Source organism: Aristolochia californica, unplaced genomic scaffold (genome assembly GCF_029961685.1).
Source record: "Aristolochia californica isolate CCGP_79_NKW_82.1479 unplaced genomic scaffold, dmAriCali1.0.hap1 SCAF_7, whole genome shotgun sequence".
In the NCBI taxonomy this organism is placed as follows: domain Eukaryota; kingdom Viridiplantae; phylum Streptophyta; class Magnoliopsida; order Piperales; family Aristolochiaceae; genus Aristolochia; species Aristolochia californica.
This window is the reverse complement of record NW_027182268.1, coordinates 22,904,948-22,977,036: the sequence shown is the minus strand read 5'-3', so window position 1 is coordinate 22,977,036 and position 72,089 is coordinate 22,904,948. Positions and strand designations below refer to the sequence as shown.

General features: G+C 32.8%; 1 protein-coding gene across 1 annotated transcript; it reads left to right on the top strand.

Annotated features, from left to right (window-relative positions):
* The first annotated feature begins 45,131 nt into the window (after positions 1–45,131).
* On the top strand, positions 45,132–47,172 carry LOC137937258 (uncharacterized). The gene is made up of 5 exons (XM_068782345.1): positions 45,132–45,218; positions 45,376–45,571; positions 45,674–46,222; positions 46,307–46,553; positions 46,749–47,172. The coding sequence occupies exons 1-5, from the start codon at positions 45,132–45,134 to the stop codon at positions 47,170–47,172; spliced, it is 1,503 nt and encodes a 500-aa protein (XP_068638446.1).
* Positions 47,173–72,089: the final 24,917 nt, after the last annotated feature.

Below are 72,089 nucleotides of genomic sequence, written 5' to 3'. Positions count from 1 at the left end.
AATTTAAAACAATGAAAAATATAAATAAATAAAATTTATTCACCCAACACAAATGAACACAAAATTTTTGTTATCCAATTTCTTGAAATTCCACTAGTTTAACCCTAATAGCTTGGAATTTTACAAGCAAGAGATTTCATCCACACATGTTTTAAAAATGGATATGCATGTTTGAAACGTGTTAAAGGTGCAAATGAGCTATGGATGCAAAGCTTTTAAAGAGAATAACAAATGCTCATTAAATTCTCAAGTGAACTTGGCGTGGGATATTTATCTGTGTCAAACATGCCATTATTTTGCTCAGTTGCAAAAAGCTGACATAATTAATCATAGATGATTGTAATGTGATTTATCATGCGTAACGGGCTAAATTTTTGTATGAAATGACTTATGGATTGCAATTCAACACTCAGTTAAAAATCCTCTGCCACCAATTTTTCCCGATGATTGCAAAACCTGAGATATAAAAACTAAAAATAGCTTACAATCCCTATAAATTACAGACACTCTTTGGAATTATCTCTCCCTACAATTTTTCATTGTGCTTTTCCATTTTAGATGTACACTTTTTTCTTAAATCAAAACTTTGACTTTTTGCTCTCCCTTCATCCTTAAAACAAACAAGGCAAAAAGCTTACAACAAAATGAAAATTTTATAGTTGATGTATGGAAAAAATTTAAAACAATAACAAATATCAATAAAGAAAATTTATTCACCCAACACAAACGAACACAAATGTTTTGTTATCCAATTTTGGGAAATTCCACTAGTTTAACCCTAATAGCTTGGAATTTTGCAAGAAAGAGATTTCATCCACACATGTTTTAAAATGGATATGCATGTTTGAAACATGTTAAAGATGCAAATGAGCTATGGATGCAAAGCTTTTAAAGAGAATAACAAATGCTCATTAAATTCTCAAGTGAACTTGTGGTGGGATATTTACCCGAGTCAAACATGCCATTATTTTGCCCATTTGCAAAAAGTTGACATAATTAATCATAGATGATCGTAATGTGATTTATCATGCGTAACGGGCTATATTTTTTTATGAAATGACTTATGGATTGCAATTCAACACTCAGTTAAAAATCCTCCACAACCCTTTTTTCCCAACTATTGCAAAAGCTGAGATATAAAAACGAAAAGGTGCTTACAATCCCTAAAAATTACAGACACTCATTGGAATTATCTCTCTCTACATATGTGCATTGTGCATTTCCATTTTAGATGTACACATTTTTATTAAATCAAAACTTTGAGTTTTTCGTTCTACTTTCATCCCGTAAACAAAAAAGGCAAATAGATCACAGCAAAATGAAAATTTTATAGTTGATGTACGAAAAAAGTTTAAAATAATAAAAAAAGTAAATGAAGAAAATTTATTCACACACCAAAAATCAACACAAAAGTTTTGTTATTCAAGTTTGGGAAATTCCACTAGTCCAAAACTAATATCTTGGAATTTTACATGAAGGAGATTTTTTCTACACATGTTTTAAAAATGGATATGCATGCCAGAAACATGTTAAAGATTCAATGACCTATGGATCCAAAGCTTTTAAAGAGAATAACAAACGCTCATTAAATTCTCAACTGAATGTGCAGTAGGTTATTTGCCAGAGTCAAACGAGCCATTATTTTGCCCATATTCAAAAAGTTGAGCTAACAATCATAGATGATTGTAAAGTGATTTGTCATGCGTAACGGGATATATTTTTCTAAGAAATGACTTATGCATTTGAAGTCAACACTCATTTAAAAATCGCCCGCCTCCCCGTTTCCCGACGATTGCAAAACCTTAGATATAAAAACGAAAAAGTGCAGACGATCCCTAAAACATACAGAAACTCTTTGGAAATATCTTTCTCTACATTTGTGCATTGTGCATTTCCATTTTAGTTGTACACTTTTTTCTTAAATCAGAACATTGAGTTTTCACTTCTCCTTCATCCCGTAAAAAAAAAAGGCAAAAAAGATCACAACAAAATAAAAATTTTATAGTTGATGTGTGAAAAATATTTAAAATAATAACTAATGTAAAAAAAAAATATCTATTCGCACACCACAAATGAACACAAAAGTTTTGTTATCCAAGTTTGGGAAATTCCACTAGTCCAACCCTATTAAGCTTGGAATTTTACAGGAAAGAGATTTTTCCTACACATGTTTTAAAAATGGATATGCATGCTTGAAACATGTTAAAGATTCAAATGACCTATGGTTCCAAAGCTTTTAAAGAGAATAACAAACGTTCATTAAATTCTCAAGTGAACATGCGGTGGGATATTTACCCGAGTCTAACAAGTCATGATTTTTCCCATTTTCAAAAATTTCATCGAACAATCGTAGATGATTGTAAAGTGATTTATCATGCGTAACGGGCTATATTTTTGTATGAAATGACTTATGGATTGCAATTCAACACTCAGTTAAAAATCCTCTGCCACCAATTTTTCCCGACGATTGCAAAACCTGAGATATAAAAACTAAAAAGAGCTTACAATCCCTAAAAATTACAGACACTCTTTAGACTTATCTCCCCCTACAATTGTGCATTGTGCTTTTCCATTTTAGATGTACACTCTTTTCTTAAATTAAAACTTTGACTTTTCGCTCTCCCTTCATCCGGAAAAACTACAAGGCAAAAACCTTACAATAAAATTAAAATTTTATAGTTGATGTATGGACAGAATTTAAAACAATGAAAAATATAAATAAATAAAATTTATTCACCCAACACAAATGAACACAAAATTTTTGTTATCCAATTTCTTGAAATTCCACTAGTTTAACCCTAATAGCTTGGAATTTTACAAGCAAGAGATTTCATCCACACATGTTTTAAAAATGGATATGCATGTTTGAAACGTGTTAAAGATGCAAATGAGCTATGGATGCAAAGCTTTTAAAGAGAATAACAAATGCTCATTAAATTCTCAAGTGAACTTGGCGTGGGATATTTACCCGAGTCAAACATGCCATTATTTTGCCCATTTGTAAAAAGCTGACATAATTAATCATAGATGATTGTAAAGTGATTTATCATGCGTAACGGGCTATATTTTTTTATGAAATGACTAAAGGATTGAAATTCAACACTCAGTTAAAAATCCTCTGCCACCAATTTTTCCCGATGATTGCAAAACCTGAGATATAAAAACTAAAAAGAGCTTACAATCCCTAAAAATTACATTCAGTCTTTGGAATTATCTCTCCCTACAATTGTGCATTGTGCTTTTCCATTTTAGATGTACACTCTTTTCTTAAATCAAAACTTTGACTTTTCGCTCTCCCTCCATCCCGAAAACAAAAAGGCAAAAACCTCACAACAAAATGAAAATTTTATAGTTGATGTATGGAAAAAATTTAAAACAATAACAAATATAAATAAAGAAAATTTATTCACCCAACACAAATGAACACAAAAGTTTTGTTATCATATTTTGGGAAATTCCACTAGTTTATCCCTAATAGCTTGAAATTTTGCAAGAAAGAGATTTCAGCCACACATGTTTTAAAAATGGATATGCATGTTTGAAACATGTTAAAGATGCAAATGAGCTATGGATGCAATGCTTTTAAGGAGAATAACAAACGCTCATTAAATTCTCAAGTGAACTTGCGATGGGATATTTACCCCAATCAAACATGCCATTATTTTGCCCATTTGCAAAAAGCTGACAGAATTAATCATAGATTATTGTAACGCTATTTATCATGCATAACGGGCTATATTTTTGTATGAAATGACTTATGGATTGCAATTCAACACTTAGTTAAAAATCCACTGCCACCAATTTTTTCGGACGATTGCAAAACCTGAGATACAAAACCGAAAAGGTTCTTACAATCCCTACAAATTACACACACTCTTTGGAATTATCTCTCTCTACATATGTGCATTGTGCTTTTCCGTTTTAGATGTACACTTTTTTCTTAAATCAAAACTTTGACTTTTCGCTCTCCCTTCATCCCGAAAACAAACAAAGCAAAAAGTTCACAGCAAAATGAAATTTTCATAGTTGATGTACGGAAAAAGTTTAAAACAATAAAAAAAGTAGATGAAGAAAATTTATTTACACACCACAAATAAACACAAAAGTTATGTTATCCAAGCTTGGGAAATTCCACTAGTCCAAAACAAATATCTTGCAATTTTGCAAGTAGGAGATTTTTTCCACACATGTTTTAAAAATGGATATGCATGTTTGAAACATGTTAAAGATTCAAATGACCTGTGGATCGAAAGCTTTTAAAGAGAATAACAAACGCTCATTAAATTCGCAAGTGAACGTGCGGTGGGATATTTGCCCGAGTCAAACAAGCCATTATTTTGCCCATATTCAAAAAGTTGGGCTAACAATCATAGATGATTGTAAAGTGATTTGTCATGCGTAACGGGCTATATTTTCGTAAGAAATTACTTATGGATTTGAAGTCAACACTCAATTATAAATCGCCCGCCTCCCCTGTTTCCCATTGATTGCAAAACCTTAGATATAAAATCAAAAAAGTGCATACGATCCCTAAAACATACAGACACTCTTTGGAAATATCTCTCTCTATATTTGTGCATTGTGCATTTCCATTTTAGATGTACACTTTTTTCTTAAATCAGAACTTTGAGTTTTCGCTCCCCCTTCATCCCGTAAACAAAAAAGGCAAAGCTTTTAAAGAGAATAACAAACGCTCATTAAATTCTCAGGTGAACTTGCGGTGGGATATTTACCCGAGTCAACCATGCCATTATTTTGCCCATTTAAAAAAAGCTGACATAATTAATCATAGATGATTGTAAAGTGATTTATCATGCGTAACGGGTTATATTTTTGTATGAAATGACTAATGGATTGCAATTCAACACTCAGTTAAAAATCCTCTGCCACCAATTTTTCCTGACGATTGCAAAACCTAAGATATAAAAACTAAAGAGAGCTTACAATCCCTAAAAATTAAAAACACTCTTTGGAATTATCTCTCCCTACAATTGTGCATTGTGGTTTTCCATTTTAGATGTACACTTTTTTCTTAAATCAAATCTTTGACTTTTCCCTCTCCATTCATCCCTGAAACAAACAAGGCAAAAAGCTTACAACAAAATGAAAATTTAATAGTTGAGGTATGGAAAAAATTTAAAACAATAAAAAATATAAATAAAGAAAATTTATTCACCCAACACAAATGAACACAAAAGTTTTGTTATCCAATTTTTGGAAATTCCACTAGTTTAACCCTAATAGCTTTGAATTTTGCAAGAAAGAGATTTCATCCAGACATGTTTTAAAAATGGATATGCATGTTTGAAACTTGTTAAAGATGCCAATGAGCTATGGATGCAAAGCTTTTAAAGAGAATAACAAACGCTCCGTAAATCCTCAAGTGAACTTGCGGTGGGATTTTTACCCGAGTCAAACATGCCATTATTTTGCCCATTTGCAAAAAGTGGACATAATTAATCATAGATGATTGTAATGTGATTTATCATGCGTAACGGGCTATATTTTTGTATGAAATGACTTATGGATTGCAATTCAACACTCAGTTAAAAATCCTCTACCACAAATTTTTCCTGACGATTACAACACCTGACATATAAAAACTAAAAAGAGCTTACAATCCCTAAAAATAACAGACACTCTTTGGAATTATCTCTCCCTACAATTGTGCATTATGCTTTTCCATTTTAGATATACACTCTTTTCTTAAAGCAAAACTTTTACTTTTTGCTCTCCCTTCATCCTGAAAACAAACAAGGCAAAAAGCTTACAACAAAATAAAAATTTTATAGTTGAAGTATGGAAAAAATTTAAAACAATAAAAAATATAAATAAAGAAAATTTATTCACCCAACACAAATGAACACAAAAGTTTTGTTATCCAATTTTGGGAAATTCCTCTAGTTTAACCCTAATAGCTTGAAATTTTGCAAGAAAGAGATTTCATCCACACATGTTTTAAAAATGGATATGCATGTTTGGAACTTGTTAAAGATGCAAATGATGCAAATCTTTTAAAGAGAATAACAAACGCTCATTAAATTCTCAAGTGAACTTGCGGTGGGATATTTACTCGAGTCAAAGATGCCATAATTTTGCCCATTTGCAAAAAGCTGACATAATTAATCATAGATGATTTTAATGTGATTTATCATGCGTAACGGGCTATATTTTTGTATGAAATGACTTATGGATTGCAATTAAACACTCAGTTAAAAATCCTCCGCAACCCATTTTTCCCGACGATTGCAAAACCTGAGAAATAAAAACGAAAAGGTGCTTACAATGCCTAAAAATTACAGACACTCTTTGGAATTATCTCTCTCTACATATGTGCATTGTGCATTTCCGTTTTAGATGTACACATTTTTTTAAATCAAAACTTCGAGTTTTTCGCTCTCCCTTCATCCCGTAAACAAAAAAGGCAAATAGATGAGAGCAAAATGAAAATTTTATAGTTGATGTACAGAAAAAGTTTAAAACAATAAAAAAATTAAATGAATAAAATTTATTCACACACCACAAATGAACACAAAAGTTTTGTTATCCAAGTTTGGGAAATTTCACTAGTCCAAAACTAATATCTTAGAAATTTACCTGAAGGAGATATTTTCTACACATGTTTTAAAAATGGATATGCATGCCAAAAACATGTTAAAGATTTAAATGACCTATGGATCCAAAGCTTTTAAAGAGAATAACCAACGCTCTTTAAATTCTCAAGTGAACGTGCAGTGGGATATTTGCCCGAGTCAAACAAGCCATTATTTTGCCCATATTCAAAAAGTTGAGCTAACAATCATAGATGATTGTAAAGTGATTTGTCATGCGTAATGGGCTATATTTTTTTAAGAAATGACTTATGGATTTGAAGTCAACACTCAGTTAAAAATCGCCCGCCTCCCCCGTTTCCCGACGATTGCCAAACCTTAGATATAAAAACGAAAAAGTGGATACGATCCCTAAAACATACAGACACACTTTGGAAATCTCTCTCTCTACATTTGTGCATTGTGCATTTCCATTTTAGTTGTACACTTTTTTCTTAAATCAGAACTTTGAGTTTTCGCTCCCTCTACATCCCGTAAACAAAAAAGGCAAAAAAGATCACAACAAAATAAAAATTTTATAGTTGATGTGTGAAAAATATTTAAAATAATAACTAATGTAAATAAAAGCTAACTATTCATACACCACAAATGAACACAAAAGTTTTGTTATCCAAGTTTGGGAAATTCCATTAGTCCAACCCTATTAAGATTGAAATTTTACATGACGAAGATTTTTTCTACACATGTTTTCAAAATGGATATTCAAGCTTGAAACATGTTAAAGATTCAAATGACCTATGGATTCAAAGATTTTCAAGAGAATAAAGAACGCTCATTAAATTCTCAAGTGAACGTGCGGTGGGATATTTACCCGAGTCCAACAAGTCATTATTTTGCCCATTTTCAAAAATTTCAGCTAACAATCATAGATGATTGTAAAGTGATTTATCATGCGTAATGGGCTATATTTTTGTATGAAATGACTTATGGATTGCAGTTCAACACTCAGTTAAAAATCCTCTGCCACCAATTTTTCCCGACGATTGCAAAACCTGAGATATAAAAACTAAAAAGAGCTTACAATCCCTAAAAATTACAGACACTCTTTGGAATTATCTCCCCCTACAATTGTGCATTGTGCTTTTCCATTTTAGATGTACACTCTTTTCATAAATCATAACTTTGACTTTTCGCTTTCCCTTCATCCGGAAAAACTACAAGGCAAAAAGCTTACAATAAAATTAAAATTTTAAAGTTGATGTATGGAGAAAATTTAAAACAATAAAAAATATAAATAAAGAAAATTTATTAACCCAACACAAATGAACACAAAAGTTTTGTTATCCAATTTCTGGAAATTCCACTAGTTTAACCCTAATAGCTTGGAATTTTACAAGAAAGAGATTTCATCCACACATGTTTTAAAAATGGATATGCATATTTGAAGCATGTTAAAGACGCAAATGAGCTATGCATGCAAGGCTTTTAAAGAGAATAACAAACGCTCATTAAATTCTCAAGTGAACTTGGCGTGGGATATTTACCCGAGTCAAACATGCCATTATTTTGCCCATTTTCAAAAAGCTGACATAATTAATCATAGATGATTGTAAAGTGATTTATCATGCGTAACGGGCTATATTTTTGTATGAAATGACTTATGGATTGCAATTCAACACTCAGTTAAAAATCCTCCGCAACCCATTTTTCCCGACGATTGCAAAACCTGAGATATAAAAACGAAAAGGAGCTTACAATCCCTAAAAATTACAGACACTCTTTGGAATTATCTCTCTCTACATATGTACATTGTGCATTTCTGTTTTAGATGTACATATTTTTCTTAAATCAAAACTTCCAGTTTTTCGCTCTCCCTTCATCCTGTAAACAAAAAAGTAAAATAGATCACGACAAAATGAAAATTTCATAGTTGATGTACGGAAAAAGTTTAAAACAATAAAAAAACTATATGAAGAAAATTTATTCAAACACCACAAATGAACACAAAAGTTTTGTTATCCAAGTTTGGGAAATTTCACTAGTCCAGAACTAATATCTTGGAATTTTACATGAAGGAGATTTTTTCTACACATGTTTTAAAAATGGATATGCATCCTAGAAACATGTTAAAGATTCAAATGACCTATGGATCCAAAGCTTTTAAAGAGAATAACAAATGCTCATTAAATTCTCAAGTGAACGTGCCGTGGGATATTTGCCAGAGTCAAACAAGCCATTATTTTTCCCATATTCAAAAAGTTGAGCTAACAATCATAGATGATTGTAAAGTGATTTGTCATGCGTAACAGGCTATAATTTTGTAAGAAATGACTTATGGATTTGAAGTCAACACTCAGTTAAAAATCGGCCGCCTCCCTCGTTTCCCGACGATTGCAAAACCTTAGATATAAATACGAAAGAGTGCATACGATCCCTAAAACATTCAGACACTCTTTGGAAATATCTCTCTCTACATTTGTGCATTGTGCATTTCCATTTTAGATGTACACTTTTTTCTTAAATCAGAACTTTGAGTTTTCGCTCCCCCTTCATCCCGTAAACAAAAAAGGCAAAAAAGATCACAACAAAATAAAATTTTTATAGTTGATGCGTGAAAAATATTTAAAATAATAAATAATGTAAATAAAAAATCTCTATTCACACACCACAAATGAACACAAAAGTTTTGTTATCCATGTTTGGGAAATTCCATTAGTCCAACCCTATTAAGCTTGGAATTTTACATGAAGTAGATTTTTTCTACACATGTTTTAAAAATGGATATGCATGCTTGAAACATGTTAAAGATTCAAATGACCTATGGTTCCAAAGCTTTTAAGGAGAATAACCAACGTTCATTAAATTCTCAAGTGAACGTGCGGTGGGATATTTACCCGAGTCTAACAAGTCATTATTTTGCCCATTTACAAAAATTTGATCTAACAATCATAGATGATTGTAAAGTGATTTATCATGCGTAACGGGCTATATTTTTGTATGAAATGACTTATTGATTGCAATTCAACACTCAGTTCAAAATCCTCTGCCACCAATTTTTCCCGACGATTGCAAAACCAGAGATATAAAAACTAAAAAGAGCTTACAATCCCTAAAAATTACAGACACTCTTTGGAATTATCTCTCCCTACAGATGTGCATTGTGCTTTTCCATTTTAGATGTACACTTTTTTTTTAAATCAAAACTTTGACTTTTCGCTCTCCCTTCATCCCGAAAACAAACAAGGTAAAAAGCTTACAAGAAAATGAAAATTTTATAGTTGATGTACGAAAAAAATTTAAAAGAATAACAAATATAAATAAAGAAAATTTATTCACCCCAACACAAATGAAGACAAAAGTTTTGTTATCCAATTTTGGGAAATTCCACTAGTTTAACAATAATAGCTTGGAAATTTGCAAGAAAGAGATTTCGTCCACACATGTTTTAAAAATGGATATGCATGTTTGAAACATGTTAAAGATGCAAATGATGCAAAACTTTTAAAGAGAATAACAAACGCTCATTAAATTTTGAAGTGAACTTGCGGTGCGATATTTACCCGGGTCAAACATCCCATTATTTTGCCCATTTGAAAAAAGTTGACATAATTAATCATAGATGATTGTAATGGGATTTATCATGCATAACGGGCTATATTTTTTTATGAAATGACTTATGGATTGCAATTCAACACTGAGTTAAAAATCCTCCGCAACCCATTTTTCCCGACGATTGCAAAACCTGAGATATAAAAACGAAAAAGGTGCTTACAATCCCTAAAAATTACAGACACTCTTTGGAATTATCTCTCTCTACATATGTGCATTGTGCATTCCTTTTTAGATGTACACATTTTTCTTAAATCAAAACTTCGAGTTTTTCGCTTTCCCTTCATCCTGTAAACAAAAAAGGTAAAAAGATCACAGCAATATGAAAATTTCATAGTTGATGTACGGAAAAAGTTTAAAACAATAAAAAAATTAAAACTAGAAAATTTATTCACACACAACAAATGGACACAAAAATTTTGTTATCCAAGTTTGGGAAATTCCACTAGTCCAAAACTAATATCTTGGAATTTTACATGAAGGAGATTTTTTCTACACATGTTTTAAAAATGGATATGCATGCCAGAAACATGTTAAAGATTCAAATGACCTGTGGATCCAAAGCTTTTAAAGAGAATAACAAACGCTCATTAAATTCTCAAGTGAACGTGCAGTTGGGTATTTGCCCGAGTCAAACAAGCCATTATTTTGCCTATTTTCAAAAATTTGATCTAACAGTCATAGATGATTGTAAAGTGATTTATCATGCGTATCGGGCTAATTTTTTGTATGAAATGACTTATGGATTGCAATTCAACACTCAGTTAAAAATCCTTTGCCACCAATTTTTCCCAGCGATTGCGAAACCTGAGATATAAAAACTAAAAAGAGCTTACAATCCCTAAAAATTACAGACATTGTTTGGAATTATCTCTCCCTACAATTGTGCATTGTGCTTTTCCATTTTAGATGTACACTTTTTTCTTAAATCAAAACTTTGACTTTTCGCTTTCCCTTCATCCCGAAGACAAACAAGGCCAAAAGCATACAACAAAATGAAAGTTTTATAGTTGATGTATGGAAAAAATTTAAAACAATAACAAATATAAATAAAGAAAATTTATTCACCCAACACAAATGAACTAAAAAGTTTTGTTATCCAATTTTGGGAAATTCCAATAGTTTAACCCTAATAGCTTGGAATTTTGCAAGAAAGAGATTTCGTCCACACTTGTTTTAAAAATGGATATGTATGTTCGTAACATGTTAAAGATGCAAATGATCTATGGATGCAAATCTTTTAAAGAGAATAACAAACGCTCATTAAATTCAGGAGTGAACTTGCAGTGGGATATTTACCCGAGTCAAACATGCTATTATTTTGCCCATTTGAAAAAAGCTCACATAATTAATCATAGATAATTATAATGTGATTTATCATGCGTAACAGGCTATATTTTTGTATGAAATGACTTATGGATTGCAATTCAACACTCAGCTAAAAATCCTCCGCAACCCATTTTTCCCGACGATTGCAAAACCTGAGATATAAAAACGAAAAGGTGCTTACAATCCCTAAAAATTACAGACACTTTTTGGAATTATCTCTCTCTACATATGTGCATTGTGCATTTCCTTTTTAGATGTACACATTTTTCTTAAATCAAAACTTCAAGTTTTTTGCTCTCCCTTCATCCAGTAAACAAAAAAGGCCAATAGTTCACAGCAGAATGAAAATTTCATATTTGATGTAAGGAAAAAGTTTAAAAAAATAAAAAAAGTAAATGAAGAAAATTTATTCACACACCACAAATGAACACAAAAGTTTTGTAATCCAAGTTTGGGAAATTCCACTTGTCCAAAACTAATATCTTGGAATTTTACATGAAGGAGATTTTTTCTACACATGTTTTAAAAATGGATATGCATGCCAGAAACATGTTAAAGATTCAAATGACCTATGGATCCAAAGCTTTTAAAGAGAATAACAAACGCTCATTAAATTCTCAAGTGAACATGCAGTGGAATATTTGCCCGAGTCAAACGAGCCATTATTTTGCCCATATTCAAAAAGTTGAGTTAACAATCATAGGTGATTTTAAAGTGATTTGTCATGCGTAACAGGCTATATTTTTGTAACAAATGACTTATGGATTTGAAGTAAACACTCGTTTCCTGACGATTGCAAAACCTTAGATATAAAAAAGAAAAAGTGCATACGATCTCTAAAACATACAGACACTCTTGGGAAATATCTCTCTCTACATTTGTGCATTGTGCATTTCCATTTTAGATCTACACTTTTTTCTTAAATTAGAACTTTGAGTTTTCGCTCCCCTTTCATCCCGTAAACAAAAAAGGCAAAAAAGATCACAACAAAATAAAAATTTTATAGTTGATGTGTGCAAAATATTTAAAATAATAACTAATGTAAAGAAAAGATATCTATTCACACACCACAAATGAACATAAATGTTTTGTTATCCAAGTTTGGGAAATTCCATTAGTCTAACCCTATTAAGCTTGGAATTTTACATGCAGGAGATTTTTTCTACACATGTTTTAAAAATGGATATGCATGCTTGAAACATGTTAAAGATTCAAATGACCTATGGATCCAAAGCTTTTAAAGAGAATAACAAACGCTCATTAAATTCTCAAGTGAACGTGCGTTGGGATATTTACCCTAGTCTAACAAGCCATTATTTTGCCCATTTTCAAAAAATTTGATCTAACAATCATAGATGATTGTAAAGTGATTATCATGCGTAACGGGCTATATTTTTGTATGAAATGACTTATGGATTGCAATTCAACACTCGGTTAAAAATCCTCTGCCACCAATTTTTCCCGACGATTGCAAAACCTGATATATAAAAACTAAAAAAAGCTTACAATCCCTAAAAATTACAGACACTCTTTGGAATTATATTTCTCTACAATTGTGCATTGTGCTTTTCCATTTTAGATGTATACTTTTTTCTTAAATAAAAAATTTGACTTTTTGCTCTCCCTTCAACCCAAAAACAAACAAGGCCAAAAGCTTATAACAAAAAGAAAATTTTATAGTTGATGTATGGAAAAAATTTAAAACAATAACAAATATAAGTAAAGAAAATTTATTCACCCAACACAAATAAACACAAAAATTTTTTTATCCAATTTTGGGAAATTCCACTAGTTTAACCCTAATAGCTTCGAATTTTGCAAGAAAGAGATTTCATCCACACATTTTTTAAAAATGGATATGCATGTTTGAAACATGTTGAAGATGCAAATGAGCTATGGATGCAAAGCTTTTAAAGAGAATAACAAACGCTCATTAAATTCTCAAGTGAACTTGGCGTGGGATATTTACCCGAGTCAAACATGCCATTATTTTGCCCATTTGAAAAAAGCTAACATAATTAATCATAGATGATTGTAATGTGATTTATCATGCATAATGGTATATATTTTTGTATGAAATGACTTATGGATTACAATTCAACACTCAGTTAAAAATCCTCCGCAACCCATTTTTCCCGACGATTGCAAAACCTGAGATATAAAAACGAAAAGGTGCTTACAATCCCTAAAAATTACAGACACTCTTTGGAATTATCTCTCTCTACAAATGTGCATTGTGCATTTCCGTTTTAGATGTACACATTTTTCTTAAATCAAAACTTCGAGTTCGCTCTCCCTTCATACCATAAACAAAAAAGGCAAATAGATCACAGCAAAATGATAATTTCATAGTTAATGTACAGAAAAATTTTAAAACAATAAAAAAAGTAAATGAAGAAAGTTTATTCACACACCACAAATGAACACAAATGTTTTGTTATCCAAGTTTGGGAAGTTCCACTAGTCCAAAACTAATATCTTGGAATTTTACGTGAAGGAGATTTTTTCGACACATGTTTTAAAAATGGATATGCATGGCAGAAACATGTTAAAGATTCAAAAGACCTATGGATCCGAAGCTTTTAAAGAGAATGACAAAAGCCCACTAAATTCTCAAGTGAACGTGCGGTGGGAAAGTTTCCTGAGTCAAACAAACCATTATTTTGCCTATATTCAAAAAGTTGAGCTAAATATCATTGATGATTGTAAAGTGATTTGTCATGCGTAACGGGCTATATTTTTGTAAGAAATGACTTATTGATTTGAAGTCAACACTCAGTTAAAAATCGCCCGCCTCCCCCGTTTCCCGACGATTGCAAAACCTTAGATATAAAAACGAAAAAAGTGCATACGAACCCTCAAACATAAACACACTCTTTGGAAATATCTCTCTCTACATTTGTGCATTATGCATTTCAATTTTAGATGTACACTTTTTTCTTAAATGAGAACTTTGAGTTTTCGCTCCCCCTTCATCCCGTAAACAAAATAGGCAAAAAAGATCACAACAAAATAAATATTTTTTAGTTGATGTGTGAAAAATATTTAAAATAATAACTAATGTAAATAAAAAATATCTATTCACACACCACAAATGAACACAAAAGTTTTTTTATCCATGTTTGGGAAATTCCATTAGTCCAACCCTATTAAGCTTGGAATTTTACATGAAGGAGATGTTTTCTACACATGTTTTAAAAATGGATGTGCATGCTCGAAACATGTTAAAGATTCAAATGACCTACGGATCCAAAGCTTTTAAAGAGAATAATCAACGCTCATTAAATACTCAAGTGAACGTGTGGTGGGATATTTACCCGAGTCTAACAAGTCATTATTTTTCCCATTTTCAAAAATTTGATCTAACAATCATAGATGACTGTAAAGTGATTTATCATGCCTAACGGCCTATATTTTTGTATGAAATGACTTATGGAGTGCAATTCAACACTCAGTTAAAAATCCTCTGCCACCAATTTTTCCCGACGATTGCAAAACCTGAGATATAAAAACTAAAAAGAGCTTACAATCCCTTAAAATTACAGACACTCTTTGAAATTATCTCTCCCTACAATTGTGCATTGTGCTTTTCCATTTTAGATGTACACTCTTTTCTTAAATCAAAACTTTGACTTTTCACTCTCCCTTCATCCCGAAAACAAACAAGGCAAAAAGCTAACAACAAAATGAAAATTTTATAGTTGATGTATGGAAAATATTTTAAACAATAACAAATATAAAAAAAGAAAATTTATTCACCCAACACAAATGAACAAAAAAGTTTTATTATCCAATTTTGGGAAATTCCACTAGTTAAACCCTAATAGCTAGGAATTTTGCAAGATAGAGATTTTATCCACACATGTTTTAAAAATGGATATGCATGTTTGAAACATGTTAAAGATGCAAATGAGCTATGGAGGCAAAGCTTTTAAAGAGAATAACAAACGCTCATTAAATTCTCAAGTGAACTTGCGGAGGGATATTTACAGACACTCTTTGGAATTATCTCTCTCTACATATGTGCATTGTGCATTTCCGTTTTAGATGTACACATTTTTCTTCAATCAAAACTTCGAGTTTTTTGTTCTCCCTTCATCCCGTAAATAAAAAGGCAAATAGATCACAGCAAAATGAAAATTTCATAGTTGATGTACGAAAAAAGTTTAAAACAATAAAAAAAGTAAATGAAGAAAATTTATTCACACACCACAAATGAACACAAAAGTTTTGTTATCCAAGTTTGGGAAATTCCACTTGTCCAAAACTAGTATCCTGGAATTTTACATGAAGGAGATTTTTTCTACACATGTTTAAAAAATGGATATGCATGCCAGAAACATGTTAAAGATTCAAATGACCTATGGATCCAAAGCTTTTAAAGAAAAAATAAGAAACACTCGTTAAATTCTCAAGTGAACGTGCGGTGGGATATTTGCCCGAGTCAAACAAGCCATTGTTCTGCCCAAATTCAAAAAGTTGAGCTAACAATCATAGATGATTGTAAAGTAATTTGTCATGCGTAACGGGCTATATTTTTGTAAGAAATGACTTATGGATTTGAAGTCAACATTCAGTTAAACATCGGCCGCCTCCCCCATTTCCCGACGATTGCAAAACCTTAGATATAAAAACGAAAAAGTGCATACGATCCCTAAAAAATACATTCAGTCTTTGTAAATATCTCTCTCTACATTTGTGCATTGTGCATTTCCATTTTAGATGTACACTTTTCTCTTAAATCAGAACTTTGAGTTTTCGCTCCCCCTTCATCCCGTAAACAAAAAAGGCAAAAAAGATCACAAACAAAATAAAAATTTTATAGTTGATGTGTGAAAATATTTAAAATAATAACTAATGTAAATATAAAATATCTATTCACACACCACAAATGAACACAAAAGTTTTGTTATCCATGTTTGGGAAATTCCATTAGTCCAACCCTATTAAGCTAGGAATTTTACATGAAGGAGATTTTTTCTACACATGTTTTAAAAATGGATATGCTTGCTTGAAACATGTTCAAGATTCAAATGACCTATGGATCAAATGCTTTTAAAGAGAATAACCAACGCTCATTAAATTCTCAAGTGAACGTGCGGTGCGATATTTACCCAAGTCTAACAAGTCATTATTTTGCCCATTTTCAAAAATTTCATCTAACAATCAAATATGATTGTAAAGTGATTTATCATGCATAACGGGCTATATTTTTGTATGAAATGACTTATGGATTGCAATTCAACACTCAGTTAAAAATCCTCTGCCACCAATTTTTCCCTACGATTGCGAAACCTGAGAAATAAAAACTAAAAAGAGTTTACAATACCTAAAAATTACAGTCACTCTTTGGAATTATCTCTCCCTACAATTGTGCTTTGTGCTTTTCCATTTTTAATGTACACTCTTTCCTTAAATCAAAACTTTGACTTTTCCCTCTCCCTTCATCCCGAAAACAAACAAGGCAAAAAACTTACAAGAAAATGAAAATTTTATAGTTTTTGAATGGAAAAAATTTTAAAAAATAAAAAATATAAATAAAGAAAATTAATCACCCAACACAAATGAACACAAAAGTTTTGTTATCCAATTTTGGGAAATTCCACTAGTTTAACCCTAATAGCTAGGAATTTTGCAAGAAAGAGATTTCATCCACACATGTTTTAAAAATGGATATACATGTTTGAAACATGTTAAAGATGCAAATGAGCTATGGAGGCAAAGATTTTAAAGAGAATAAAAAACGATCATTAAATTCTCAAGTGAACTTGCGGTGGGATATTTACCCGAGTCAAACATGCCATTATTTTACCCATTTGCAAAAAGCTTACATAATTAATCATAGATGATTGTAATGTGATTTATCATGCGTAACGGGCTATATTTTTGTATGAAATGACTTATGGATTGCAATTCAACACTCATTTAGAAATCCACTGCCACCAATTTTTCCCGACGATTGCAAAACCTGAGATATAAAAACTAAAAACGGCTTACAATACCTAAAAATTATAGACACTCTTTGGAATTATCACTCCCTACAATTGTGCATTATGATTTTCCATTTTAGATGTACACTTTTTTCTTAAATCAAAACTTTGACTTTTCGCTCTCCCTTCATCCTGAAAACAAACAAGGCAAAAAGCTTACAACAAAATTAAAATTTTATAGTTGATGTATGGAAAAAATTTAAAACAATAAAAAATATAAATAAAGAAAATTTATTCACCCAACACAAATGAACACAAAAGTTTTGTTATCCAATTTTTGGAAATTCCACTAGTTTAACCCTAAAAGCTTGGAATTTTGCAAGAAAGAGATTTCATCCACACATGTTTTTAAAATGGATATGCATGTTTGAAACATGTTAAAGATGAAAATGAGCTATGGATGCAATGCTTTTAAAGAGAATAACAAACGCTCAATAAATTCTCAAGTGAACTTGCGGTGGGATATTTACCCGAGTCAAACATGCCATTATTTTGCCCATTTGCAAAAAGTTGACATAATTAATCATAGATGGTTGTAATGTGATTTATCATGCGTAACGGGCTATATTTTTGCATGAAATGACTTATGGATTGCAATTCAACACTCAGTTAAAAATCCTCCGCAACCCATTTGTCCCAACGATTGCAAAACCTGAGATATAAAAACGAAAAGGTTCGTGCAATCCCTAAAAATTACAGACATTCTTTGGAATTATCTCTCTCTACATATGTGCATTGTGCATTTCCGTTTTAGATGTACACATTTTTCTTAAATCAAAACTTCGAGTTTTTCGCTCTCCCTTCATCCTGTAAACAAAAAAGGCAAATAGATCACAACAAAATGAAAATTTCACTGTTGATGTACGGAAAAAGTTTAAAACAATAAAAAAAGTAAATGAAGAAAATTAATTCACACACCAAAAATGAACACAAAATTTTTGTTATCCAAGTTTGGGAAATTCCACTAGTCCAAAACTAATATCTTGGAATTTTACATGAAGGAGATTTTTTCTACACATGTTTTAAAAATGGATATGCATGCCAGAAACATGTTAAAGATTCAAATGACCTATGAATCCAAAGCTTTTAAAGAGAATAACAAACGCGCTTTAAATTCTTAAGTGAACGTGCGGTGGGATATTTGCCCGAGTCAAACAAGCCATTATTTTGCCCATATTCAAAAATTTGAGCTAACAATCATAGATAAATGTAAAGTGATTTGTCATGTGTAACGGGCTATATTTTTGTAGGAAATGACTTATGGATTTGAAGTCAACACTCAGTTAAAAATAGCCCGCCTCCCCCGTTTCCCGACGATTGCAAAACCTTAGATATAAAAATGAAAAAGTGCATACGATCCCTAAAACATACAGACACTCTTTGGAAATATCTCTTTCTACATTTGTGCATTGTGCATTTCAATTTTAGATGTACACTTTTTTCTTAAATCAGAACTTTGAGTTTTCGCTCCCCCTTCATCCCGTAAACAAAAAAGGCAAAAAAGATCACAACAAAATAAAAATTTTATAGTTGATGTGTGGAAAATATTTAAAATAATTACTAAAGTAAATATAAAATATCTATTCACACACCACAAATGAACACAAAAGTTTTGTTATCCAAGTTTGAAAAATTCCATTAGTCCAACCCTATTAAACTTGGAATTTTACATGAAGGAGATTGTTTCTACACATGTTTTAAAAATGGATATGCATGTTTGAAACATGTTAAAGATTCAATTGACCTATGGATCCAAAGCTTTTAAAGAGAATAACAAACGCTCATTAAATTCTAAAGTGAACGTGCGGTGGGATATTTACCCGAGTCTAACAAGTCATTATTTTGCCCATTTTCAAAAATTTTATCGAACAAAGATAGATGATTTTAAAGTGATTTATCATGCGTAAAGGGCTATATTTTTCTATGAAATGACTTATGGATTGCAATTCAACATTCAGTTAAAAATACTCTGCCACCAATTTTTCCCAACGATTGCAAAACCTGAGATATAAAAACTAGAAAGAGCTTACAATCCCTAAAAATTACAGACACTCTTTGGAATTATCTCTCCCTACAATTGTGCATTGTGCTTTTCCATTTTAGATGTACATTCTTTTCTTAAATCAAAATTTTGACTTTTCGCTCTCCCTTCATCCCGAAAAAAAACAAGGCAAAAAGCTTACAACAAAAAAAAAATTTTATAGTTGATGTATGGAAAAATTTTAAAACAATAACAAATATAAATAAAGAAAATTTATTCACACACCACAAATGAACACAAAAGATTTGTTATCCAAGTTTTGGAAATTCCACTAGTCCAAAACTAATATCTTGGAATTTTACATGAAGGAGATTCTTTCTACACATGCTTTAAAAATGGATATGCAAGCCAGAAACATGTTAAAGATTCAAATGACCTGTGGATCCAATGCTTTTAAAGAGAATAACAAACGCTCATTAAATTCTCAAGTGAACTTGCGATGGGATATTTACCCGAGTCAAACATGCCATTATTTTGTCCATTTGCAAAAAGCTGACAAAATTAATCATAGATGATTGTAATGTGATTTATCAGGCGTAACGGGCTATATTTTTGTATGAAATGACTTATGGATTGCAATTCCACACTCAATTAAAAATCCTCCGCAACCCATTTTTTCCGACAATTGCAAAACCTGAGATATAAAAACGAAAAGGTGCTTACAATCCCTAAAAATTACAGACACTCATTGGAATTATCTCTCTCTACATATGTGCGTTGTGCATTTCCGTTTTAGATGTACATATTTTTCTTAAAACAAAACTTCGAGTTTTTCGCTCTCCCTTCATCCTGTAGACAAAAAAGGCAAGTAGATCACAGCAAAATGAAAATTTCATAGTTGATGTACTGAAAAAGTTTAAAACAATAAAAAAAGTAAGTGAAGAAAATTTATTCACACACCACAAATGAACACAAAAGTTTGTTATCCAAGTTTGGGAAATTCCTCTAGTCCATAACTAATATCTTGGAGTTTTACAAGAAGGAGATTTTTTCTACACTTGTTTTAAAAATGGATATGCATGCTAGAAACATATTAAAGAGTCAATTGACCTATGGATCCAAAGCTTTTAAAGAGAATAACAAACGCCGATTTAATTCTCAAGTGTACGTGCGGTGGGATATTTGCCCAAGTCAAACAAGCCATTATTTTGCCCATATTCAAAAAGTTGAGCTAACAATCATAGATGATTGTAAAGTGATTTGTCATGCGTAACGGGCTATATTTTTGTAAGAAATGACTTATGGATTTGAAGTCAACACTCATTTAAAAATCGCCCGCCTCCCCTGTTTCCCGATGATTGCAAAACCTTAGATATAAAAAAGAAAAAAGTGCATACGATCCCTAAAACATATAGACACTCTTTGGAAATATCTCTCTCTACATTTGTGCATTGTGCATTTCCATTTTACATGTACACTTTTTTCTTAAATCAGAACTCTGAGTTTTTCTCCCTTTTCATCCTGTAATAAAAAAAGGCAAAAAAGATCACAACAAAATAAAAAAATTATAGTTGATGTGTGGAAAATATTTAAAATAATAACTAATGAAAATAAAAAATATCTATTCACACACCACAAATCAGCACAAAAGTTTTGTTATCCAAGTAGGGGAGATTCCATTAGTCAAACCCTATTAAGCTTGGAATTTTACATGAAGGATATTTGTTCTACACATGTTTTAAAAATGGATATGCATGCTTGAAACATGTTAAAGATTCAAATGACCTATGGATCCAAAGCTTTTAAAGAGAATAACAAACACTTATTAAATTCTCAAGTGAACGTGCGATGGGATATTTACCCGAGTCTAACAAGTCATTATTTTGCCCATTTTCAAAAATTTGATTTAAAAATCATAGATAATTGTACAGTGGTTTATCATGCGTAACGGGCTATATTTTTGTATGAAATGACTTATGGATTGCAATTCAACACTCAGTTAAAAATCCTCTACAACCCATTTTTCCCGACGATTGCAAAACCTGAGATATAAAAACGAAAAGGTGCTTACAATCCCTAAAAATTACAGACACTCTTTGGAATTATCTCTCTCCACATGTGTGCATTGTGCATTTCCGTTTTAGATGTACACATTTTTCTTAAATCAAAACTTCTAGTTTTTCGCTCTCCCTTCATCCCGTAAACAAAAAAGGCAAAATGAAAATTTCATAGTTGATGTACTAAAAAAGTTTAAAACAATAAAAAAAGTAAATGAAGAAAATTTATTCACACACCATAAATGAAAACAAAAGTTTTGTTATCCAAATTTGGGAAATTCCACTAGTCCAAAACTAATATCTTGAAATTTTACATGAAGGTGATTATTTCTACACATGTTTTAAAAATGGATATGCATGCCAGAAACATGTTAAAGATTCAAATGACCTATGGATCCAATGCTTTTAAAGAGAATAACAAACGCACATTAAATTCTCAAGTGAACTTGTGGTGGGATATTTAGCCGAGTCAAACATGCCATTATTTTATCCATTTTCAAAAAGCTAACATAAATAATCATAGATGATTGGAATGTGATTTATCATGCGTAACGGGCTATATTTATGTATGAAATGACTTATGGATTGCAATTCAACACTCAGTTAAAAATCCTCCACAACCCATTTTTCCCGACGATTGCAAAACCTGAGATATAAAACGAAAAGGTGCTTACAATCCCTAAAAATTACAGACACTCTTTGGAATTATCTCTCTCTACATACGTGTGTTTGCATTTCCGTTTTAGATGTACACATTTTTCTTAAATCAAAGCTTCGAGTTTTTCGCTCTCCCTTCCTCCCGTAAACAAAAAAGGCAAATAGATCACAGCAAAATGAAAATTTCATAGTTGATGTATAGAAAAAGTTTAAAACAATAAAAAAAGTAAATGAAGAAAATTTATTCACACACCACAAATGAACACAAAAGTTTTGTTATCCAAGTTTGGGAAATTCCACTAGTCCATAACTAATATCTTGGAGTTTTACAAGAAGGAGATTTTTTCTACCCATGTTTTAAAAATGGATATGCATGCAAGAAACATGTTAAAGATTCAAATGACCTATGGATCCAAAGCTTTTAAAGAGAATAACAAACGCTCATTAAATTCTCAAGTGAACGTGCGGTGGGATATTTGCCCGAGTCAAACAAACCATTATTTTGCCCATATTCCAAAAGTTGAGTTACTAATCATAGATGATTGTAAAGTGATTTGCCATGCGGAACAGGCTATATTTTTGTAAGAAATGACTTATGGATTTGAAGTCAACACTCAGTTAAAAATCCCCCGCCTCCCCCGTTTCCCAACGATTGAAAAACCTTAGATATAAAAAAGAAAAAAGTGCATACGATCCCTAAACATACAGACACTCTTTGGAAATATTTCTGTCTACATTTGTGCATTGTGCATTTCCATTTTACATGTACACTTTTTTCTTAAATCAGAACTCTGAGTTTTCGTTCCCCTTTCATTCTGTAATCAAAAAAGGCAAAAAAGATCACAACAAAATAAAAATTTTATAGTTGATGTGTGGAAAATATTTAAAATAATAACTAATGTAAAAAAAAAAAATCTATTCACACACCACAAATGAACACAAAATTTTTTTTATCCAAGTTTGGGAGATTCCGTTATTCCAACACTATTAAGCATGGAATTTTACATGAAGGAGATTTGTTCTACACATGTTTTAAAAATGGATATGCATGCTTGAAACATGTTAAAGATTCAAATGACCTATAGATCCAAAGTTTTTAAAGAGAATAACAAACGCTCATTAAATTCTCAAGTGAACATGCAGTGGGATATTTACCCGAGTCTAACAAGTCATTATTTTGCCCATTTTCAAAAATTTGATCTAAAAATCATAGATAATTGTACAGTGATTTATCATGCGTAATGGGCTATATTTTTGCATGAAATGACTTATGGATTGCAATTCAACACTCAGTTAAAAATCCTCTGCCACCATTTTTTCCCGACGATTGCAAAACCTGAGATATTAAAACCTAAAAGAGCTTACAATCCCTAAAAATTACATGCACTCTTTGGAATTATCTCTCCCTACAATTGTGCATTGTGCTTTTCCATTTTACATGTATACTTTTTTCTTAAATCAAAACTTTCACTTTTCGCTCTCCCTTCATCCCGAAAACCAACAAGGCAAAAAGCTTACCCCAAAATGAAAATTTTACAGTTGATGTATGGAAAAAATTTAAAACAATAAAAAAAGTAAATGAAGAAAATTTATTCACACACCACACATGAACACAAAAGTTTTGTTATCCAAGTTTGGGAAGTTCCACTAGTCCAAAACTAATATCTTGGAATTTTACGTGAAGGAGATTTTTTCTACACATGTTTTAAAAATGGATATGCATGGCAGAAACATGTTAAAGATTCAAATAACCTATGGATCCAAAGCTTTTAAAGAGAATTACAAACGCTCAATAAATTCTCCCTTCATCCCATAAAAAAAAAGGCAAATAGTTCACAGCAAAATGAAAATTTCATAGTTGGTGTGCGGAATCAAAAAATTAAATGAAGAAAATTTATTCACACACCACAAATGAACACAAAAGTTTTGTTATCCAAGTTTGGGAAATTCCACTAGTCCAAAACTAATATCTTGGAATTTTACATGCGGAACATTTTTTCTACACATGTTTTAAAAATGGATATGCATGCTTGAGACTTGTTAAAGATTCAAATGACCTATGGATCCAAAGCTTTTAAAGAGAATAACAAACGCTCATTAAATTCTCAAGTGAACGTGCGGTGGGATATTTACCCGTGTCTAACAAGTCATTATTTTGCCCATTTTCAAAAATATCATCTAACAATCATAGATGATTGTAAAGTGATTTATCATGCGTAACGAGCTATATTTTTATTTGAAATGACTTTGGGATTGCAATTCAACACTCAGTTAAAAATCCTGTGCCACCAATTTTTCCCGATGTTTGCAAAACCTGAGATATAAAAACTAAAAAGAGCTTACAATCCCTAAAAATTACAGACACTCTTTAGCATTATCTCTCCCTACAATTGTGCATTGTGCTTTTCCATTTTAGATGTACACTCTTTTATTAAATCAAAACTTTGACTTTTCGCTCTCCCTTCATCCCGAAAACAAACAAGGCAAAAAGCTTACAACAAAATGAAAATTTTATAGTTGATGTATGGAAAAAATTTTAAACAATAACAAACATAAATAAGGAAAATTTCTTCACCCAACACAAATGAACACAAAAGTTTTGTTATCCAATTTTTTGAAATTCCACTATTTTAACCCTAATAACTTGGAATTTTGCAAGAAAGATATTTCGTCCACACATGTTTTAAAATGGATATGCATGTTTGAAACATGTTAAAGACGAAAATGAGCTGTGGATGCAAAGCTTTTAAAGATAATAACAAACGCTCATTAAATTCTCAAGTTAACTTGCGGTGGGATATTTACCCGAGTCAAACATGCCATTAATTTGCCCATTTGCAAAAAGCTGACATAATTAATCATAGATGATGGTAATGTCATTTATCATGCGTAACGGTCTATATTTTTGTATGAAATAACTTATGGATTGCAATTCAACACTCAGTTAAAAATCCTCCGCAACCCATTTTTCCCAACGATTGCAAAACCTGAGATATAAAAACGAAAAGTTGCTTACAATCCATAAAAATTACAAACACTCTTTGGAATTATCTCTCTCTACATATGTGCATTGTGCATTTCCTTTTTAGATGTACACATTTTTCATAAATCAAAACTTCGAGTTTTTCGCTCTCCCTTCATCCCGTAAACAAAAAAGGCAAATAGATCACAGCAAAATGAAAATTTCATAGTTGATGTACGGAAAAATTTTAAAACAATCAAAAAAGTAAATGAAGAAAATTTATTCACACACCATAAATGAACACAAAAGTTTTGTTATCCATGTTAGGGAAATTCCACTAGATCAAAACTAATATCTTCGAATTTTACATGAAGGAGATTTTTTCTACACATGTTTTAATAGTGGACATGCATGCCAGAAACATGTTAAACATTCAAATGACCTATGGATCTGAAGCTTTTAAAGAGAATAACAAACGCTCATTAAATTCTCAAGTGAACGTGCGGTGGGATATTTGCCCGTGTCAAACAAGCCATTATTTTACCCATATTCAAAACGTTGAGCTTACAATCATAGATGATTGTAAAGTGATTTGTCATGCGTAATGGGCTATATTTTTGCAAGAAATGACTTATGGATTTGAAGTCAACACTCAGCTAAAAATCGCCCGCCTCCCCCGTTTCCCGACGATTGCAAAACCTTAGATATAAAAACGAAAAAAGTGCATACGATCCCTAAAACATACAGACACTCTTTGGAAATATCTCTCTCTACAGTTTTGCATTGCGCATTTCCATTTTAGATGTACACTTTTTTCTTAAATCAGAACTTTGAGTTTTCGCTCCCCCTTCATCCCGTAAACAAAAAAGGCAAAAAAGATCACGACAAAATAAAAATTTTATAGTTGATGTGTGGAAAATATTTAAAATAATAACTAATGTAAATAAAAAATATATATTCACACACCACAAATGAACACAATGGTTTTGTTATCCGAGCATGGGAAATTCCATTAGTCACACCCTATTAAGCTTGGAATGTTACATGAAGGAGATTTTTTCTACACATGTTTTAAAAATGGATATGCATGCTTGAAACATGTTGATGATTCAATTGACCTATGGATCCAAAGCTTTTAAAGAGAATAACAAATGCTCATTAAATTCTCAAGTGAACGTGCGGTGGGATATTTACTCGAGTCTAACAAGTCATTATTTTGTCCATTTAAAAAAAATTGATCGAACAATCATACATGATTGTAAAGTGATTTATCATGCGTAACGGGCTATATTTTTTTATGAAATGACTTATGAATTGCAATTCAACACTCAGTTAAAAATCCTCTGCCACCAATTTTTCTCGATAATTGCAAAACCTGAGATATAAAAACTAAAAAGAGCTTACAATCCCTAAAAATTACAAACACTCTTTGGAATTATCACTCCCTACAATTGTGCATTGTGCTTTTCTATTTTAGATGTACACTCTTTACTTAAATCAAAACTTTGACTTTTTGCTCTCCCTTCATCCCGAAAACAAACAAGGCAAAAAGCTTACAAGAAAATGAAAATTTTATAGTTGATGTATGGAAAAATTTTAAAACAATAACAAATATAAATAAATAAAATTTATTCACCCAACACAAATGAACACAAAAGTTTTTTTATCCAATTTTGGGAAATTCCACTAGTTAAACCCTAATAGCTTGGAATTTTGCAAGAAAGAGATTTCATCCACACATGTTTTAAAAATGGATATGCATGTTTGCAACATGTTAAAGATGCAAATGAGCTATGATGCAAAACTTTTAAAGAGAATAACAAACGCTCATTAAATTCTCAAGTAAACTTGCGGTGGGATATTTACTCGAGTCAAACATGCCATTATTTTGGCCATTTGTAAAAAGCAGACATAATTAATCATAGATGATTGTAATGTGATTTATCATGCGTAACGGGCTATATTTTTGTATGAAGTGACTTAAGGATTGCAATTCAACACTCAGTTAAAAATCCACCGCAACCCATTTTTCCCGACGATTGCAAAACATGAGATATAAAAACGAAAAGGTGCTTACAATCCCTAAAAAATACAGACACTCTTTGGAATTATCTCTCTCTACATATGTGCATTGGGCATTTCCATTTTAGATGTACACATTTTTCTTAAATCAAAACTTCGAGTTTTTCGCTCTCTCTTCATCCCGTAAACAAAAAAGGCAAATATACATAGCAAAATGAAAATTTCATAGTTGATGTACGGAAAAAGTTTAAAACAAAAAAAATGTAAATGAAGAAAATTTATTCACACACCACAAATGAACACTTAATTTTAGTTATCCAAGTTTGGGAAATTCCACTAGTCCAAAACTAACATCTTGGAATTTTAAATGAAGGAGATTTTTTCTACACATGTTTTAAAAATGGATATGCATGCCAGAAACATGTTAAAGATTCAAATGACCTATGGCCTCAAAGCTTTTAAAGAGAATAACAAATGCCCATTAAATTCTCAAGTGAACATGCGGTGGGATATTTGCCCGAGTCAAACAAGCCTTTATTTTGCCAATATTCAAAAAGTTGAGCTAACAATCATAGGTGATTGTAAAATGATTTGTCATGCGTAACGGGCTATATTTTTTTAAGAAATGACTTATGGATTTGAAGTCAACACTCAGTTAAAAATCACCCGCCTCCCCCGTTTCCCGACAATTGCAAAACCTTAGATATAGAAATGAAAAAGTGCATACGATCCCTAAAACCTAGAGACACTCTTTGGAAATATCTCTCTCTACAATTGTTCATTGTGCATTTCAATTTTAGATGTACACCTTTTTCTTAAAACAGAACTTTAAGTTTTCGCTCCCCCTTCATCCCGTAAACAAAAAAGGCAAAAAAGATCACAACAAAAAAAAAATTTTATAGTTGATGTGTGGAAAATTTTTAAAATAATAACTAATGTAAATAAAAAATATCTATTCAAACTCCACAAATGAACACAAAAGTTTTATTATCCAAGTTTGGGAAATTCCATTAGTCCCACCCTATTAAGCTTGGAATTTTACATGAAGGAGATTTTTTCTACACATGTATTAAAAATGGATATGCATGTCTGAAACATGTTAAAGATGCAAATGAGCTATGGATGCAAAACTTTTAAAGAGAATAACAAATGCTCATTAAATTCTTAAGTGAACTTGCGGTGGGATATTTACCCGAGTCAAACATGCCATTATTTTGCCCATTTGCAAAAAGCTGACATAATTAATCATAGATGATTGTAATGTGATTTATCATGCATAACGGGCTATATTTTTGTATGAAATGACTTATGGATTGCAAATCAACACTCAGTTAAAAATCCTCCGCAACCCATTTTTCCCGACGATTGCAAAACCTGAGATATAAAAATGAAAAGGTGCTTACTATACCTAAAAATTACAGACACTTTTTGGAATTATCTCTCTCTACATATGTGCATTGTGCATTTCCGTTTTAGATGTACACATTTTTCTTAGATCAAAACTTTGAGTTTTTCGCTCTCCCTTCATCCCGTAAACAAAAAAGGCAAATAGATCACAGGAAAATCAAAATTTCATAGTTGATGTATGGAAAAATTTTAAAACAATACAAAAAGTAAATGATGAAAATTTATTCACACACCAAAAATGAACACAAAAGTTTCTTTATCCAAGTTTGGGAAATTCCACTAGTCCAAAACTAACATCTTGAAATTTTACTTGAAGGAGATTTTTTCTACACATGTTTTAAAAATGGATATGCATGGCAGAAACATGTTAAAGATTCAAATGACCTATGGATCCAAAGCTTTTAAAGAGAATAACAAACGCTCTTTAAATTCTCAAGTGAACGTGCGGTGGGATATTTGCCCGAGTCAAACAAACCATTATTTTGCCCATATTCCAAAAGTAGAGCTAACAATCATAGATGATTGTAAAGTGATTTGTCATGCGTAACGGGCTATATTTTTTTAAGAAATGACTTATGGATTTGAAGTCAACACTCAGTTAAAAATCGGCCGCCTCCCCCGTTTCCCAACGATTGCAAAACCTTAGATATAAAAAAGAAAAAAGTGCATACGATCCCTAAACATACAGACACTCTTTGGAAATATCTCACTCTACATTTGTTCATTGTGCATTTCCATTTTACATGTACACTTTTTTCTTAAAACAGAACTCTAAGTTTTCGCTCCCCTTTCATCCTGTAAACAAAAAAGGCAAAAAAGATCACAACAAAATAAAAATTTATAGTTGATGTGTGGAAAATATTTAAAATAATAACTATTGTAAATAAAAAATATCTATTCACACACCACAAATGAACACAGAAGTTATGTTATCCAAGTTTGGGAAATTCCATTTGTCCAACCCTATTATGCTCAGAATTTTACATGAAGGAGATTTTTTCTAGACATGTTTTAAAAATGGATGTGCATGCATGAAAATGTTAAAGTTTCAAATGACCTATGGATCCAAAGCTTTTAAAGATAATAACAAACGCTCATTAAATTCTCAAGTGAACGTGCGGTGGGATATTTACCCGAGTCTAACAAGTCATTATTTTGCCCATTTTCAAAAATTTGATCTAACAATCATAGATGATTGTAAACTGATTTATCATGCGTAACGGGCTATATTTTTGTATGAAATGACTTATGATTGCAATTCACCACTTAGTTAAAAATTCTCGACCACCAATTTTTCCCGACGATTGCAAAACCTGAGATATAAAAACTAAAAAGAGCTTACAATCCCTAAAAATTATAGACACTCTTTGGAATTATCTCTTCCTACAATTTTGCATAGTGCTTTTCCATTTTATATGTACACTTTTTTCTTAAATCAAAACTTTGACTTTTCGCTCTCCCTTCATCCCGAAAACAAACAAGGCAAAAAGCTTACAACAAAATCAAAATTTTATAGTTGACGGATGGAAAAAATTTAATACAATAACAAATATAAATAAAGAAAATTTATTCACCCAACCCAAATGAACACAAAAGTTTTGTTATCCAATTTTGGGAAATTCCACTAGTTTAACCCTAATAGCTTGGAATTTTGCAAGAAAGAGATTTCATCCACACATGTTTTAAAAATGGATATGCATGTTTGAAACATGTTAAAGATGCAAATGAACTATGGATTCAAAGCTTTTAAAGAGAATAACAAATGCTCATTAAATTCTCAAGTGAACTTGCGGTGGGATATTTACCCGAGTCAAACATGCCATTATTTTGCCCATTTTCAAAAAGCTAACATAATTAACCAAACATGATTGTAATGTGATTTATCATGCGTAGCGGGCTATATTTTTGCATGAAATGACTTATGGATTGCAATTCAACACTCAGTTAAAAATCCTCCGCAACCCATTTTTCTCGACGATTCCAAAACCTGAGATATAAAAACGAAAAGGTGCTTACAATCCCTAAAAATTACAGACACTCTTTGGAATTATCTCTCTCTACATATGTGCATTGTGCATTTCCTTTTCAGATGTACATATTTTTCTTGAAACAAAACTTCGAGTTTTTCCCTCTCCCTTCATCCTGTAAACAAAAAAGGCAAAAAGATCACAGCAAAATGAAAATTTAATTGTTGAAGTACGAAAAAGTTTAAAACAATAAAAAAAGTAAATGAAGAAAATTTATTTACACACCACAAACGAACTCAAAAGTTTTGTTATCCAAGTTTGGGAAATTCCACTAGTCGAAAACTAATATCTTGGAATTTTACATGAAGGAGATTTTTTCCACACATGTTTTAAAAATGGATATGCAAGCCAGACACATGTTAAAGATTCAAATGACCTATGGATCCAAAGCTTTTAAAGAGAATAACAAACGCTCATTAAATTCTCAAGTGAACAAGCGGTGGGATATTTGCCCGAGTCAAACAAGCCATTATTTTGCCCATATTCAAAAAGTTGAGCTAACAATCATAGGTGATTTTACAGTGATTTGTCATGCGAAACGGGCTATATTTTGGTAAGAAATGACTTAAGGTTTTGAAGTCAAGACTCAGTTAAAAATCGCCCGACTCCCCCGTTTCCGGAAGATTGCAAAACCTTAGATATAAAAACGAAAGAGTGCATACGATCCCTAAAACATACAGACACTCTTTGGAAATATCTCTCTGTACATTTGTGCATTGTGCATATCCATTTTAGATGTACACTTTTTTCTTAAATTAGAACTTTGAGTTTTCGCTCCCCCCTTCATCACGTAAACAATAAAGGCAAAAAAGATCACAACAATATAAAATTTTTTATAGTTGATGTGTGGAAAATATTTAAAATAATAACTAATGTAAATAAAAAATATCTATTCACAGACCACAAATGAACACAAAAGTTTTGTTATCCAAGTTTGGGAAATTCCATTAGTCCAACCCTATTAAGCTTGGAATTTTACATGAAGGAGATTTTTTCTACACATGTTTCAAAAATGGATATGCATGCTTGAAACATGTTAAAGATTCAAATGACCTATGGATCCAAAGCTTTTAAAGAGAATAACAAACGCTCCTTAAATTCTCAAGTGAACGTGCGGTGGGATATTTACCCGAGACTAACAAGTCATTATTTTGCTCATTTTCAAAAATTTGATCTAACAATCATAGATATTTTAAAGTGATTTATCATGCGTAATGGGCTATATTTTTGTTTGAAATGACTTATGGATTGCAATTCAACACTTAGTTAAAAATCCTCTGCCTCCAATTTTTCCCGACGATTGCAAAACCTGAGATATAAAAACTAAAATGAGCTTAAAATCCCTAAAAATTACAGACACTCTTTGGAATTATCTCTGTCTACAACTGTGCATTGTGCTTTTCCATTTTAGATGTAGACTTTTTTCTTAAATCAAAACTTTGACTTTTCGCTCTCCCTTCATCCCGAAAACAAACAAGGCATAAAGCTTACAACAAAATGAAAATTTTATAGTTGATGTATGGAAAAAATTAAACAATAACAAATATAAATAAATAAAATTTAGTCACCCAACACAAATGAACACAAACGTTTTGTTATCCAATTTTGGGAAATTTCACTAGTTTAACCCTATAGCTTGGAATTTTGCAAAAAAGAGATTTCATCCACAAATGTTTTAAAAATGGATATGCATGTTTGAAACATGTTAAAGATGTAAATGAGCTATGGATGCAAAGCTTTTAAAGAGAATAACAAATGCTCATTAAATTCTCAAGTGAACTTGTGGTGGGATACTTACCCGAGTCAAACATGCCATTATTTTGCCCATTTGCAAATAGCTGATATAATTAATCATAGATGATTGTAATGTGATTTATCATGCGTAACGGGCTATATTTTTGTATGAAATGACTTATGGATTGCAATTCAACACTCAGTTAAAAATCCTCCGCAACCCATTTTTCCCGACGATTGCAAAACCTGAGATATAAAAACGAAAAGGTGCTTAGAATCCCTAAAAATTATAGACACTCTTTGGAATTATCTCTCTCGACATATGTGCATTGTGCATTTCTGTTTTAGATGTACGCATTTTTCTTAAATTAAAACTTCGAGTTTTTCGCTATCCCTTCATCCCGTAAACAAAAAAGGCAAATAGATCACAGCAAAATGAAAATTTCATAGTTCATGTATGGAAAAAGTTTAAAACAATAAAAAAAGTAAATGAAGAAAATATATTCACACACCACAAATGAACACAAAAGTTTTGTCATCCAAGTTTGGGAAATTGCACTAGTCCAAAATTAATATCTTGGAATTTTACATGAAGGAGATTTTTTCTACACATGTTTTAAAAATGGATATGCATGCCAGAAACATGTTAAAGATTCAAATGACCTATGGATCCAAAGCTTTTAAAGAGAATAACAAACGCTCATTAAATACTCAAGTGAACGTGCGGTAGGATATTTGCCCGAGTCAAACAAGCCATTATTTTGCCCATATTCAAAAAGTTGAGCAATCAATCATAGATGATTGTAAAGTGATTTGTCATGTGTAACGGGCTATGTTTTTGTAAGAAAAGACTTATGGATTTGAAGTCAACACTCAGTTAAAAATCGCACGCCTCCCCGTTTCCCGACGATTGCAAAACCTTAGATATAAAAATGAAAGAGTGCATACGATACCTAAAACATACAGACACACTTTTGAAATATCTCTCTCTACATTTGTGCATTGTGAATTTCCATTTTATATGTACACTTTTTTCTTAAATCAGAACTTTTAGTTTTCGCTCCCCCCTTCATCCCGTAAACAAAAAAGGCAAAAAAGATCACAACAAAAAAAAAATTTCTAGTGAATGTGTGGAAAATATTTAAAATAATAACTAATGTAAATAAAAAATATCTATTCGCACACCACAAATGAACACAAAAGTTTTGTTATCCATGTTTGGGAAATTATCCATGTTTGGGAAATTCCATTAGTCCAACCCTATTAAGCTTGGAATTTTACGTGAAGGAGATTTTTTCTATACATGTTTTAAAAATGGATATGCATGCCTGAAACATGTTAAAGATTTAAATGTCCTATGGATCCAAAGCTTTTAAAGAGAATAAAAAACGCTCATTAAATACTCAAGTGAACGTGCGGTAGGATATTTGCCCGAGTCAAACAAGCCATTATTTTGCCCATATTCAAAAAGTTGAGCAATCAATCATAGATGATTGTAAAGTGATTTGTCATGTGTAACGGGCTATGTTTTTGTAAGAAATGACTTATGGATTTGAAGTCAATACTCAGTTAAAAATCGCACGCCTCCCCGTTTCCCGACGATTGCAAAACCTTAGATATAAAAATGAAAGAGTGCATACGATACCTAAAACATACAGACACACTTTTGAAATATCTCTCTCTACATTTGTGCATTGTGAATTTCCATTTTATATGTACACTTTTTTCTTAAATCAGAACTTTTAGTTTTCGCTCCCCCCTTCATCCCGTAAACAAAAAAGGCAAAAAAGATCACAACAAAAAAAAAATTTCTAGTGAATGTGTGGAAAATATTTAAAATAATAACTAATGTAAATAAAAAATATCTATTCGCACACCACAAATGAACACAAAAGTTTTGTTATCCATGTTTGGGAAATTCCATTAGTCCAACCCTATTAAGCTTGGAATTTTACGTGAAGGAGATTTTTTCTATACATGTTTTAAAAATGGATATGCATGCCTGAAACATGTTAAAGATTTAAATGTCCTATGGATCCAAAGCTTTTAAAGAGAATAAAAAACACTCATTAAATTCTCAAGTGAACGTGCGGTGGGATATTTACCCGAGTCTAACAAGTCATTATTTTGCCCATTTTCAAAAATTTGATCTAACAATCATAGATGATTGTAAAGTGATTTATCATGAGTAACGGGCTATATTTTTGTCTGAAATGACTTAGGGATTGCCATTCAACACTCAGTTAAAAATCCTTTGCCACCAATTTTTCCCGACGATTGGAAAACCTGAGATATAAAAACTAAAAAGAGTTTACAATCCCTAAAAATTACAGACACTCTTTGGAATTATCTCTCCCTACAATAGTACATTGTGCTTTTCCATTTTAGATGTGCACTTTTTTCTTAAATCAAAACTTTGACTTTTCGCTCTCCCTTCATCCCGACAACAAACAAGGCAAAGTGCTTACAACAAAATGAAAATTTTATAGTTGATGTATGGAAAAAATTTAAAACAATAAAAAATATAAATAAAGAAAATTTATTCACCCAACACAAATGAACACAAGTTTTGTTATCCAATTTTGGGAAATTCCACTAGTTTAACCCTAATAGCTTGGAATTTTGCAAGAAAGAGATTTCATCCACACATGTTTTAAAAATGGATATGCATGTTTGAAACATGTTAAAGATGCAAATGAGCTATGAATGCAAAGCTTTTATAGAGAATAACAAAAGCTCATTAAATTCTCAAGTGAACTTGCGGTGGGATATTTACCCGAGTCAAACATGCCATTATTTTGCCCATTTGCAAAAAGCTGACATAATTAATCATAGATGATTGTAATGTGATTTATCATGCGTAACGGGCTACATTTTTGTATGAAATGACTTATGGATTGCAATTCAACACTCAGTTAAAAATGCTCTGCATCCCATTTTTCCCGACGATTGCAAAAACTGAGATATAAAAAAGAAAAGGTGCTTACAATCCCTAAAAATTACAGGCACTCTTTGGAATTTGCTCTCTCTACATATGTGCATTGTGCATTTCCATTTTAGATGTACACATTTTTGTTAAATCAAAACTTCGAGTTTTTCGCTCTCCCTTCATCCCGTAAACAAAAAAGGCAAATAGATCACAGCAAAATGAAAATTTCATAGTTGATGTACGGAAAAAGTTTAAAACAATTAAAAAATTAAATGAAGAAAATTTATTCACACACCACAAATGAACACAAAAGTTTTGTTATCCAAGTTTGGGAAATTCCACTAGTCCAAAACTAATTTCTTGGAATTTTACATGAAGGAGATTTTTTCTACACATATTTAAAAAATAGATATGCATGCCAGAAACATATGTTAAAGATTCAAATGTCCTATGGATCCAAAGCTTTTAAAGAGAATAACAAACGCTCATTAAATTCTCAAGTGAACGTGTGGTGGGATATTTGCCCGAGTAAAACAAGCCATAATTTTGCCCTTATTCAAAAAGTAGAGCTAACAATCGTAGATGATTGTAAAGTTATTTGTCATGCATAACGGGATGTATTTTTTTAAGAAATGACTTATGGATTTGAAGTCAACACTCAGTTAAAAATCGCCCGCCTCCCCCGTTTCCCGACGATTGCAAAACCTTAGATATAAAAACGAAAAAGTGCATACGATCCCTAAAACATACAGACACTCTTTGGAAATATCTCTCTCTACATTTGTGCATTGTGCATTTCAATTTTAGATGTACACTTTTTTCTTAAATCAGAACTTTGAGTTTTCGCTCCCCCATCTTCCTGTAAACAAAAAAGGCAGAAAAGATCACAACAAAATTAAAATTTTATAGTTGAAGTGTGGAAAATATTTAAAATAATAACTAATTTAAATAAAAAATATCTATTCACACACCACAAATGAACACAAAAGTTTTGTTATCCAAGTTTGGGAAATTCCATTAGTCCAACCCTTTTAAGCCGGGAATTTTACATGAAGGAGATTTTTTCTACACATGTTTTAAAAATGGATATGCATGCTTGAAACATGTTGAAGATTCAAATGACCTATGGATCCAAAGCTTTTAAAGAGAATAACAAACGCTCATTAAATTCTCAAGTGAACGTGCGGTGGGATATTTATCCGAGTCTAACAAGTCATTATTTTGCCCATTTTCAAAAAATTGATCTAACAATCATAGATGATTGTAAAGTGATTTATCATGCATAACGAGCTATGTTTTTGTATGAAATGACTTTTGGATTGCAATTCAACACTCAATTAAAAATCCTCTGCCACCAATTTTTCTCGACGATTGCAAAACCTGAGATATAAAAACTATAAAGAGCTTACAATCCCTAAAAATTACGGACACTCTTTGGAATTATCTCTCCCTACATTTGTGCATTGTGCTTTTCCATTTTAGATGTACACTTTTTTGTTAAATCAAAACTTTGAGTTTTGCTCTTCCTTTATCCCGAAAACAACCAAGGCAAAAAAGCTTAGAACAAAATGAAAATTTTATAGTTGATGTATGGAAAAAATTTGAAAAAATAACAAATTTAAATAAACAAAATTTATTCACCCAACACAAATGAACCCAAAAGTTTTTTTATCCAATTTTGGGAAATTCCACTAGTTTAACCCTAATAGCTTGGAATTTTGCAGGAAAGAGATTTCATCCACACATGTTTTAAAAATGGATATGAATGTTTGAAACATGTTAAAGATGCATATGAGCTATGGGTGCAAAGCGTTTCAAGAGAATAACAAACGCTCATTAAATTCTCAAGTGAACTTGCGGTGGGATATTTTCCCGAGTCAAACATTCCATTATTTTGCCCATTTGCAAAAAGCTAACATAATTAATAACAGATGATTGTAATGTGATTTATCATGCATAATGGGCTATATTTTTGTATGAAATGACTTATGGATTGCAATTCAACACTCAGTTAAAAATCCTCCGCAGCCCATTTTTTTCGACGATTGCAAAACCTGAGATATAAAAAGGAAAAGGTGCTTACAATCCCTAAAAATTACAGGCACTCTTTGGAATTATCTCTCTCTACATATGTCCATTGTGCATTTCCGTTTTAGATGTACACATTTTTCTTAAATCAAAACTTCGAGTTTTTCGCTCTCCCTTCATCCTGAAAAAAAAAAGGCAAATAGATCACCGCAAAATAAAAATTTCATAGTTTATGTACGGAAAAAGTTTAAAACAATAAAAAAATTAAATGAAGAAAATTTATTCACACACCACAAATGAACACAAAAGTTTTGTTATCCAAGTTTGGGAAATTCCACTAGTCGAAAACTAATATCTTGGAATTTGACATGAAGGAGATTTTTTCTACACATGTTTTAAAAATGGATATGCATGTCAGAAACAAGTGTTAAAGATTCAAATGACCTATGGATCCAAAGCTTTTGAAGAGAATAACAAACACTCATTAAATTCTCAAGTGAACGTGCGGTGGGATATTTGCCCGAGTCAAACAAGCCATTATTTTACCCATATTCAAAAAGTTTAGCTAACAATCATAGATGATTGTAAAGTGATTTGTCATGTGTAACGGGCTATTATTTTTTAAGAAATGGCTTACGGATTTGATGTCAACACTTAGTTAAAAATCGCCCGCCTCCCCCGTTTCCCGACGATTGCAAAACCTTAGATATAAAAACGAAAAGTGCATACGATCCCAAAAACATACAGACACTCTTTGGAAATATCTCTCTCTGCATTTGTGCATTGTGCATTTCCATTTTAGATGTACACTTTTTTCTTAAATCAGAACTTTGAGTTTTCGCTCCCCCTTCATCCCGTAAACAAAAAAGGTAGAAAAGATCACAACAAAATTAAAATTTTATAGTTGATTTGTGGAAAATATTTAAAATAATAACTAATGTAAATAAAAAAATCTATTTACACACCACAAATGAACACAAAAGTTTTGTTATCCAAGTTTGGGAAATTTCATTAGTCCAACCCCGTTAAGCCTGGAATTTTATATGATGGAGATTTTTTCTACACATGTTTTAAAAATGGAAATGCATGTTTGAAACAGGTTAAAGATTCAAATGACCTATGGATCCAAAGCTTTTAAAGAGAATAACAAATGCTCATGAAATTCTAGAGTGAACGTGTGGTGGGATATTTACCCGAGTCTAACAAGTCATTATTTTGCCCATTTTCAAAAATTTGATCTAACAATCATAGATGATTGTAAAGTGATTTGACATGCATAATGGGTTATATTTTTGTAAGAAATGACTTATGGATTTGAAGTCAACACTTAGTTAAAATTGCCTGCCTCCCCCGTTTCCCGACGATTGCAAAACCTTAGATATAAAAACGAAAAAGTGCATACGATCCCTAAAACATATAGACACTCTTTGGAAATATCTCTCTCCACATTTGTGGATTGGGCATTTCCATTTTAGATGTACACTTTTTTCTTAAATCAGAACTTTCAGTTTTCGCACGCCCTTCATCCCGTCAACAAAAAAGGCAGAAAAGATCACTACAAAGTAAAAAATTTATAGTTGATGTGTGGAAACTATTTAAAATAATAACTAATGTAAATAAAAAATACTATTCACACACCACAAATGAACAGAAAAGTTTTGTTTTCCAAGTTTTTGAAATTCTATTAGTCCAACTATATTAAGCTTGGAATTTTACATGAAGGAGATTTTTTATACACATGTTTTAAAAATGGATATGCATGCTTGAAACATGTTAATGATTCAAATGACCTATGGATCTAAAGCTTTTAAAGAGAATAACAAACGCTCATTAAATTCTCAAGTGAACGTGCGGTGGGAAATTTACCCGAGTCTAACAAGTCATTATTTTGCCCATTATCAAAAATTTGATCTAACAATCATAGATGATTGTAAAGTGATTTATCATGCGTAACAGGCTATATTTTTGTATGAAATGACTTATGGATTGCAATTCAACACTCAGTTAAAAATCCTCTACCACCAATTTTTACCGACGATTGCAAAACCTGAGATATAAAAACTAAAAAGAGCTTAAAATCCCTAAAAATTACAGACACTCTTTGGAATTATCTCTCCCTACAATTGTGCATTGTTATTTTCCATTTTAGATGTACACTTTTTTCTTAAATCAAAACTTTGACTTTTTGCTCTCCCTTCATACCGAAAACAAACAAGCAAAAAGCTTACTACAAAATGAAAATTTTATAGTTGAAGTGTAGAAAAAATTTAAAATAATAACAAATATAAATAAAGAAAATTTATTCGCCCAACACAAAAGAACACAAAAGTTTAGTTATCCAATTTTGGGAAATTCCACTAGTTTAAACTCTAATAGCTTGGAATTTCGAAAGAAAGAGATTTCATCCACGCATGTTTTAAAAATGGATATACATGTTTGAAACATGTTAAAGATGCAAATGAGCTATGGATGCAAATCTTTTAAAGAGAATAACAAACGCTCATTAAATTCTCAAGTGAACTTGCGGTGGGATATTTACCTGAGTCAAACATGCCATTATTTTGGCCATTTGCAAAAAGCTGACATAATTAATCATAGATGATCGTAATGTGATTTATCATGTGTAACAGGCTATAGTTTTGTATGAAATGACTTATGGATTGCAATTCAAGAGTCAGTTAAAAATCCTCCGCAACCCATTTTTCCCGACGATTGCAAAAACTGAGATATAAAAACGAAAAGGTGCTTACAATCCCTAAAAATTATAGGCACTCTTTGGAATTATCTCTCTCTACATATGTGCATTGTGCATTTCCGTTTTAGATGTACACATTTTTCGTAAATCAAAACTTCGAGTTTTTCGCTCTCCCTTCATCCCATAAACAAAAAAGGCAAATAGATCACAACAAAATGAAAATTTCATAGTTGATGTACGAAAAAAGTTTAAAACAATAAAAAAATTAAATGAAGAAAATTTATTCACACACCACAAATGAACACAAAAGTTTTTTTATCCAAGTTTGGGAAATTCCACTAGTCCAAAACTAATATCTTGGAATTTTACATGAAGGAGATTTTTTCTACACATGTTTAGAAAATGGATATGCATGCCAGAAACATGTGTTTAAGATTTAAATGACCTATGGATCCAAAGCTTTTAAAGAGAATAACAAATGCTCATTAAATTCTCAAGTGAACGTGCAGTGGGATATTTGCACGAGCCAAACCAGCCATTATTTTGCCCATATTCAAAAAGTTTAGCTAACAATCATGGATGACTGTAAAGTGATTTCTCATGCGTAACGGGCTATATTTTTGTAAGAAATGACTTATGGATTTGAAGTCAACACTCAGTTAAAAATCGCCCGCCTCCCCCATTTCCCGTCGATTGCAAAACCTTAGATATAAAAACAAAAAAGTGCATACGATCCCTAAAACATACAGACACTCTTTGGAAATATCTCTCTCTACATTTATGCATTGTGCATTTCCATTTTAGATGTACACTTTTTTATTAAATCAGAACTTTGAGTTTTCGCTCCCCCTTCATCCCGTAAACAAAAAAGGCAGAAAAGATCACAACAAAATAAAAATTTTATAGTTGATGTGTGGAAAATATTTAAAATAATAACTAATGTAAATAAAAAATATCTATTCACACACCAAAAATGAACACGAATGTTTTGTTTTCCAAGTTTGGGAAATTCAATTAGTCCAACACTGTTAAGCTTGGAATTTTACATGAAGGAGATTTATTCTATACATGTTTTAAAAATGGATATGCATGCTTGAAACATGTTAAAGATTCAAATGTCCTATGGATCCAAAGCTTTTAAAGAGAATAACAAACGCTCATTAAATTCTCAAGTGAACGTGCGTTTGGGTATTTACCCGAGTCTAACAAGTCATTATTTTGCCGATTTTCAAAAATTTGATCTAATAATCATAGATGATTAAAAAGTGATTTATCATGAGTAACGAGCTATATTTTTGTATGAAATGACTTATGGATTGCTATTCAACACTCAATTAAAAATCCTCTGCAACCAATTTTTCCCAACGATTGGAAAACCTGATATATAAAAACAAAAAAGAGTTTACAATCCCTAAAAATTACAAACACTCTTTGGAATTATCTCTCCCTACATATGTCAATTGTGCATTTTCGTTTTGGATGTACACATTTTTCTTAAATCAAAACTTCGAGTTTTTCGCTCTCCCTTCATCCTGAAAACAAAAAAGGCAAATAGATCACCGCAAAATGAAAATTTCATAGTTGATGTACGGAAAAAGTTTAAAACAATAAAAAAATTAAATGAAGAAAATTATTTCACACACCACAAATGAACACAAAAGTTTTGTTATCCAAGTTTGGGAAATTCCACTAGTCCAAAACTAATATCTTGGAATTTTACATGAAGGAGATTTTTTCTACACATGTTTTAAAAATGGATATGCATGCCAGAAACATGTGTTAAAGATTCAAATGACCTATGGATCCAAAGCTTTTGAAGAGAATAACAAACGCTCATTAAATTCTCAAGTGAACGTGCGGTGGGATATTTGCCCAAGTCAAACAAGCCATTATTTTACCCATATTCAAAAAGTTGAGCTAACAATCATAGATGATTGTAAAGTGATTTGTCATGCGTAACGGGCTATATTTTTTTAAGAAATGACTTATGGATTTGATGTCAACACTTAGTTAAAAATCGCTCGCCTCCCCCGTTTCCCGACGATTGCAAAACCTTAGATATAAAAACGAAAAAGTGCATACGATCCCACAAACATACAGACACTCTTTGGAAATATCTCTCTCTGCATTTGTGCATTGTGCATTTCCATTTTAGATGTACACTTTTTTCTTAAATCAGAACTTTGAGTTTTCGCTCCCCCTTCATCCCGTAAACAAAAAAGGTAGAAATGATCACAACAAAATAAAATTTTTATAGTTGATGTGTGGAAAATATTTAAAATAATAACTAATGTAAATAAAAAATATCTATTTACACACCACAAATGAACACAAAAGTTTTGTTATCCAAGTTTGGGAAATTCCATTAGTCCAACCCTGTTAAGCCTGGAATTTAATATGAAGGAGATTTTTTCTACACATGTTTTAAAAATGGATATGCATGCTTGAAACAAGTTAAAGATTCAAATGACCTATGGATCTAAAGCTTTTAAAGAGAATAACAAACGCTCATTAAATTCTCAAGTGAACATACAGTGGGAAATTTACCCGAGTCTAACAAGTCATTATTTTGCCCATTATCAAAAATTTGATCTAACAATCATAGATGATTTTAAAGTGATTTATCATGCGTAATGGGCTATATTTTTGTATGAAATGACTTATGGATTGCAATTAAACACTCAGTTAAAAATCCTCTACCACCAATTTTTACCGACGATTGCAAAACCTGAGATATAAAAATTAAAAAAAGCTTACAATCCCTAAAAATTACAAACACTCTTTTGAATTATCTCTCCCTACAATTGTGCATTGTGATTTTCCATTTTAGATGTACACTTTTTTCTTAAATCAAAACTTTGACTTTTCGCTCTCCCTTCATACCGAAAACAAACAAGCAAAAAGCTTACAACAAAATGAAAATTTTATAGTCGAAGTATGGAAAAAATTTAAAATAATAATAAATATAAATAAAGAAAATTTATTCGCCCAACACAAAAGAACACAAAAGTTTTGTTAACCAATTTTGGGAAATTCCACTAGTTTAACCCTAATAGCTTGGAATTTCGCAAGAAAGAGATTTCATCCACGCATGTTTTAAAAATGGATATGCATGTTTGAAACATGTTAAAGATGCAAATGAGCTATGGATGTAATTCTTTTATAGAGAATAACAAACGCTCATTAAATTCTCAAGTGAACTTGCGGTGGGATATTTACCTGAGTCAAACATGCCATTATTTTGACCATTTGAAAAAAGCTGACATAATTAATCATAGATAATTGTAATGTGATTTATCATGCGTAATGGGCTATATTTTTGTATGAAATGACTTATGGATTGCAATTCAACAGTCAGTTAAAAATCCTCCGCAACCCATTTTTCCCGACGATTGCAAAAACTGAGATATAAAAACGAAAAGGTGCTTACAATCCCTAAAAATTACAGGCACTCTTTTGAATTATCTCTCTCTACATATGTGCATTGTGCATTTCCATTCGAGATGTACACATTTTTCGTAAATCAAAACTTCGAGTTTTTCGCTCTCCCTTCATCCCATAAACTAAAAAGGCAAATAGATCACAACAAAATGAAAATTTCAGAGTTGATGTACGGAAAAAGTTTAAAACAATAAAAAAAGTAAACGAAGAAAATTTATTCACACACCACAAATGAACACAAAAGTTTTGTTATCCAAGTTTGGGAAATTCCACTAGTCCAAAACTAATATCTTGGAATTTTACATGAAGGAGATTTTTTCTACACATGTTTAAAAAATGGATATGCATGCCAGAAATATGTGTTAAAGATTCAAATGACCTATGGATCCAAAGCTTTTAAAGAGAATAACAAACACTCATTAAATTCTCAAGTGAACGTGCAGTGGGATATTTGCCCGAGTCAAACAAGCCATTATTTTGCCCATATTCAAAAAGTTGAGCTAACAATCATGGATGACTGTAAAGTGATTTCTCATGCGTAACGGGCTATATTTTTGTAAGAAATGACTTATGGATTTGAAGTCAACACTCAGTTAAAAATCGCCCGCTTCGCCCGTTTCCCCACGATTGCAAAACCTTAGATATAAAAACAAAAAAGTGCATACGATCCCTAAAACATACAGACACTCTTTGGAAATATCTCTCTCTACATTTGTACATTGTGCATTTCCATTTTAGATGTACACTTTTTTCTTAAATTAGAAGTTTGAGTTTTCGCTCCCCCTTCATCCCGTAAACAAAAAAGGCAGAAAAGATCACAACAAAATAAAAATTTTATAGTTGATGTGTGGAAAATATTTAAAATAATAACTAATGTAAATAAAAAATATCTATTCACACACCAAAAATGAACACGAAAGTTTTGTTTTCCAAGTTTGGGAAATTCCATTAGTCCAACACTGTTAAGCTTGGAATTTTACATGAAGGAGATTTTTTCTATACATGTTTTAAAAATGGATATACATGCTTGAAACATGATGCAGGAGAAGCGTGAGGCAGGTACATAATTAGATCCATAATCGGATCCGTCTTGCTGAACCCGGTTTGGGTTGTTGCTTTGAGCTGTAGCCCGGGCTTGTCGGGGGCTTTGCCTTTTTGGTTGTTAAAACCAGTTTTGTGTACAGATGAGGATTATTATTGATGTGTATGAAATTGAACAACGACAGAAGATTTTTCTCTCTGTTTAGGGCGACCTCTTGCCAAATTTTCCCACAGATTACCGGTGGCATTGCCGGCAGGATAATCACTATCCTGTGTCCGGCGTCAGTTGGTATCAGAGCTTCAGGCTCGGGAAGAAGCAGATATCGCCAGAGACACTGCAGCGAGCAGAAGGGTCAACGACGATGACGTCGTCACCATCGCCGTCGCCGTTGAGCTACCGCTCAACGTTGCTGCCAAAAATGCTCGGGACTCGACCGAGCAAGTTACAGAAACAGAGCAGAGGCTCTGGCTTTGCCGGAAAAGAGGGATTCGGCAGGAAAAGGGGTCGGCATCGACGTCGTCACCGCCGGAACTGCCATGCCACATTGTCGTTGCCGTCGCCGTAGTCGGATCTGCCGTCGACGGAGCTCGACGAACGGATAAGGGTCGGGATTGACGAAAAATCGAGCACCGAAATAGAGTTTCGTGGTGCCAAGAAAGGGGGTTCTGAGATGGAAGATCCTCGTTGCTGGAACGAGCCAGCGTCGCACGCGGCGATGAGCTGCCAGAGACGACAGCCAGAGAAGACCGCCGGAGAGGTCTCGATTTCGAACACAGAAGGCTCCGAAATCCCGATTTCGGGAGAAATTTTCCATCAGCGTCGTCGAGGTATTTTACGTTTGGGGAAATTATATTATTTTTTTATTATTATTAAAAAAAATGGTTGGTGGTCGTGGTCGTGGTTGTCGCGGGCAGCACCAGAATGAGGAAGCTCCATTCCGTGGCCGTAATCTTCAGAATGTGGTGATTGAAAACTTACAGTGGCAAGTTGCAGAGTTGACTCAGCATCTGGCAGCACAGGATTTTGGTGATCGTGAGATGGGAAGTCACGATTCTGATACCAGCTTTGAAAATTCGTATCGCAATCAACCTCGATTTGGGGAGCATCGCGGTTAGGGGGACCGACCTATAGACCTCGGTTTCAAAGTGACGTTACCTGAGTTTTTTGTCACGTTACAGGCCGAGGGATTCATCGACTGGTAGCAGGAGATAGAGCGTATCTTTGAGTACAAGGAAGTCCCCGATAATGTCAAGGTGAAATTGGTTGCCATCAAACTCAAGGGTAGAGCATCTGCGTGGTGGGAGCAGTTGAGGCGATCACGAGACCGGCAGGGTAAGGTCAAAATCACTAATTGGGCGAAAATGAAGAAGAAGATGAAGGGTCAATTCCTTCCTTTCGGCTACACTCAAACCTTGTTTAAGCGACTTCATTTGTTGCAGCAAGGCTCGAGATCAGTGGATGATTACACGGAGGAGTTTTATCAGTTGATCGCTCGGAATGACTTATCTGAGACAGAAGAGCAGATGGTGGCACGATATTTGGGGGGGTTACGACAACCCCTACAGGATGTCCTCAGTCTTCACTCGCTGTGGACCATTTCGGAAGCATACCAGTGTGCATTGATTGTGGAAAAACAGCAGAACAGAAGGCCAATAGTCAGAAGCGATCCCAGTAGCCGACCAGTTCACCCTCAGGAATCTCATCCTGCCCAGCAGCCTCTCCAAGGTCCTTCTCCCTCACATATTCGATGTTTTCATTGTGGTGAGTCGGGACATAAAGCTACTGAGTGTAGGAAACATGCTAGTTAGAAGGGTAAAAATCTTCTGATTGAGGAAGACGTGGTAGATGAGCCTGAGGAACTTGGTGAACCTGTGTATGATGATGTTGAAGATGAAGAGGTATTGTACGGTGATGGCCATGAGACTCTAGTTGTTTGTAAGAGTCTGTTGACTCCCAAGGGGGATTCAGGGGAAGATTGGTTGCGAACCAATGTGTTTCACACGACCTGCACAGTCGCAGATAAAGTCTGCAAGATGATCATTGACAGTGGTAGTTGTGAGAATGTCGTTTCTGAAGAGGTTGTCAAGAAATTGTAGTTGTAGACAAATATTCATCCCAAACCGTAAAAATTGACGTGGTTGACTAAAGGCAGTGAGGTAGCAATAAATAGACGATGCCTCGTGTCTTTTTCCATCGGCATGAAATATTTTGATAATGCTTGGTGCGATGTGGTGTCTATGGATGCTTGTCATGTATTGTTGGGCCGCCCTTGGTAGTATGATCGCAGCGTTATTCATGACGGTCGGAAGAATACCTATTCTCTTAGCATCAAAGGGAAGAAGATTGTGTTAGCCCCTCGCCGGGAAGGCTCCACTCCTACCCCGATAGACGGCCCCGCTAACCTACTTTCCATGTCCAGGTTTCTTGTAGAGATAGAGAAGGAAGATCTTGTCTATGCTCTACTTCCTTGTGGGAAGAGTAACACAGATATGCCTCCTGATTTACCAGTCGAGGTGCATCAGCTCCTAGCAGAGTTTTCTAACTTGATGCCAGAGGACCTTCCTCCTGGATTGCCGCCTATGAGGGATATTCAGCATCAGATTGACCTTGTGCCGGGGTCTAGTTTGCCAAATCGGCCAGCCTATCGCCTCAGCCCCAAGGAGTCCGAAGAGTTGCAGCGACAGGTGATAGAGTTGTTGGATAGGGGTTAGATCCGTGAGAGTATGAGCCCATGTGCAGTTCTTGCCCTGCTAGTGCCAAAAAAGGATGGCTCGTGGCGTATGTGTGTTGATAGCCGAGCAATCAACAGGATTACAGTGAAGTACAGATTCCCCATTCCTCGCCTGGATGATATGTTTGACCAGTTGTCCAGTTCTAAGGTCTTCTCCAAAATTGACCTTAAGAGCAGATACCACCAGATCAGAATAAGGCCTGGAGATGAGTAGAAGACAGCGTTTAAGACGCAACATGGGTTGTATGAGTGGATGGTCATGCCATTTGGGTTGTCCAATGCACCCAACACCTTTATGAGGTTTATGCATCAGATTCTACACCCATTTATGGGAAGATTCGTGGTCGTGTACTTTGACGATATCCTCATTTATAGTCCGACGTGGGCATCCCATTTTGATCACCTCCGTGCTGTTTTTGCAATGTTGCGGACGGAACTCCTGTTTGTGGCTCGGCTGAAGTGTTCTTTCTTCACTACCTATGTAACTTTTCTTGGGTTTGTTGTGTCTACTGATGGTGTTCATGCAAATCAGTCGAAGATAGATGCGATCTTGGAGTGGCCCACACCAAAGACTTTGCACGATGTCCGCAGTTTTCACGGCTTGGCGTCCTTCTACCGTCGGTTCATCCGACACTTCAGCTCTCTGATTGCTCCTCTTACAGAGTGTCTCAAGGAACGTGAGTTCCAGTGGTCCGAGGAGGTGGCGGCCAGTTTTCAACTGGTCAAACAACAAATGACAGAGGCCCCAGTTTTGGCACTTCCTGATTTTGAGAAGGTGTTTGAGGTTAACTGTGATGCATCTGGGGTTGGCATTGGTGGTGTTTTGAGTCAGGAGGGGCGGCCCATCGCCTTTTTTAGTGAGAAGCTATCTGGGTCCAAGAAGAATTATTCCACCTATGATCTGGAGTTTTATGCCATAGTTCAGTCCCTGAAGCATTGGCATCACTACCTCGTCCAGAAGGAGTTCATTCTATTCACTGATCATGAAGCCTTGAAGTACATCAATGGCCAACACAAACTGAGCCGCCGACATGCCAAGTGGGTGGCGTACTTACAGGAGTTCACATTTGCTCTGAGACACCAAACAGGGAATTTGAATCGTGTCGCAGATGCTTTGAGCCGTCGTACATTACTCCTCACCACTATGAGCGCCAGAATTGCAGGCTTTGAGGCTTTCTCTCCTATGTATGCTGCAGATCCTTCATTCGGGAGGATACTTCGCGAGGTAACTGAGGGTCACCGCCATGATTTTCTTTTGCATCATGGTTATTTGTTTCACGGATTACAGTTGTGCATTTTGGAGTGTTCCCTACGGCAGTTGATCATTCGTGAACTTCATAACGAGGGTCACTTTGGGCGAGATAAGACATTGACTTTGATATCTTCTCGTTATTACTGGCCCAAACTGCCTAGTGACGTGGCTCATTATGTGGAGCTTTGTTATGTGTGCCAGCGGTCCAAGGGAGTTCTCACTAATGCGGGCCTGTACACCCCATTACCAGTACAGGAAGCCCCGTGGATTGATGTCAGTATGGACTTCGTGTTGGGCTTACCCCGTACCCAGCGGACTGTGGATTCTATTTTGGTTGTGGTAGACAGGTTTTCCAAAATGGCCCATTTTGTTGCTTGCCGGAAAACTATGGATGCTGCCAGGATCGCCCATCTTTACTTTCGGGAGATTGTGCGTTTACATGGCATCCCTTGCTCCATTACTTCTGATCGTGACACCAAGTTTTTGAGTCATTTCTGGAGGAGCTTATGGGAGAAACTGGGAACGAAGGTGAACTTTAGCAGCGCCTACCACCCACAGACAGATGGTCAAACTGAGGTGGTGAACCGGAGTTTGGGCAACCTTTTGAGAAGTTTGGTCGGGACTAAACCGAAGCAGTGTGATCTGGCATTACCTCAGGCAGAATTTGCATATAATAGGTCGAAACACAAAACCACCGGTATGAGCCCTTTTGAGGTTGTCTATGGTCAGAATCCCTCCGGGGTTCTTGACTTGGCCCCTATTCCACGTGTGGGTCGTCTGAGTCCCCAGGCAGATGAGATGGCAGCGTCTCTTCGAGATGTCCATGCGCAGGTGAAGCAAGCCATTCACGAGAGTAATGCCAAGTACAAGTTTCAGACAGACCATCACCGTCGTCAGGTACTCTTCGACGTTGGTGATTTTGTTTGGGCCGTTTTAACTCGTGATCGTTTTCCTGTTGGAGAGTATACTAAGCTTAAGGCGCGGAAGATTGGCCCCTGTGAGGTTGTGCAGAAGATCAATGATAATGCCTACAGACTGCGCCTCCCCAGTCATTTGCGGACTTCTGATGTCTATAATGTCAAACACTTGAGTCCTTGTTTTCTGGATTCCGATGTTGCTAGTGTGAACTCGAGGACGAGTTCTTTCGAACGCGAGGCGACTGATGCAGGAGAAGCGTCAGGCGGGTACGTAATCCGATCCATAATTGGATCCGTCTTGCTGAACCCGGTTTGGGTTGTTGCTTTGAGCTGTAGCTCGGGCTTGTCGGGGGCTTTGCCTTTTTGGTTGTTAAAACCAATTTTATGTACAGATGAGGATTATTATTGATGTGTATGAAATTGAACAACGACAGGAGATTTTTCTCCCTGTTTAGGGCGACCTCTTGCCAAATTTTCCCACAGATTACCGGTGGCATTGCCGGAAGGATAATCACTATCCTGTGTCCGGCGTCAAAACATGTTAAAGATTCAAATGTCCTATGGATCCAATGCTTTTAAAGATAATAACAAACGCTCATTATATTCTCAAGTGAACGTGCGTTGGGATATTTACCCGAGTCTAACAAGTCATTATTTTGCCCATTTTAAAAAATTTGATCTAACAATCATAGATGATTGTAAAGTGATTTATCATGAGTAACGGGCTATATTTTTGTATGAAATGACTTACGGATTGCTCTTCAACACTCAGTTAAAAATCCTCTGCAACCAATTTTTTCCGACGATTGGAAAACCTGAGATATAAAAACTAAAAAGAGTTTACAATCCCTAAAAATTACAGACACTCTTTGGAATTATCTCTCCCTACAATTGTGCATTGTGCTTTTCCATTTTAGATGTACATTTTTTTCTTAAATCAAAACTTTGACTTTTCGCTCTCCCTTCATCCCGTAAACAAACAAGGCAAAGTGCTTACAACAAAATGAAAATTTTATAGTTGATGTATGGCAAAAATTTAAATTAATAACAAATATAAATAAAGAAAATTTATTCACCCAACACAAATGAACACAAAAGTTTTGTTATCCAATTTTGGGAAATTCCACTAGTTTAACCCCAATAGCTTGGAATTTTGCAAGAAAGAGATTTCATCCACACATGTTTTAAAAATGGATATGCATGTTTGAAACATGTTAAAGATGCAAATGAGCTATAGATGCAAAGCTTTTAAAGAGAATAAAAAACGCTCATTAAATTCTCAAGTGAACTTGCGGTGGGATATTTACCCGAGTCAAACATGCCATTATTTTGCCCATTTGCAAAAAGCTGACATAATTAATCATAGATGATTGAAAAGTGATTTATCATGCGTAACGGGCTATATTTTTGTATGAAATGACTTATGGATTGCAATTCAACACTCAATTAAAAATCCTCTGCCACCAATTTTTTCGGACGATTGCAAAACCTGAGATATAAAAACTAAAAAGAGCTTACAATCCCTAAAAATTACGGACACTCTTTGGAATTATCTCTCCCTACAATTGTGCATTGTGCTTTTCCATTTTAGATGTACACTTTTTTGTTAAATCAAAACTTTTACTTTTCGCTCTCCCTTCATCCCGAAAACAACTAAGGCAAAAAACCTTACAACAAAATGAAAATTTTATAGTTGATGTATGGAAAAAATTTAAAACAATAACACATATAAATAAAGAAAATTTATTCACCCAACACAAATGAACCCAAAAGATTTGTTATCCAATTTTGGGAAATTCCACTAGTTTAACCCTAATAGCTTGGAATTTTGCAAGAAAGAGATTTCATCCACACATGTTTTAAAAATGGATATGCATGTTTGAAACATGTTAAAGATGCATATGAGCTATGGATGCAAAACTTTTAAAGAGAATAACGAACGCTCATTAAATTCTCAAGTGAACTTGCGGTGGGATATTTACCCGAGTCAAACATGCCATTATTTTGCCCATTTGCAACAAGCTGACATAATTAATAATAGATGATTGTAATGTGATTTATCATGCATAACGGGCTATATTTTTGTATGAAATGACTTAAGGATTGCAATTCAACACTCAGTTAAAAATGCTCCGCAACCCATTTTTCCCGACGATTGCAACACCTGAGATATAAAAACGAAAAGGTGCTTACAATCCCTAAAAATTACAGGCACTCTTTGGAATTATCTCTCTCTACATATGTACATTGTGCGTTTCCATTTTAGATGTACACATTTTCCTTAAATCAAAACTTCGAGTTTTTCGCTCTCCCTTCATCCTGTAAACATAAAAGGCAAATAGATCACAGCAAAATGAAAATTTCATAGTTGATGTACGGAAAAAGTTTAAAATAATAAAAAAAGTAAATGAAGAAAATTTATTCACACACCACAAATGAACACAAAAGTTTTGTTATCCAAGTTTGGGAAATTCCACTAGTCCAAAACTAATATCTTGGAATTTTTCATGAAGGAGATTTTTTCTACACATGTTTAAAAAATGGATATGCATGCCAAAAACATGTGTTAAAGATTCAAATGACCTACGGATCGAAAGCTTTTAAAGAGAATAACTCACGCTCATTAAATTCTCAAGTGAACGTACGGTGAGATATTTGCCCGAGTCAAACAAGCCATTATTTTGCCCATATTCAAAAAGTTGAGCTAACAATTATGGATGACTGTAAAGTGATTTCTCATGCGTAACGGGCTATATTTTTGTAAGAAATGACTTATGGATTTGAAGTCAACACTCAGTTAAAAATCGCCCGCCTTCCCCGTTTCCCGACGATTGCAAAACCTTAGATATAAAAATGAAAAAGTGCATACGATTCCTAAAACATATAGACACTCTTTGGAAATATCTCTCTCTACATTTGTGCATTGTGGATTTCCATTTTAGATGTACACTTTTTTCTTAAATCAGAACTTTGAGTTTTCGCTCCCCCTTCATCCCGTAAACAAAAAAGGCAGAAAAGATCACAACAAAATAAAAAATTTATAGTTGATGTGTGGAAAATATTTAAAATAATAACTAATTTAAATAAAAAATATCTATTTACACACCAAAAATGAACACGAAAGTTTTGTTATCCAAGTTTGGGAAATTCCATTAGTCCAACACTGTTAAGCTTGGAATTTTACATGAAGGAGATTTTTTCTATACATGTTTTAAAAAATGGATATGCATGCTTGAAACATGTTAAAGATTCAAATGTCCGATGGATCCAAAGCTTTTAAAGAGAATAACAAACGCTGATTAAATTCTAGAGTGAACGTGCGGTGGGATATTTACCCGAGTCTAACAAGTCATTATTTTGCCCATTTTCAAAAATATTATCTAACAATCATAGATGATTGTAAAGTGATTTATCATGAGTAACGGGCTATATTTTTGTATGAAATGACTTATGGATTGCCATTTAACACTTAGTTAAAAATCCTCTGCCACCAATTTTTCCCGACAATTGGAAAACCTGAGATATAAAAACTAAAAAGAGTTTACAATCCCTAAAAATTACAGACACTCTTTGGAATTATCTCTCCCTACAATTGTGCATTGTGCTTTTCGATTTTAGATGTACACTTTTTTCTTAAATCAGAACTTTGACTTTTCGCTCTCCCTTCATCCCGTAAACAAAAAAGGCAAACAGATCACAGCAAAATGAAAATTTCATAGTTGATGTACGGAAAAAGTTTAAAACAATAAAAAAAGTAAATGAAGAAAATTTATTCACACACCACAAATGAACACAAAAGTTTTGTTATCCAAGTTTGGGAAATTCCACTAGTCCAAAACTAATATCTTGGAATTTTACATGAAGGAGATTTTTTCTACACATGTTTAAAAAATGGATATGCATGCCAGAAACATGTGTTAAAGAATCAAATGACCTATGTATCCAAAGTTTTTAAAGAGAATAACAAACGCTCATTAAATTCTCAAGTGAACGTGCGGTGGGATATTTGCCCGAGTCAAACAAGCCATTATTTTTCCCATATTCAAAAAGTTGAGCTAACAATCATGGATGACTATAAAGTGATTTGTCATGTGTAACAGGCTATATTTTTTTAAGAAATGACTTATGGATTTGAAGTTAACACTCAGTTAAAAATCGCCTGCCTCCCCCGTTTCCCTACGATTTCAATACCTTAGATACAAAAAAGAAAAAGTGCATACGATCCTTAAAATATACAAACACTCTTTGGAAATATCTCTCTCTACATTTGTGCATTGTGCATTTCCATTTTAGATGTACACTTTTTTCTTAAATCAGAACGTTGAGTTTTCCCACCCCCTTCATCCCGTAAACAAAAAAGGCAAAAAAGATCACAACAAAATAAAAATTTTATAGTTGATGTGTGGAAAATATTTAAAATAATAACTATTGTAAATAAAAAATATCTATTCACACACCACAAATGAACACCAATGTTTTCTTATCCAAGTTTGGGAAATTCCATTAGTCCAACCCTATTAAGCTTGGAATTTTACATAAAGGAGATTTTTTCTGCACATGTTTTAAAAATGGGTATGCATGCCAAAAATATGTTAAAGATTCAAATGACCTATGGATCCAAAGCTTTTAAAGAGAATAACAAACGCTCATTAAATTCTAGAGTGAACGTGCGGTGGGATATTTACCTGAGTCTAACAAGTCATTATTTTGCCCATTTTCAAAAATTTGATCTAACAATCATAGATGATTGTAAAGTGATTTGTCATGCATAACGGGCTATATTTTTGTAAGAAATGACTTTTGGATTTGAAGTCAACACTCAGTTAAAAATTGCCCGCTCCCCCGTTTCCCGACGATTGCAAAACCTTAGATATAAAAACGAAAAAGTGCATACGATCCCTAAAACATACAGACACTCTTTGGAAATATCTCTCTCAACATTTGTGCATTGTGCGTTTCCATTTTAGATGTACACTTTTTTCTTAAATCTGAACTTAGAGTTTTCGCCTCCCCTTCATCCCTAAACAAAAAAGGCAGAAAAGATCACAACAAAGTAAAAAATTTGTAGTTGATGTGTGGAAAATATTTAAAATAATAACTAATGTAAATAAAAAATATCTATTCACACACCACAAATGAACACAAAAATTTTGTTATCCAAGGTTTGGAAATTCCATTAGTCCAACCCTATTAAGCTTGGAATTTTACATGAAGGAGATTTTTATACACATGTTTTAAAAATGGATATGCATGCTTGAAACATGTTAAAGATTCAAATGACCTATGGATCCAAAGCTTTTAGAGAGAATAACAAACGCTCATTAAATTCTCAAGTGAACGTGCGGTGGGAACTTTACCCGAGTCTAACAAGTGATTATTTTGCCCATTTTCAAAAATTTGATCTAACAATCATAGATGATTTTAAAGTGATTTATCATGCGTATCGGGCTATATTTTTGTATGAAATAACTTATGGATTGCAATTCAACACTCAGTTAAAAATCCTCTGCCACCAATTTTTACCGACGATTGCAAAACCTGAGATATAAAAACTAAAAAGAGCTTACAATCCCTTAAAATTATGGACACTCTTTGGAATTATCTCTCCGTACAATTGTGCATTGTGCTTTGCCATTTTAGATGTACACTTTTTTGTTAAATCAAAACTTTGACTTTTCGCTCTCCCTTCATCCCGAAAACAACTAAGGCAAAAAAGCTTACAACAAAATCATAATTTATAGTTGATGTATGGAAAAAATTAAAAACAATAACAAATATAAATAAAGAAAATTTATTCTCCCAACACAAATGAACCCAAAAGTTTTGTTATCCAATTTTGGGAAATTCCACTAGTTTAACCCTAATAGCTTGGAATTTCGCAAGAAAGAGATTTCATCCACACATGTTTTAAAAATGGATATGCATGTTTGAAACATGTTAAAGATGCAAATGAGCTATGGATGCAAATCTTTTAAAAAGAATAACAAATGCTCATTTAATTCTCAATTGAACTTGCGGTGGGATATTTACCCGAGTCGAACATGCCATTATTTTGCCCATTTGTAAAAAGCTGACATAATTAATCATAGATGATTGTAATGTGATTTATCATGCGTAACGGGCCATATTTTTGTATGGAATGACTTATGGATTGCAATTCAACAGTCAGTTAAAAATCCTCCGCAACCCGTTTTTCTCGATGATTGCAAAACCTGAGATATAAAAACGAAAAGGTGCTTATAATCCCTAAAAATTATAGGCACTCTTTGGAATTATCTCTGTCTACATTTGTGCATTGTGCATTTTCGTTTTAGATGTACACATTTTTCTTAAATCAAAACTTCGACTTTTTCACTCTCCCTTCATCTTGTAAACAAAAAAGGCAAATAGATCACAGCAAAATGAAAATTTCATAGTTAATGTACGGAAAAAGTTTAAAACAATAAAAAAAGTAAATGAAGAAAATTTATTCACACACCACAAATGTACACAAAAGTTTGGGAAATTCCACTAGACCAAAACTAATATGTTGGAAACATGTGTTAAAGATTCAAATGTCCTATGGATCCAAAGCTTTTAAAGAGAATAACAAACGCTCATTAAATTCTCAAGTGAACGTGTGGTGGGATATTTGCCCGAGTCAAACAAGCCATTATTTTGCCCATATTCTAAAATTTGAGCTAACAATCATAGATGATTGTAAAGTTATTTGTGATGCGTAATGGGCTGTATTTTTTTAAGAAATGACTTATAGATTTGAAATCAACACTCAGTTAAAAATTGCCCGCCTCCCCCGTTACCCGACGATTGCAAAACCTTAGATATAAAAACGAAAAAGTGCATACGATCCCTAAAACATACAGACACTCTTTGGAAATATCTCTCTCTACATTTGTGCATTGTGCTTTTCAATTTTAGATGTACACTTTTTTCTTAAATCAGAACTTTGAGTTTTCGCTCCCCCTTCATCCTGTGAACAAAAAAGGTAGAAAAGATCACAAAAAAATAAAAAATTTATAGTTGATGTGTGGAAAATATTTAAAATAATAACTAATGTAAATAAAAAATATCGATTCACACACCAACAATGAACACAAAAGTTTTGTTATCCAAGTTTGGGAAATTCCATTAGTCCAACCTTATTAAGCCTTGAATTTTACATGAAGGAGATTTTTTCTACACATGTGTTAAAAATGGATATGCATGCTGGAAACATGTTGAAGATTCAAATGACCTATGGATTCAAAGCTTTTAAAGAGAATAACAAACGCTCATTAAATTTTCAAGTGAACGTGCGGTGGGATATTTATCCGAGTCTAACAAGTCATTATTTTGCCCATTTTCAAAAATTTGATCTAACAATCATAGATGAATGGAAAGTGATTTATCATGCGTAACGAGCTATATTTTTGTATGAAATGACTTATGGATTCCAATTCAACACTCAATTAAAAATCCTCTGCCGCGAATTTTTCCCGACGATTGCAAAACCTGAGATATAAAAACTAAAAAGAGCTTACAATCCCTAAAAATTATGGACACTCTTTGGAATTATCTCTCCCAACTATTGTGCATTGTGTTTTTCCATTTTAGATGTACACTTTTTTGTTAAATCAAAACTTTGACTTTTCGCTCTCCCTTCATCCCTTAAACAACCAAGGCAAAAAAGCTTACAACAAAATGAAAATTTTATAGTTGATGTATGGAAAATATTTAAAACAATAACAAATATAAATAAAGAAAATTTATTCACCCAACAAAAATGAACCCAAAAGTTTTGTTATCCAATTTTGGGAAATTCCACTAGTTTAACCCTAATAGCTTGGAATTTTTCAAGAAAGAGATTTCATCCACACATGTTTTAAAAATGGATATGAATGTTTGAAATAAGTTAAAGATGCATATGAGCTATGGATGCAACACTTTTAAAAAGAATAACAAACGCTCATTAAATTCTCAAGTGAACTTGCGGTGGGATATTTACACGAGTCAAACATGCCATTATTTTGCCCATTTGCAAAAAGCTGACATAATTAATAATAGATGATTGTAATGTGATTTATCATGCGTAACGGGCTATATTATTGTATGAAATGACTTATGGATTGCAATTCAACACTCAATTAAAAATCCTCTGCAACCCATTTTTCCCGACGATTGCAAAACCTGAGATATAAAAACGAAAAGGTGCTTACAATCCCTAAAAATTACAGGCACTCTTTGGAATTATCTCTCTCTACATATGTGCATTGTGCATTTCCATTTTAGATGTACACATTTTTCGCTCTCCCTTCATCCTGTAAACAAAAAAGGCAAATGGATCACAGCAAAATGAAAATTTCATAGTTGATGTACGGAAAAAGTTTAAAACAATAAAAAAAGTAAATGAAGAAAATTTATTCACACACCACAAATGAACACAAAAGTTTTTTTATCCAAGTTTGGGAGATTCCACTAGTCCAAAACTAATATCTTGGAATTTTACATGAAGGAGATTTTTTCTACACATGTTTTAAAAATGGATATGCATGCCAGAAACATGTGTTAAAGATTCAAATGACCTAGGGATCCAAATTCTTTTGAAGAGAATAATAAACGCTCATTAAATTCTCAAGCGAACGTGCGGTGGGATATTTTCCCGTGTCAAACAAGCCATTATTTTACCCATATTCAAAAACTTGAGCTAACAATCATAGATGATTGTAAAGTAATTTGTCATTCGTAACGGGCTATATTTTTTTAAGAAATGACTTATGGATTTGAAGTCAACACTTAGTTAAAAATCGCCCGCCTCCCCCGTTTCCCGACGATTGCAAAACCTTAGATATAAAAACAAAAAAGTGCATACGATCCCAAGAACATACAGACACTCTTTGGAAATATCTCTCTCTGCAATTGTGCATTGTGCATTTCCATTTTAGATGTACACTTTTTTCTTAAATCAAAACTTTGAGTTTTCGCTCCCCCTTCATCCCGTAAACAAAAAAGGTAGAAAAGATCACTAGAAAATAAAAATTTTATAGTTGATGTGTGGAACATATTTAAAATAATAACTAATGTAAATAAAAAATATCTATTTACACACCACAAATGAACACAAAAGTTTTGTTAACCAAGTTTGGGAAATTCCATTAGTCCAACCTAGTTAAGCCTGGAATTTTACATGAATGAGATTTTTTCTACACATGTTTTACATATGGATATGCATACTTGAATCATTTAAAGATTCAAATGACCTATGGATCCAAAGCTTTTAAAGAGAATAACAAACGCTCATTAAATTCTTAAGTGAATGTGCGTTGGGATATTTACCCGAGTCTAACAAGTCATTATTTTGCCCATTTTCAAAAATTGGATCTAACAATCATAGATGATTGTAAAGTGATTTATCATGCGTTACGAGCTATATTTTTGTATGAAATGACTTATGGATTCCAATTCAACACTCAATTAAAAATCCTCTGCCACCAATTTTTCCCGACGATTGCAAAACCTGAGATATAAAAACTAAAAAGAGCTTACAATCCCTAAAAATTATAGACACTCTTTGCAATTATCTCTCCCTACAATTGTGAATTGTGCTTTTCCATTTTAGATGTACACTTTTTTGTTAAATCAAAACTTTGACTTTTCGCTCTCCCTTCATCCCAAAAACAACCAAGGCAAAAAAGCTTACAACAAAATGAAAATTTTATAGTTGATGTATGGAAAAAATTTAAAACAATAACAAATATAAATAAAGAAAATTTATTCACCCAACACAAATGAACCCAAAATTTTTGTTATCCAATTTTGGGAAATTCCACTAGTTTAACCCTAATAGCTTGGAATTTTGCAAGAAAGAGATTTCATCCACACATGTTTTAAAAATGGATATGCATGTTTGAAACATGTTAAAGATTCAAATGAGCTATGGATTCACAGCTTTTAAAGAGAATAACAAACGCTCATTATATTCTCAAGTGAACTTGCGGTGGGATATTTACCCAAGTTAAACAGGCCATTATTTTGCCCATTTGCAAAAAGCTGACATAATTAATCATAGATGATTGTAATGTGATTTATCAAGCGTAACGGGCTATATTTTTGTACGAAATGACTTATAGATTGCAATTCAACACTCAGTTAAAAATCCTTCGCAACCCATTTTTCCCGACGATTGCAATACCAGAGATATAAAAACGAAAAGGTGCTTAAAATCCCTAAAAATTACAGGCACTCTTTGGAATTATCTCTCTCTACATATGTGCATTGTGCATTTTCGTTTTAGATGTACACATTTTTCTTAAATCAAAACTTCCAGTTTTTCGCTCTCCCTTCATCCTGTAAACAAAAAAGGCAAATAGATCACAGCAAAATGAAAATTTCATAGTTGATGTACGGAAAAATTTTAAAAAAATAAAAAAAATAATGAAGAAAATTTATTCACACACCACAAATGAACACAAAAGTTTTGTTATCCAAGTTTGGGAAATTCCACTAGTCCAAAACTAATATCTTGGAATTTTACATGAAGGAGATTTTTTCTACACATGTTTTAAAAATGGATATGCATGCCAGAAACATGTGTTAAAGATTCAAATGACCTATGGATCCAAATCTTTTAAAGGGAATAACAAACGCTCATTAAATTCACAAGTGAACGTGCGGTGGGATATTTGCCCGAGTCAAACAAGCCATTATTTTGTCCATATGCAGAAAGTTGAGCTAACAATCAAAGATGATTGTAAAGTGATTTTTCATGCGTAACTGGCTATATTTTTTTAAGAAATGACTTATGGATTTGAAGTCAACACTCAGATAAAAATCGCCCGCCTCCCGCGTTTCCCGACGATTGCAAAACCTTAGATATAAAAACGAAAAAGTGCATACGATCCCTAAAACGTACAGACACTCTTTGGAAATATATCTCTCTACATTTTTGCATTGTGAATTTCCTTTTTAGATGTACACTTTTTTCTTAAATCAGAACTTTGAGTTTTTCGCTCCCCCTTCATCCCGTAAACAAAAATGGTAGAAAAGATCACAACAAAAGAAAAATTTTATAGTTGATGTGTGGAAAATATTTAAAATAATAACTAATGTAAATAAAAAATATCAATTCACACACCACAAAAGAACACAAAATTTTTGTTATCCAAGTTAGGGAAATTCCATTAGTCCAACCCTATTAAGCCTGGAATATTACATGAAGGAGATTTTTTCTACACATGTTTTAAAAATGGATATGCATGCTTGAAACATGTTAAATATTCAAATGACCTATGGATCCAAAGCTTTTAAAGAGAATAACAAATACTCATTAAATTCTCAAGTGAACGTGCGGTGGGATATTTACCCGTGTCTAACAAGTCATTATTTTGCCCAATTTCAAAAAATTTGATCTAACAATCATAGATGATTATAAATTGATTTATCATGCGTAACGGGCTATATTTTTGTATGAAATGACTTTTGGATTGCAATTCAACACTGAGTTAAAAATCCATTGCCACCAATGTTTCCCGACGATTGCAAAACCAGTGATATAATAACTAAAAAGAGCTTACAATCCCTAAAAATTACAGACACTCTTTGGAATTTTCTCTCCCTACATTTGTGCATTGTGGTTTTCCATTTTAGATGTACACTTTTTTCTTAAATCAAAACTTTGACTTTTCGCTCTCCCTTCATCCCGAAAACAAACAAGGCAAAAAGCCTACAACAAAATGAAAATGTTATAGTTGATGTATGGAAAAAATTTAAAACAATTACAAATATAAATAAATAAAATTTATTCACCCGACACAAATGAACCCAAAAGTTTTGTTATCCAATTTGGGGAAATTCCACTAGTTTATCCCTAATAGCTTGGAATTTTGCAAGAAAGAGATTTCATCCACACATGTTTTAAAAATAGATATGCTTGTTTGAAACATGTTAAAGAGGCAAATGAGCTATGGATGCAAAAATTTTAAAGAGAGTAACAAACGCTCATTAAATTCTAAAGTGAACTTGCAGTGGGATATTTACCCGAGTGAAACATGCCATTATTTTGCCCATTTGCAAAAAACTGGTGTAATAATCATAGATGATTGTCATGTGATTTATCACGCGTAACGGCCTATATTTTTGTATGAAATGACTTATGGATAGCAATTCAACACTCAGTTGAGAATCCTCCGTACCCCATTTATCCCAACGATTGCAAAACCTGAGATATAAAAACCAAAAAGTGCTTACATTCCCTAAAAATTACAGACACTCTTAGGAATTATCTCTCTCTATATATGTGCATTGTGCATTTCCGTTTTAGATGTATACATTTTCCTTAAATCAAAACTTCGAGTTTTTCGCTCTCCCTTCATCCCGTAAACAAAAAAGGCAAATAGATCACAACAAAATGAAAATTTCATAGGTGAGGTACGGAAAAAGTTTAAAAAAAAAAAAAAAGTAAATGAAGAAAATTTCACAGACCACAAATGAACACAAAAGTTTTGTTATCCAAGTTTGGGAAATTCCACTAGTCCAAAACTAATATCTTGGAATTTAACATGAAGGAGATTTTTTCTACACATGTTTTAAAAATGGATATGCAAACCACAAACATGTTAAAGATTCAAATGACCTATGGATCCAAAGCTTTTAAAGAGAATAACAAACGCTCATTAAATTCTCAAGTGAACGTGCTGTGGGATATTTGCCCGAGTCAAACAAGCCATTATTTTGCCCATATTCCAAACGTTGAGGTAAAAACCATAGATGATTGTAAAGTGATTTTTCATGCGTAACGGGCTATATTTTTGTAAGAAATAACTTATGGATTTGAAGTGAACACTTAGTTAAAAATCGCCTGCCTCCACCGTTTCCCGACGATTGCAAAACCTTAGATATAAAGACAAAAAAGTGCATACGATCCCAAAAATATACAGACAATCTTTCGAAATATCTCTCTCTACATTTGTGCATTGTGCATTTCCATTTTAGATGTACACTTTTTTCTTAAATCAGAACTTTGAGTTTTCGCTCCCCCTTCATCCCGTAAACAAAAAAGTCAAAAAAGATCACAACAAAATGAATATTTTATAGTTGATGAGTGGAAAATATTTAAAATAATAACTAATGTAAAAAAAAAAATTTCACACACCACAAATAAACACAAAAGTTTTGTTGTCCAAGTTTGGGAAATTCCATTAGTCCAACCCTGTTAAGCTTGGAATTTTACATGAAGGAGATTTTTTCTACATTTGTTTCAAAAAAGGATATGCATGCTTGAAACATGTTAAAGATTCAAATGACCTATGGATCCAAAGCTTTTAAGGAGAATAACAAACACTCATTAAATTCTCAAGTGAACATGCGGTGGGATATTTACCCATTTTTCCCGACGATTGCAAAACCCGAGATATAAAAATGAAAAAAGGGCTTACAATCCCTAGAAATTAAAGACACTCTTCGGAATTATCTCTCTCTACATATGTGCATTGTGCATTTCCGTTTTAGATGCACACATTTTTCTTCAATCAAAACTTTGAGTTTTTCGCTCTCCCTTCATCCTGTAAACAAAAAAGGCAAATAGATTACAGCAAAATGAAAATTTCATTATTGATGTACGAAAAAAATTTAAAACAATAAAAAAAAGTAAATTAAGAAAATTTATTCACACACCACAAATGAACACAAAAGTTTTGTTATCCAAGTTTGTGAAATTCCACTAGTCTAAAACTAATATCTTGGAATTTTACGTGAAGAAGATTTTTTTTACACATGTTTTAAAAATGGATATGCATGCAAGAAACATGTTAAAGATTCAAATGACCTATGGATCCAAAGCTTTTAAGGAGAATGACAAACGCTCATTAAATTCTCAAGTGAACGTGCGGTGGGATATTTGCCCGAGTCAAACAAGCCATTATTTTGCCCATATTCAAAAAGTTGAGCTAACAATCATAGATGATTGTAAAGTGATTTGTCATGCGTAATGGGCTATAATTTTGTAAGAAATGACTTATGGATTTGAAATCAACACTCAGTAAAAAATCACCCGCCTCCCCCGTTTCCCGACGATTGCAAAACCTTCAATATAAATACGAAAAAGTGCATACGATCTCTAAAACATACAAACACTCTTTGGAAATATCTCTCTCTACATTTATGCATTGTGCATTTCCATTTTAGATCTACACTTTTTTCTTAAATCAGAACTTTGAGTTTTCGCTCCCCCTTCATCCCGTAAACAAAAAAGGCAAAAAAGATCACAACAAAATGAATATTTTATAGTTGATGAGTGGAAAATATTTAAAATAATAACTAATGTAAAAAAAAAAAATTCACACACCACAAATAAACACAAAAGTTTTGTTGTCCAAGTTTGGGAAATTCCATTAGTCCAACCCTGTTAAGCTTGGAATTTTACATGAAGGAGATTTTTTCTACATTTGTTTCAAAAAAGGATATGCATGCTTCAAACATGTTAAAGATTCCAAAGACCTATGGATCCAAAGCTTTCAAAGAGAATAACAAACACTCATTAAATTCTCAAGTGAACGTGCGGTGGGATATTTACCCGAGTCTAACAAGTCATTATTTTTCCTATTTTCAAAACATTTCATCGAACAATCATAGATGATTGTAAAGTGATTTTTCATGCGTAACGGGCTATATTTTTGTATGAAATGACTTATGGATTGCAATTCACGACTCAGTTAAAAATCCTCTGCCACCAATTTTTCCCGACGATTGTAAAACCTGAGATATAAAAACTAAAAAGAGCTTACAATCCCAAAAAATTACAGACACTCTTTGGAATTATCTCTCCCTAAAATTGTGCATTGTGCTTTTCCATTTTAGATATACACTTTTTTCTTAAATCAAAACTTGGACTTTTCGCTCTCCCTTCATCCCGAAAACAAACAAGGCAAAAAGCTTACAACAAAATTAAAATTTTATAGTTGATGTATGGAAAAAATTTAAAACCATAACAAATATAAATAAATAAAATTTATTCACCCAACACAAATGATCACAAAAGTTTTGTTATCCAATTTTGGGAAATTCCACTAGTTTAACCACAATTGCTTGGAATTTTGCAAGAAAGAGATTTCATCCACACATGTTTTAAAAATGGATATGCATGTTTGAAACATGTTAAATATGAAAATGAGCTATGGAAGCAAAGCTTTTAAATAGAATAACAAACGCTCATTAAATTCTCAAGCGAACATCCGGTGGGATATTTACCCGAGTCAAACATGCCATTATTTTGACATAACAATCATAGATGATTGTAATGTGATTTATCATACGTGATGGGCTATATTTTTGTATGAAATGACTTATGGATTGCAATTCAACACTCAGATAAAAATCCTCCGCAACCCATTTTTCCCAACGATTGCAAAACCTGAGATATAAAAACGAAAAAGTGCTTACAATCCCTAAAACTTATAGACACTCTTTGGAATTATCTCTCTCTACATATGTGCATTGCGCATTTCCGTTTTAGATGTACACATTTTTCTTAAATCAAAACTTCGAGTTTTTCGCTCTCCCTTCATCCTGTAAACAAAAAAGGCAAATAGATCACATCAAAATGAAAATTTCATAGTTGATGTACGGAAAAAGTTTAAAAGAATAAAAAAAAGTAAATGAAGAAAATTTATTCACACACCACAAATGAACAAAAAAATTTTGTTATCCAAGTTTGGGAAATTCCACTAGTCCAAAACTAATATCTTGCAATTTTACGTGAAGGAGATTTTTTCTACATCTGTTTTAAAAATGGATATGCATGCCAGAAACATGTTAAAGATTCAAATGACCTATGGATCCAAAGCTTTTAAATAGCATGACAAACGCTCATTAAATTCTCAAGTGAACGTACGGTGGGATATTTGCCCGAGTCAAACAAGCCATTATTTTGCCCATATTCAAAAAGTTGAGCTAATAATCATAGATGATTGTAAAGTGATTTGTCATGCGTAACGGGCTATATTTTGGTAAGAAATGACTTATGGATTTGAAGTCAACACTCAGTTAAAAATCGCCCGCCTCCCCCATTTCCCGACCATTGCAAAACCTTAGATATAAAAACGAAAAAGTGCATAGGATCCCTAAAACATACAGACACTCTTTGGAAATATCTCTATCTACATTTGTGCATTATGCTTTTTCATATTAGATGTACACTTTTTTCTTAAATCAGAACTTTGAGTTTTCGCTCCCCCTTCATCCCGTAAACAAAAAAGGCAAAAAAGATCACAACAAAATAAATATTTTATAGTTGATGTGTGGAAAATATTTAAAATAATTACTAATGTAAATAAAAAATATCTATTCACACACCAAAAATGAACACAAAAGTTTTGTTATCCAAGTTTGCGAATTTCCATTAGTCCAACCCTATTAAGCTTGGAATTTTACATGAAGGAGATTTTTTCTACACATGTTTTAAAAATGGATATGCATGCTTGAAACATGTTAAAGATTCAAATGACCTATGGATCCAAAGCTTTCAAAGAGAATAACAAACGCTCATTAAATTCTCAAGTGAACGTGTGGTGGGATATTTACGCAAGTCTAACAAGTAATTATTTTGCCCATTTTCAAAAAATTTGATCTATGAATCATAGATGATTGTAAATTGATTTATCATGCGTAATGGGCTATATTTTGTATGAAATGACTTATGGATTGCAATTCAACACTCAGTTAAAATCCACTGTCACCAATTTTTCCCGACGATTGCAAAACCTGAGATATAAAAACTAAAAACAGCTTAAATCCCTAAAAATTATAGACACTCTTTGGAATTATCTCTCCCTACAATTGTGCATTGTGATTTTCCATTTTAGATGTACACTTTTTTCTTAAATCAAAACTTTGACTTTTCGCTCTCGCTTCATCCCGAAAACAAAAGAGACTAAAAGCTTACAACAAAATGAAAATTTAATCGTTGATGTATGGAAAAATTTTAAAACAATAAAAAATATAAATAAAGAAAATTTATTCACCCAACACAAATGAACACAAAAATTTTGTCATCCAATTTTGGGAAATTCCAGTAGTTTAACCCTTATAGCTTGGAATTTTGCAAGCAAGAGATTTCATCCACACATGTTTTGAAAATGGATATGCATGTTTGAAACATGTTAAAGACGCAAATGTGCTATGGATGCAAATCTTTTAAAGAGAATAACAAACGCTCATTAAATTCTCAAGTGAACTTGCGGTGGGATATTTACCCGAGTCAGACATGCCATTATTTTGCCCATTTTCAAAAAGCTGACACAATAATCATATATGATTGTAATATGATTTATCATGCGTAACGGGCTATATTTTTGTATGAAATGACTTATGGATTGCAATTCAACACTCAGTTAAAAATCCTCCGCAACGCACTTTTCCCAACTATTACAAAACCTGAGATATAAAAACGAAAAAGTGCTTACAATCCCTAAAAATTACAGTCACTCTTTGGAATTATCTCTCTCTACATATGTGCATTGTGCATTTCCATTTTAGATGTACACATTTTTCTTAAATCAAAACTTTGAGTTTTCCGATCTCCCTTCAGCCCGCAAACAAAAAAGGCGAATAGATCACACCAAAATGAAAATTTCATAGTTGATGTACGGAAAAATTTTAAAACAATAAAAAAAAGTAACTGAAAAATTTTATTCACACACCACAAATGAATACAAAAGTTATTTTATCCAAGTTTGGGCAATTCCACTAGTCCAAAACTAATATGTTGGAATTTTATGTGAAGGAGATTTTTTCTACACATTTTTTAAAAATGGATATGCATGCCAGAAACATGTTAAAGATTCAAATGACCTATGGATCCGAAACTTTACAAACGCTCATTAAATTCTCAAGTGAACGTGCGGTGGGATATTTGCCCGAGTCGAACAAGCCATTATTTTGCCCACATTCAAATAGTTGAGCAAACAATCATAGATGATTGTAAAGTGATTTGTCATGCGTAACGGTCTACATTTTTGTAAGAAATGACTTATGGATTTGAAGTCAACACTCAGTTAAAAATCGCCCGCCTCCCCCATTTCCCGACGATTGCAAAATCTTAGATATAAAAACGAAAAAGTACATACGATCCCTAAAACATACAGACACTCTTTGGAAATATCTCTCTCTACATTTGTGCATTGTGCATTTCCTTTTTTGATGTACACTTTTTTCTTAAATCAGAACTTTGAGTTTTCGCTCCCCCTTCATCCCGTAAACAAAAAAGGCAAAAAAGATCACAACAAAATAAAAATTTTATAGTTGATGTGTGGAAAATATTTAAAATAATTACTAATTTAAATAAAAAATATCTATTCACACACCAAATGAACAAAAAAGTTTTGTTATCCAAGTTTGGGAAATTCCATTAGTCCAACCCTATTAAGCTTGACATGAAGGAGATTTTTTCTACACATGTTTTAAAAATAGATATGCATGATTGAAACATGTTAAAGATTCAAATGACCTATGGATTTAAAGCTTTCAAAGAGAATAACAAACGGTCATTAAATTCTCTAGTGAACGTGCGGTGGGATATTTACCCGAGTCTAACAAGTCATTATTTGTCCCATTTTCAAAAAAATTGATCTAAGAATCATAGATGATTGTAAAGTGATTTATCATTCGTAACGGGCTATATTTTTTTATGAAATGACTTATGGATTGCAATTCAACACTCAGTTAAGAATCCTCTGCCACCAATTTTACCGACGATTGCAAAACCTGAGATATAAAAACTAAAAAGAGCTTACAATCCCTAAAAATTACCGACACTCTTTCGAATTATCTCTCCCTATAATTGTGCATTGTGCTTTTTCATTTTAGATGTACACTTTTTTCTTAAATCAAAACTTTGACTTTTCACTCTCCCTTCATCCCGAAAACAAAAGAGACTAAAAGCTTACAACAAAATGAAAATTTTATAGTTGATGTATGGAAAAAATTTAAAACAATAACAAATATAAATAAATAAAATTTATTCACCCAACACAAATGAACACAAAAGTTTTGTTATCCAATTTTAGGAATTTCCACTAGTTTAACCCTAATAGCTTGGAATTTTGCAAGAAAGAGATTTCATCCACACATGTTTTAAAAATGGATATGCATGTTTGAAACATGTTAAATATGCAAATGAGCTATGGAAGCAAAACTTTTAAAGAGAATAACAAACCCTCATTAAATTCTCAAGTGAACTTGCGGTGGGATATTTACCCGAGTCAAACATGCCATTATTTTGCCCATTTACAAAAAGCTGACACAATAATCATAGATGATTGTAATGTGATTTATCATGCGTAACGGGCTATATTTTTGTATGAAAAGACTTATGGATTACAATTCAACACTCAGGTAAAAATCCTCCGCAACCCACTTTTCCCGACGATTGCAAAACCTGAGATATAAAAACCAAAAAGTGCTAACAATTCCTAAAAATTACAAACACTCTTTGGAATTATCTCTCTCTACATATGTGCATCATGCATTTCCATTTTAGATGTACACATTTTTCTTAAATCAAAACTTCAAGTTTTTCTCTCTCCCTTCATCCCGTAAATAAAAAAGGCAAATAGATCACAGCAATATGAAAATTTCATAGTTGATGTACGGAAAAGGTTTAAAACAATAAAAAAAAGTAAATGAAGAAAATTTATTCACACACCACAAATGAACACAAAAGTTTTATTATCCAAGTTTGGGAAATTCCATTAGTCCAAAACTAATATCTTGGAATTTTACGTGAGGGAGATTTTTTCTACACATGTTTTAAAAATGGATATGCATGCCAGAAACATGTTAAAGATTCAAAAGACCTAGGGATCCAAAGCTTTTAAAGAGAATGACAAACGCTCATTAAATTCTCAAGTGAACGTGCGGTGGGATATTATCCCGAGTCAAACAAGCCATTATTTTGCCCATATTCAAAAAGTTGAGCTAACTATCATAGATGATTGTAAAGTGCTTTGTCATGCGTAACGTGCTATATTTTTGTAAGAAAAGACCTATGGATTTGAAGTCAAAACTCAGCTAAAAATCGCCCGCCTCCCCCATTTCCCGACAAATGCAAAACCTTAAATATAAAAATGAAAAAGTGATACGATCCCTAAAACATATAGACACTCTTTGGAAATATCTCTCTCTACATTTGTGCATTGTGCATTTCCATTTTTGATATACACTTTTTTCTTAAATCAGAACTTTGAGTTGTCGCTCCCCCTTCATTCCGTAAACAAAAAAGGCAAAAAAGATCACAAAAAAATAAAAATTTTATAGTTGATGTGAGGAAAATATTTAAAATAATAACTAATTTAAATAAAAAATATCTATTCACACACCACAAATGAACACAAAAGTTTTGTTATCCAAGTTTGGGAAGTTCCATTAGTCCAACCCTATTAAGCTCGGAATTTTACATTAAGGAGATTTTTTCTACACAAGTTTTAAAAAAGGAAATGCATGCTTGAAACATGTTAAAGATTCAAATAACCTATGGATCCAATGCTTTCAATGAGAATAACAAACGCTCATTAAATTCTCAAGTGAACGTGCGGTGGGATATTTACCCGAGTCTAACAAGTCATTATTTTGCCCATTTTTAAAAAACTTGATCTAACAATCATAGATGATTGTAAAGTGATTTATCATCCGTGACGGGCTATATTTTTGTATGAAATGACTTATGGATTGCAATTCAACACACAGTTAAAAATCCTTTGCCACCAATTTTTCTCGACGGTTGCAAAACATGAGATATAAAAACTAAAAAGAGCTTAAAATCCCTAAAAATTACCGACACTCTTTGGAATTATCTCTCCCTACAATTGTGCATTGTGCTTTTCCATTTTAGATGTCCACTTTTTTCTTAAATCAAAACTTTGACTTTTCTGTCTCCCTTCATCGCGAAAACAAACAAGGCAAAAAGCTTACAACAAAATAAAAATTTTATAGTTGATGTAAGGAAAAAATTTAAAACAATAACAAATATAAATAAAGAAAATTTATTCACCCAACACAAATGAACACAAAAGTTTGGTTATCCAATTTTGGGAATTTCCACTAGTTTAACCCTAATAGCTTGGAATTTTGTAAGAAAGAGATTTCATCCACACATGTTTTAAAAATGGATATGCATGTTTGAAACTTGTTAAAGATGCAAATGAGCTATGGATGCAAAGCTTTTAAAGAGAATAACAAATGCTCATTAAATTCTCAAGTGAACTTGCGGTGGGATATTTACCCGAATCAAACATGCCATTATTTTGCCCATTTGCAAAAAGCTGACACAATAATCATAGATGATTGTAATGTGATTTATAATGCGTAACGGGCTATATTTTTGTATGAAATAACTTATGGATTGCAATTCAACACTCAGTCAAAAATCCTCCGCAACGCACTTTTCCCGACGATTGCAAAACCTGAGATATAAAAACAAAAAAGTGCTTACAATCCCTAAAAATTAAAGACACTCTTTGGAATTATCTCTCTCTACATATGTGCATTGTGCATCTCCGTTTTAGATGTAGACATTTTTCTTAAATCAAAACTTCGAGTTTTTCGCTCTCCCTTCAGCCTGGAAACTAAAAAGGCAAATAGATCACACCGAAATGAAAATTTCATAGTTGATGTACGAAAAAGGTTTAAAACAATAAAAAAAGTAAATGAATAAAATTTATTCACACACCACAAATGAACACAAAAGTTTTGTGATCCAAGTTTGAGAAATTCCACTAGTCCAAAACTAATATCATGGAATTTTACGTGAAGGACATTTTTTCTACACATGTTTTAAAAATGGATATGCGTGCCAGAAACATGTTAAAGATTAAAATGACCTAGGGATCCAAAGCTTTTAAAAAGAATGGCAAACGCTCATTAAATTCTCAAGTGAACGTGCGGTGGGATATTTTCCCGAGTGAAACAAGCCATTATTTTGCCCATATTCAAAAAGTTGACCTAACAATCATAGATGATTGTAAAGTGATTTGTCATGTGTAACGGGCTATATTTCTGTAAGAAATGACTTATAGATTTGAAGTCAACACTCAGTCAAAAATCGCCCGCCTCCCCCGTTTCCCGACGATTGCAAAACCTTATATATAAAAACAAAAAAGTACATACGATCCCTAAAAAATACAAACACTCTTTGGAAATATCTCTCTCTACATTTGTGCATTGTGCATTTCTATTTTAGATGTACACTTTTTTCTTAAATCTGAACTTTGAGTTTTCGCTCCCCCTTCATCCCAAAAACAAAAAAGGCAAAATAGATCCCAACAAAATAAAAATTTTATAGTTGATTTTTGGAAAATATTTCAAATAATTACTCATGTAAATAAAAAATATCTATTCACACACCACAAATGAACACAAAAGTTTTGTTATCCAAGTTTTGGAAATTCCATTATTCCAACCCTATTAAGCTTGGAATTTTACATGAAGGAGATTTTTTCTACACATGTTTTAAAAATGGATATGCATGAATGAAACATGTTAAAGATTCAAATGACCTATGGATCCAAAGCTTTCAAAGAGAATAACAAACGCTCATTAAATTCTCAAGTGAACGTGCGGTGGGATATTTACCCGAGTCTAACAAGTCATTATTTCGCCCATTTTCAAAAAAATTGATCTAACAATCATAGATGACTGTAAAGTTATTTATCATGTGTAACGGGCTATATTTTTGTATGAAATGACTTATGGATTGCAATTCAA

What these genes read in the sequence shown, in the direction of transcription:
- LOC137937258 (XM_068782345.1), top strand. Translation starts at nt 45,132, where the DNA reads ATGGAAGATCCTCGTTGCTGGAACGAGCCAGCGTCGCACGCGGCGATG. An exon ending in CAGAGAAGACCGCCGGAGAG is followed by an intron (nt 45,219 to 45,375) that starts GTCTCGATTTCG and finishes TGTCGCGGGCAG; the next exon opens with CACCAGAATGAGGAAGCTCC. An exon ending in TATTCGATGTTTTCATTGTG is followed by an intron (nt 46,223 to 46,306) that starts GTGAGTCGGGAC and finishes AAGACGTGGTAG; the next exon opens with ATGAGCCTGAGGAACTTGGT.